Source organism: Pinus tabuliformis, chromosome 8 (assembly GCF_031772625.1).
Source record: "Pinus tabuliformis cultivar Carrire ecotype Pingquan chromosome 8, CPIR1, whole genome shotgun sequence".
Lineage (NCBI taxonomy): Eukaryota > Viridiplantae > Streptophyta > Pinopsida > Pinales > Pinaceae > Pinus > Pinus tabuliformis.
In genome coordinates, this window is record NC_142294.1 from 494,413,237 (window position 1) to 494,485,325 (window position 72,089).

Below are 72,089 nucleotides of genomic sequence, written 5' to 3' on the forward strand. Positions count from 1 at the left end.
ATTCATTCAGATCATCATAATTCCTCCATTGAGAATGTTTTGCAGTGCCATCCTTGCTTCTCTTGGCTTCCATTGCAATGAGTTCATAGATGAGGGTCACAACTTTTTTGAGAAAGGACTCCTCATCACCTCCATATGCTGGCTTTACATTTTCCCCTGTTGTAGGACTCACCTTGCCAGCTAACATCCCATACAGCTCAAATGCCATATGATGGTAGATATAACAGAGGAACTCTGGCATAAACCGTAGGTTTGCAGCCTCCCCCCAAATAAGAAGGTATAATCCCATATAAAGAATTTTCCGCTGCTGCAGATCCTGTTGGATGTTGGGTAACCAAAGGCTGGATTTACGTCCTAAATACTTGTGCCATTTCCTGTGAGATTCCCACTTGATGCAGATTTCTGAAAGAAAGCAGAACTCTGTACAATAGGCATGCTAGGATATTGACCTCCACTAGATACCAGAACTTTGACCAATATAGTGGGATTATAGAGAAAACCTTGAAGATGAAAAACACAGCAGTATTATTTGTATATTGATGATAATAACCTGCACTGTGACATGTCGAGCCAGACATTCCCACAGAACCCATAGGAGACAAAAGTGATATGGGTGAGTTATGGTTTCGGACAAATCCCCAGTTTTGTAGCGCGCTACGAAACCACCTAAACCTGTAGCGCTGCGAAACTGCTAAATAGGATTGATGCGCTGCGGAAACACTTTGCCCTGAAACTAATCTAAGCAATTTTGGCAACAAAATTTTCAGTGATAACAGTGGCTCCACTTGGGATAGTGTGCCCTTGTGGTACTCTAAGAACTCGCAGATCCAGTGCCTTATCCATTTGTGACAAACAGAAATTTGCTTGACAAGCATGACTGTAGGAGAAAGAAAGCTACATCTATTGAAAAAAGAAATGCTTAGTTAACCTTGAGCTTATTTGCATTTACCTATACCTACCTACCCTAACAATTTCAACTTCTTCAGCTCAATCAATGTGAAATTTCCAATGCAGCCAATCCTCTGTTTTATCTGATGTTTTATTTCTTTGACCGCATTGGAGTTTAGAGCCAATATGATAGTAGGATGACCGCTGCCACTGAATTTGTCTCTGATCTTTATAGGAAAACTGAAAAACTTGAGAGTAAAACTCTTCCATGTAATCAGCTACAGGATCCCAGAATACATGATCAGCTTGTCTTTCCTTGAAACTTTCCAGCTGTGCAAACTGATCTTCAACCACAGTGTTCAGTTCCTCAATCGTGAAAGAGAAAGGAACCAGCATAGTCTCCTTGCGTTCTGCCATAGAAAATTTCTGAGAATAATGATCATGATCATGAAAACTGTATGCCTGAATTTGTCCTTCTAAACCTTCAATTTCTTTCTCAATGTCTTTGGCAAATTCATCAAAAAATTTCATCTTATCCTCTGACTTGCAGTCAAAGGATTTCAGATATGAGGATAAGGACAAAGAAAAAGATTCATTTGTTTCTTCTTTACTATGATCATCATTCCATTGTTTGAAACCCTCCACTGAAGGAGAGTTTACCACCACCTCTGACCTATCTATCCATTCTTCCAAAAACATAAGCCATAAGTCTTGAAATGACTTAATGGATTTGGTAGGCAAGCATTCAACCCACTGTTTGCACTTCCCTTGAAGTGAATCATAGAATAACCTTATACAAACATCCTCATGTTTAACTCTCAGAAGCTCTAAAAATTCACAAAAATCTGATATATGATCCAAGGTTAAACTCAAATCTTCTCCGTTGTATTTGGGACCATTCCTTAGAAAATATGCATCCTTGGGAAAATGATTTGGGAAACCATGAATTCCTGAGAAATCTATGCATGCATACCTTGAACAAAGAATGGCAGCTTCTGGGTCCTTCATAACTCCAGTGGAATCACCATGAATATATAAACCTTGAATTCTTCAACAATGGAGTCGCCAAGGTAGTTTTGTAGCCTCGAAAATCATTTTGAACTCCTGCTACCTTCAGAAATCCAATCTTCAAATTTCGGGAGAGAGTAAGCTTCAGTCTCCCGGCAGATGCACCAAAATGTTATCACAAAATCACTACTAAGGGCTGCAACCAAGCAAGATTTCATGTAACTCTTTCAACCAGACTTTAGACCAAAGATTAGCCTCTTTGGTCAGAGAGGGCTCTCTCACAAACTTTTGATAAAAATCCTTCACTACAACAGATGGCTAACTCTTCACTCATTCATGAAAACAAAAGCTGGTTGGATACATATCAAATTGGTCCTCATTGGGCTATGGAGTCTTACACACTAAGTAAACAGAAAAAACATAGTCATTTCATGGAAGTCAAGGCTCTTTGCATTAGATGTTCAAACATACTCCACAAAAACCACAGCTTGCCAAACACACAGGAAGTCAGAGCATAAGATATGAATTCTGAGTGATTGTGCTATAACAAGGCTGTAAAAGAACATATAATATAAAACACCACCATCATATTTGAACAAAATAATCCATCGAGAATCTTGAGAAGAAATCACCACTGTTTTACTATTACTGTAACAAGTCTTACATTGGCCCAAATAACTCTGTTTTTGTATAAAATGTCTAACCCCCTATTACATTCATCTTTCAGCTCTATATAGAATGCTTCCTCTACCTGATTCGAGCTCCCTCCTCCCCCGTGAGGGGAGCTCAATAATTTCCCTATGATGACACCTACTAACTTTTTTAAACCAACTAATAAATACAGCAGGCTACTAATCTACAGCACTGGAATTCTAAAGCAAATAAAATCCTAATTCTACATCATGCTGGACATAACATTTATTACAATTAAGATTCCTCCTTGCAGCTTTGACACCTAGCTTTGACACCTGGCTTTCTCTTCGTTCAGCTGAGATAGCATGAGATGGCATAAGATGGGCAATTAATGTCCCATGCTGGCTTTGAATACCAAAGGCTTTGATCTGTTCTGTATTGACTGAAAATATCCCTAAACTTTCGGTTCTGGTCCCCCATCACCGAGTATGCAGCAGTGGATACTTTAATTCTTTAATAACCCAAGAGAATAGGGTAACACCATGCTCCTGACATGCTGGAGGCTTCCTTGGTAAACAAGTGTAACACAAGAATGGATACAGAGTTTACCATTAAAACCTTCAATTCTCTAAGAAGTGGACACTCCCCCGCGCAAACATTATGGCAATCATTTTTGAGACACTGAATGTGGTCTTCCCATCTGCAAACACTCGAGCCAATGTTCCAGCTCCTGTGGAGAGCAAACCACCTTGTAGGCCCTTCGTGCTAACCTTGAGGACATGACTTTTGATAATAAGAAAAGGTTCACACCTTCAATAACTTCTGGTAGTATGCTGTGACAACACTCGACTCAGAAAACAATATGACCATTGCATACTTGAGCATAAAATATATCAAAACTTGCACCTTTACATGCTTCGTGACTAATTTATATGCCTCAATAATTGAGCTTGCAGGTTTTCGACTGTCTTTTGAAATACATAATAGACTCACAACCTGTGGATGGTGTAAAGACCTTGGAGGATCCCTGAGAAAAACTGTTGGCATGAAGCAACCAACAATTCTGCATTCTCCTCGAAACTATACTCAATCCAAAGCAGCAGAAAACCTCTGTTTATCCTCTGTAGTCAAAGATACTCTAACCATATTCCTTTGGCTTAAATGGGCATTTTCATCCGAGCATTAGCTGAGAAATCTTCAAGATTTAGCCGATAAGTAAGACTATCAAGAGTACCACCTGCAGTTTGCATCACTTTGTTCGGTGATTGCTCATGTGTGTTTGTAAAGATGTTCCTTGTTGTGCTGACTACCTTTGTTCCAGGGGTCACAAGCAATCTTGGGTCAAGACCGTCTGCAACAGGCTGGGAGAAATAGCCCACTAAAGGAGCCATATGTATCCTGCCTATAGTGGGAAACAATTTTCCAGTAGGACCAAGGAACTTGTCCCTCACAATCACATATGTTTCTAGCATTCTTTCATTGAGTAATAATATTCCCTTGGGCTCTGATATTAGAATATCTGCTTTCTCTGGCAAAATCAACCTCTTCAATTTTTCCCCTTGATCACTGGTATATGCTGACCCAAAGATAATATACACGCACCAATATGCAGATCAATCTGACAGTATGCACTTAATAACCAGGAATTCCACTGTAAATGTTTGCATATCCTTTTTCTGACAATCACACTCGACCAGCATGAACCAAAGCTTGCAATCTGACAATTTCTTGCGCACAACGCAGAGTTCTTGCAACCTGCTTTCGTTCACGAACATGGGCTTGTAATCTTACAATACATTTAAGGCGATCAAATTCTCGGCAGGCCAAATAGGCCCCGACAACTGCTTGTATATCGATCACTGCAGAAACTTCTGAGATTCTATCTGCAATTCCAGTTCTCTTCTTCCATCTTATCTGGAAAGAAATTTCCCTCATAGTATGGCCAACGAGCAGCTGTGGTGTTGCTCTTTCCCCAAAACTAGCTATAAATGTTTGTCAACTTCAGAACGATTCACCATGTTCCTGTACCTCTTTCGGAATTGGCTTTGAATCTAAATCGATGGCCATTTATGAGGTGTAGAAAGAACCCTATTGATTATGATGGGCTGGATGCTGAATCCGTCGATATCACCGTCATCCTCCATTTACAGTGCCATGTGTTCATTACCATGCTCTGATGCATGCCATGTGTGCACATTTCTGTCGTTCAATCATCAGTGCAGAAACTTGACTTTCCACCCTCTTGTTTTTCTGTAGGTGGTATTAAATGTGCATAGAAAGCTAGAGGCAAAGATCGGAATCTTGACCTCAGCATCCCCAATGTTCGTATCTCACCAAGTCGGCGAAAGGCACCATAGATACCTCCAAAGATAGTGGAGTAAATGGTATACCAAATCTGTATGTCCATGAAATAAACAAGTACTATTGGAGCCCAGAGGGCAATCACCACGCCAATGTTGTTTTTTGCGTTTGGAGAAATTCATGCCATTCGAATGCACTAATATGCATTGTCACGATAGCCTTTGTAGGCCCAATCAATGGATGAATCTCATCGTAGTAGCTGAATGCCAGTTTGGTTACAAGAAGTAGGATCCAGAACATTGTGTACTTGAAGAGAGAAAACTGACTTTCGTGCATTGCCCAACCAACATAAAGTCAAGGCTGTGCCCACCACATCAGGATACTCACAATGCGCCATTTCGAGTTTTCAATAAATCGCTTTATCATGGGCAATAAAAACAATATTGCCCCAAGTACATTAGGAACCAGATAGAACACAACTGCAGAAATGTATAATGAAGGGCTTTCCCACTTGTCACCAAGCCAGTTCTTGAAAATTTTGCCAAGACCAGTTGGGTTATCCCATGTGTGAGCATAACAGACTGGGAGGATGATTACCCATGCAGCAGCAACGACAACTTTCAAAACATATCTTAGAATTTCTGATGACTTCATGGCTTTCCTTGCTTTCCAGCTAAGAATTATATCTAGAATAGCTTGAACAAGCTTTAATATTGCAGCTGTGATAAAAATACTCAAGATCTTTTTTAAAAACAACTTCATTAAAGATTCCAGTTGGCTGGCTCGATCCATTCCAGGAAAGAATTATCATTCCCTGTAAAGACAAAATATGGAAGGTCCACATTCGATCAAAGCTTCTAAGAATGTGCCAGAAGGAACGGATTTCAACAAAGTTCATCTTGCCCAGCCATCTGTTTCTATCAGTTAAAGGCTTTTCTTTAGAGTTACAGCCATCTCCTGGTAGCATATAAAAACAAAATCTGCATCTGCACGCATTGGCCATCCTAGCCGAAAACAATCCACTGACCAGAAATATTCATTCAGATCATCATAATTCCTCCATTGAGAATGTTTTGCAGTACCATCCTTGCTTCTCTTGGCTTCCATTGCAATGAGTTCATAGATGAGGGTCACAACTTTTCTGAGAAAGGACTCCTCATCACCTCCATATGCTGGCTTTACATTTTCCCCTGTTGTAGGACTCACCTTGCCAGCTAACATCCCATACAGCTCAAATGCCATATGATGGTAGATATAACAGAGGCACTCTGGCATAAACCGTAGGTTTGCAGCCTCCCCCCAAATAAGAAGGTATAATCCCATATAAAGAATTTTCCGCTGCTGCAGATCCTGTTGGATGTTGGGTAACCAAAGGCTGGATTTACGTCCTAAATACTTGTGCCATTTCCTGTGAGATTCCCACTTGATGCAGATTTCTGAAAGAAAGCAGAACTCTGTACAATAGGCATGCTAGGATATTGACCTCCACTAGATACCAGAACTTTGACCAATATAGTGGGATTATAGAGAAAACCTTGAAGATGAAAAACACAGCAGTATTATTTGTATATTGATGATAATAACCTGCACTGTGACATGTCGAGCCAGACATTCCCACAGAACCCATAGGAGACAAAAGTGATATGGGTGAGTTATGGTTTCGGACAAATCCCCAGTTTTGTAGCGCGCTACGAAACCACCTAAACCTGTAGCGCTGCGAAACTGCTAAACAGGATTGATGCGCTGTGGAAACACTTTGCCCTGAAACTAATCTAAGCAATTTTGGAAACAGAATTTTCAGTGATAACACTTCTAGTGCCAAAAATGTTGATAGTGCTAGACCCACCAACATTCAGGGGATCACCCTGGTATGAAGTCCCAACTAGACCTCACCTCATTTGGTCAACTCTTGCTTTTCAACATAGGAGAGTGGTTTGTTTTGCCTTCGAGAAGTGAGGTTCGTGTGCCTGGTGATTGCAAGTGTACTTATGTCAATGGTTCTTTCACTATAGAGGGAGAGGGTGAGAGTGAGTTCCAAGTTGGCTGGGATGAAGTCCCAACTCAACTAGGAACACACAACACAACCAGACGTGCACAGCTTCCGGAGGAGCAGTCCACACAGATGCAGTAGTCACAACACATGAGGTAAGATACCACGTACATCACTCAATGGATGAGTTCGCATGAGTGAAACAGTTGTTACAACAAGCTTTATGTGAAAGGTCTATCTGATGTCCGAGGAGATATCCACCACGAGCGAGACAACGTTAATAGCATATAGTATATACAACACATTTCCATTCACAAATTATGTATTACAACAAGTGAAGTAGTTCAAGTGTTCAACACAAGTTAAAGCAACATGCATTACAAGTGTTCAAGATTAGTCTTACAATAGTTACAATACATGTCTAAAAATGTGTTGGCCTATTAGCAGGCTTCTGAATTAAACGAAAGTTCCAAGACACATCATTACACCATACATCACTAACCCTGAATGCAGGGCATTGGAGCCACTACTTACTCCTCAAAGAAAAGATTGCAGACACTCTTGGCTATGTGGGAAGAGCTGAGGTGAAAATTCCTTTGCATGTACAAATGAGGGGGTATTTATAGCCAAGGGTGAAACTGACCCTTGTGGCTGTTCGACTACCCTCATGATTATTTGACTTCCATGAATTTTTGACTTTACATGACTCTTTGTACAACAAGTGGGTCTCTTGGACTTCCACATTAAATTACATTGGTTTGACAACATGGTCCGCAGTGGAGATGTGGAAAACATGGCCCATGACATGACTCAACATGACAGTGCTGGTACATTCGTGCTGTTGTTGGAGTGCATTTCGAGTTGCAGTGCTGCTGGGTGATGGATGTCTTCACGGTGTATCACAGCTTCACCTTCACATGCAAATTGTGTGGATTCTTCGATGGTCATTGGTTCGCTTGATGTTTCTTTGGCATGTTTCTCCTTGCTTGTATATTGGAAGGCTTGACAGGCTCATCTGTTCACGAAAGGTGCATGTTTGTTTGTTCATCTGTTTGTGAGCACATATTTCGTGTTTTCTCATCCGTCCGTCCGCGAGCACATCTTTGCATGATCATCTATTCGCGAGAAAATCTCTTCGCATGCATCGTTTGTTTGTCTATTGGCGAACCTATCCTTTTGCATGTGCTCCCTTCATTCATCCCATTCGTCATCGCACCATGTTTGTTGGTGTACCTGTACCTACAGTCACTCATGACAAGACAAGATAAAATCCAAAAACCTCCTAGTCTATCATGACGCATAATCATTTCAGATGCAGGTGACCGGGAGAAGCAGCAAGGTTGTGAGGCGGGATGATGGATCTGGGCACTACTGATGAAAACTACACAAGAGTCACTGTGTGATTAACATGGGAAATCCGAGTCGAAAGTGATTGTCCACAAGGTCTGGCTTGGCTAGAAGGGAAAACTTCGCAAATTTTGGGACAAACAGTTCGGGATGCATGAAGGCAAGGCAGACAGAATCTACACATTTTCTGGAACGAGCGGGCAACAGAGGATGGAAGGAAAAATTTGCACAATTTTTTAGAGGAACAGGTCAGGCTACATGGAGGATCAATAGGCATGATGTTGGGTATACGACCAAAGTCCCACATTGACTAGAAGTGGGGAGGATCATGGGTATATAAGGATGGACAAATATCTCCATTGGTATGAGGCCTTTTGGGGTAAGTCCAAAAACAAATCCATGAGGGCTTAGGCCCAAAGTGGACAATATCATACCATTGTGGAGATATGTGGTGTCCAGAGTCCTAACAAGTGGTATTAGAGCCGAAGGTCTATTTGGCTGATAAACTCGCAGGAAAGAAGGGTTCCTGGTTCGAGTGGGAGCAATGGCGGAAGATGGTAAGTTTAGGGTCGAGAAATTTAACGGCCAAAACTTCTCGCTGTGGAAGATGCAGATGGAAGATTATCTTTATCAGAAAGATCTATAGCTACCATTGGGCGGAAAAACAAAGATGCCGACGGGTATGAAAGACGAAGAATGGAACCTTCTGGATAGAAAGGCACTCAGAACAATACAATTGTGCCTTGCTGCGTCAGTCGCCTTCAACATTTCGAAGGAAACCACGACAGAGGGTTTGATGCAGACGTTGTCAAAACTATATGAAAAACCCTCGGCCTCAAACAAGGTATTTCTTATGAAATGGTTATTTAATATGAATATGTCGGAAGGTGGATCTGTTGCAAACCATTTAAATGATTTTAATATAGTTACAAGTCAGTTAAGTTCTGTAGGGGTAAACTTTGATGATGAAGTTAGAGCTCTGTTATTCTTGTGCTCATTACCAGAAAGTTGGAATGGTTTGGTAATGGCCATTAGTAACTTCGTTTCTGGATCTAGTACTTTAAAGTTTGATGATGTTGTCGGTGCTATCCTTAGCGAGGAAATGCGACGAAAAAGCTCCGGTGAGACATCGGGAAATGCTTTGAGTGCAGAGTCTAGAGGAAGAAAAATGGAAAGAGGAAAGAGCTCAGGATATCGCAGTAAATCAAGGAAAGGCATATCCAAGTCCAGATCAGGGATAGTGTGCTGGAAATGTGGAAAGAAAGGACACCTAAAGAAAGACTGTAGATCTCGGAAGGGAAAAGAAGGAGATGCACAACAAGAAAACAATCATGAAGCAAATGTGACATGTGAGGTGTTACAAGATGCTTTGATTCTTTCTTTCGAAAATATTACTGATTCCTGGGTGGTAGATTCAGGGGATTCATTCCATGCCACACCTGATAAGAAATACTTTCATGACTATGTTCAAGGAGATTTTGGACAAGTTTGTCTGGATGATGATAAACCCTGTAAAATCATTGGAATGGGTAAGGTTCTTGTAAAACAACAGAATGGAAACCAATGGCTATTAAAGGAGGTAAGGCATGTTCCAGATCTAAAGAAAAATCTGATTTCAACAGGGCAGTTAGGCGGTGAAGGTTGTGTGACAACTTTCATAGATAAATCTTGGAAGGTCACCAAAGGAGCCCTGGTAATAACAAAAGGCGAAAAGGTTGGTACATTGTATTTATGCAATAGTATTTCTAACTCTGTTAATGCTTTAACTTCCAAAGGAGCAGATGCAGCATTATGGCATCATAGGCTCCGACACATGAGTGAAAAGGGGATGAAGATTCTTCACTCAAGGAATTTGTTTCCGGGTTTGAAGAATGTTGATTTGGACTTCTGTAAGAATTGTATTTATGGAAAACAGAAGAGAGTTAGATTTCTCAGAGTTGGGAAAGAAAAGAAGAATGAAAAAATAGAGCTTGTGTGTTAGGCCCCTATACTACTAGTGTAACCCCTTATTGTTATTAGTATAACCCACTTATTATATTGATGTACCCATGTAGTGCCCATATTGTTACTATTATGCCACATAGAAGCCCACCATTGTTACTGTTGTGCCCTACAATATTATTGTTATGTAGGCTTTGATTGTATTGGGACCACTTAGACTCCTATATATAGAAAGGAGGTATTTTCATTTGTATCATCCAATAATTGTTCATTTATGTAATGTAAAGGAGGTTGCCCTCTCGAAGAGGCTGAATTCTAAGGCGTGGATCTCTCTTTTCTATCTTTTTGTGAGCTGGTTTCATAACATTTGGTATCAGAGCTTTGGATTCTAGGGTTTCGCTACTCCAAACAGGTCATCGTGGAATTTTCGCTCTAACTTTCTTTCTGTGACGTTTCAGAAGTCGCAAAAAAAACCCATTTGAGAAGAATTGGCTCTGAACCTTGGGTCTAAATTTCAGAGTTTTTCGCGTGATATGTTCGGATATATGATCTGAGGAAGTTGGCCTTTTTGCAGACTCCTGAATTACATTCAAAACAGGTGACCTGGGGAAAATCGTCATAACTCTCTCTCTGAGGATCGGATTGAAATTTCGTAAAAAGGTACCGAAAGAGGACGGAATGTAGTTTCTTGTATGTGTGTTTCAGATTCAAAGGTTGAAACAGTGACACGTGGAACTTCATACAAGTTCACTCTACTGAACTAGTCTATAATCAGGTCATTGCGGGAGATTGTGCATAACGTTTTCTTGGAGAATCCAATTTGGATCAGACTTGTGGAATTGGAAAGAGGACACAGAGGGCTACTACAGATCACAATTTCAGAACTTAAAGGTTTGAAAGTATAGAGTTACAGTCGTTTCAAGGTAGAGCTCCTAAAATCAAGAAAAAGCAAGATGAGGAAGTTTGATGGCAAGTATCCGGTAAATTGGATACTTCAGATGGAGCAATATTTTGATATACATGGTGTACAACTGTTACAAAAGGTATGTATTGCATCTTCATATTTAGAACCAGATCAATTTTTATGGTACAAAGGGCTTTGTTCTCGTAAAAAACTTGTTACGTGGTCAATTTTCACGGAGGAAATGATAGCACATTATGAGGATATAAAGAGCAACACCTTCTTTAGAGCAACACCACAACAATTGGAAAGAGTAAAAGGGCTTTGTGACATAATGGAAAGCAAAATTATGGAAACCAGGAAGCATACTCCTCACAACTATAAAGATGGAAGTGTTGTTTCTCCCAGCCTTCCACAACTTACAAGGGTTACACCACAACAATTGGAAGAAAAAAGAGAAAAAGGGCTTTGTTACAATTGTGATAGCAAATGCACTAAAGGTCATAGGTGTGCTGAGAAGAAATTATTTTATATAGAATATGAAGAGGAGGAAGAAAAGGATAAAGAAACATCTAAAGAAGAGGATATATGTCAGGACACCACCCCAGAGAAAGAAGAAATGAATCAGAGCATATCTTGTAAAGCATTGGCAAGAATTACCACTCCTCAAACTCTCAAGATAGAAGGACATATCAAGAAGAAAAAGGTGCAAGAAGTGAAAGATCACATCGAGAAAGAAGAAATGAATCCAACCATATCTTGTAATTCAATGGATGAAATTACCACTCCTCAAACTATCAAGATAGAAGGACACATCAAGAAGAAAAATGTTCAAGAAGTGAAAGATCACATCGAGCATCAAGAAATGAATCCGACCATATCTTGTAAGGGCCTGGAAGAAATTACCACTCCTCAAAAGATAGAAGGACATATCAAGAAGAAAAAGGTTCAAGTAGAGAAAGATCATATCGAGCATCAACAGCAAGTTCTCCAACTTTTAAAGGATAATGCCACTTCGGTGCAAAATCAAATGAAACAACAGGTATTTTTATTGCTACATCTCAAGCAAGCTATTTATGAGAAGGAAATGTTGGCAATACTACATGCACTTAAAAAATGGCGACCTTACCGAATGGGAAGACGCTTCAAGGATGAGGATGTGGAAGCATTGTTTTGTTCTATTTATATTATCCAACCAAATTGGATAAACGAAGCAACGGATGAATGGAAGAAGAACGAAGAAGTATGGCCACTTATTCAAAAGTTGCAAAAGATCCCAATTCAAGCAATATTGCCAGAAATTGAAGAGGAAGGAAAAATCATATTGGAACCTGGAGCAGTCACAGAAACAAGAACCCGACAGCTACGAAATCGATCAATTTCAGAGTATCTCATCAAGTGGAAGAACTTACCCGCTGAATATTCCACATGGGAGGACAAGAATTTTATATAGAAGCATCAAGAACTACTCAAGCGTTGAGGACAACACTTTTTGAAGGAGAGGGGCATGTTAGGCCCCTATACTACTAGTGTAACCCCTTATTGTTATTAGTATAACCCACTTATTATATTGATGTACCCATGTAGTGCCCATATTGTTACTATTATGCCACATAGAAGCCCACCATTGTTACTGTTGTGCCCTACAATATTATTGTTATGTAGGCTTTGATTGTATTGGGACCACTTAGACTCCTATATATAGAAAGGAGGTATTTTCATTTGTATCATCCAATAATTGTTCATTTATGTAATGTAAAGGAGGTTGCCCCCTCGAAGAGGCTGAATTCTAAGGCGTGGATCTCTCTTTTCTATCTTTTTGTGAGCTGGTTTCATAACATTGTGCATACAGATGTATGGGGACCTGCTCAGGTATCATCTCTCGGTGGCTCTCATTATTATGTTACTTTTATTGATGATGCAACTAGAAAAACTTGGATTTATTGTATTAAGAATAAATATGATGTATTTGATACTTTCAAGAAATGGAAAGCTTTGGTTGAGATTGAGACAGGAAAGAAATTGAAGTGTCTTAGATCAGACAATGGAGGTGAATATTGCAGCAAATAGTTTGCTAGGTACTGTTCAGAGCATGGAATTCACAGAGAGAAGATAGTTCCAAGAACACCACAAGAAAATGGTGTGTTAGAAAGGATGAACAGAACAATCATGGAGCGTGCAAGGTGCATGAGATTGCATGCAGGATTGCCTTTACAGTTTTGGGCAGATGTTGTAGATACTGCTGTTTATCTAATAAACAGAGGGCCTTCAAGTTCCTTGGATGGTGGTGTTCCAGAGGAAGCATGGATAGGTAAAAAGGTAAACTACTCTATTTTAAAGCCTTTTGGTTATGAGGCCTTTGTCCATATTGATAAAGAAAATAGAACAAAGCTTGAAGCAAAGTCAAAGAAATGTACCTTTATTGGATATGATGTTAATGATTTTGGTTATCGCTTATATGATTATGAAAATCACAAAATCATTAGGAGCAGAGATGTAATATTCAATGAAAAGGTCTTGTATAAGAATCAGTTGCAGGAAAAGAAACAGGAAAAGGAAAACAAGGAATACGAAGTTCTTGATGAAATCATTGAAAAAGGAAAGGTGCCTGAAAATAATAATAATCAACAACCACAACAACAGCAACCACCACAACAACAACAGGCACCCCAAACACCTGAAAGTGGTGTTAGAAGATCTACCAGGATAAGTAGACCCCCTGAACGATACTCTCCTTCATTATATTATTTATTGTTGACTGATTCCGGTGAACCCGAATGTTATGAAGAAGCAATGCAGGTTGAAAGCAAGAAGAAGTGGGAGGTAGCCATGGAAGAAGAGATGGACTCCTTAATGCATAACCAGACTTGGGATTTAGTCAGGTTCCCTGTAGGAAAAACTACATTGAAGAATAAATGGGTTTACAGGCTGAAGGAAGAAGATGGAGGAAAATAGAGGTATAAAGCTAGACTTGTGGTGAAGGGGTTTGCACAGAAGAAAGGTATTGAATTTGATGAAACATTTTCTCCTGTTGTTAAAATGACTTCAATCAGAACCATTTTAAGTCTTGTAGCAGCTGAAGATTTGCATCTTGAGCAGTTAGATGTAAAGACAACCTTTCTCCATGGGGATTTGGAGGAAGAGATATATATGCAGCAGCCACAAGGATATGAGGTGAAAGGGAAGGAGAAACTAGTGTGCAGGTTGAAGAAGAGCTTGTATGGCTTAAAACAGGCTCCAAGGCAGTGGTATCTAAAATTTTACAAGTTTATGTCTGAACAAGGTTATACTAGATGCCACTCTGATCATTGTGTTTATTTGAAAAAGCAAAATGATGGCAGCTATATTATATTGTTATTGTATGTAGATGACATGCTTGTTGCAGGATCTAACATGCAGGAAATAAATGTGCTGAAAAGAAAATTGGCAAATTCATTTGCAATGAAGGATTTGGGAGTTGAAAAACAAATCCTTGGTATGAGAATAACTAGAGACAGAAAAAATCGTAAATTAACATTGTCTCAGAATGAGTACATACAAAAGGTGTTGAAAAGATTTAACATGCACAATGAAAAACCAGTTAGTACATCTTTTGCTAGCCATCTCAAACTTAGCAAGGAAATGTGCCAAAAGACCCAAGAAGACATGGATTATATGTCTAAAGTTCCATATGCATCAGCAGTTGGAAGCTTAATGTATGCAATGGTCTGCACAAGGCCTGATATTGCACATGCAGTGGGAGTTGTAAGCAGGTACATGAACAATCCTGGAAAGGAACATTGGATGGCAGTGAAATGGATTCTCAGATATTTGAAAGGTACCACAAATCAAGCATTATGCTTTGGTGGTTCAAACATCTGCCTACAAGGATATGTTGATGCAGATATGGTAGGTGACAGAGATAACAGGAGGAGCACTACAGAATATGTATTTACTGTTGGAGGAATAGCTGTCAGTTGGGTTTCAAAAATCCAAAGTGTTGTTTCACTTTCAACAACAGAAGCAGAGTATGTTGCTGCTACAGAGGCTAGTAAAGAAATGATTTGGTTACAAAGGTTTATGGGTGAATTGGGTAAGGAGCATGATATGGGCACGTTATACAGTGATAGTGAAAGTGCCATTCATCTTGCAAAGAACTCAGCATTTCATTCCAGGACTAAACACATACAGCTCAAGTACCATCTCATACGATCAATGTTGGAAGATGGAGAGTTGAAGCTGGAAAAGATACACACTAGCAAGAATCGTGCAGATATGCTAACAAAAGTTGTAACCAGGGAGAAACTGAGAACATGCTCAGTTTCAGTTGGTATTCAAGGATGACGATGAAGATGAGAAACAACCAGGTCCAAAGAGGAGTCATTGTCCAACAAATGGAGCAGTGGTGGAGTTAATACAATCAGTCTCCAAGTGGGAGATTGTTGGGTGTGGAGCCTGATTATCTTCTATATTCAAAGGTATCACCACATAGGACCCCAGTTCGAAATGGGGGCGGCAACACCGCCCGTAAAATATTCGCTGCAGGGGGAGTCCAGGGGGAGGCTTTCGGGGGCAGTGCCCCCGAAGCTAAAAACAACTGTAAAATTGCCTTGTAAAAGTATAGTAATTTCTAGTCAATCTGGGCCGTTCATTAGGCGGATGATCTGATGGTAGAACTTATGTTTAGTTTAGGGTTTTTTGCCCTAGAAGGCAACACCTCTCTTTGTATGAGGGTATTGTATTTTTGAGGTTGTGTGATAGATGTGTATTCTGTGAGCGAGAAACAGAGAGGTGAGACTGTGAGAGAAAACAGAGGATATTACAACGGATTTGTTGTAGGTTGTGTCTCTTCATTTTGCTGGATAATAGAAAGGAAGGATTGGCTGTTTGGGGTGGAGGAGATATGTGGTGTCCAGAGTCCTAACACAGGAATTGTGCAGTTTTTTGGAGGAACTGGCCGGGAGCGTGGTAGACGAAACTGCGCTATTCCCAGAGGGAACTGGAAATTGGTTGTTGGGTCACTGGCAGTAGAAACTATTCAATTCCTGAGGGGAAGAGGAAGTCAACTATTGGGATCTTGGTAGCAGAAATTGTGAAATTCCTAGAGGGAACTGATAGTTTGTCGCTGGCAAGTGAAACTGCACTGAGACTGGGAGGTCAGCATGTTGATCATCTCTACACAGTTTCTAAGCTGAGCAGACTGTTGGACAGTAGAAGGCCTGCTCATGAAAACTGTGTAATTTCTTGGATAAGCAGTCAGTCGACTGACGAGAGGACTAACTGGGAAAACTGTGCAATTTTTTGAGGGAGACAAGGATGGGCACTTGGTGTCTATCTGGTCTGTCTGCACAATTTCCTCAATCAACGGAGTGGGAAAGGTCAGCAGCCTCTACACAATTTTTGATGGGAGTCAGTCTTGGGGTGGCTGTCAGGTAAGACTCTCCGGGTGGCCAACATGAAATTTGATTGGATCGCTTGCGATTAGCGCAGCTTGGAAAGACTTGCTTGGTGCTTCTGCACTGTTTTCGGTGACGGTTGAAGTCAGGGTGATGGTCCGGCTGTCAAAGGGGAATCTGATCGTTAGAACTTCAACAAAACGACTAAGTGTGTAAACGATCAAAAGATGCATAGGTGATCATGCAAACACACACTCACATGACTCGACGACAAGATGACTCAAACCATCCAGACACACATGTTCATCATGACTGACCGATGGTGGAAGCGACAAGCGCGACACTCATGATTGATCGTTGATCGACCATGACGATGCTTGTGCGACAGTGAATGTGAGTCTGTGTGTGAGTGCAACATATGCTTTCATAGCAAACACACCAAGTACACACGAAGCAAAGACTTTGAGCATAACCAGAACATGGTCGCAAGCATGACTTAGACACCAACATGAAAAAACTTGAATGAAAAGAACAAGCAAGGAAAATGCTAAGATTCACACGAGCTCATGGAGTGAACCCGAGTGTGTGCAGTCATCAAGTGAAACTCTCAAGGGAGGCTCCGAAATTGGGTGAAGGCCAAAATTTTGGAGGGTGGTTGCAGCTGCTACAACAGAAGGAAAATTGGATGTGGATTAATGGATCACTTTCTGATGCAAGAAAGGATGACATGGCTGACATGATTCATGAATGAAAGTGATGGATGGTTGTTATCTAGGTAAATCCTCTCTATGGATAGAGACAATCCCTCTACCCCAATGAGTGGGTCTAGCAACCGATGTGACAATCTACCAGACACCTTCCTAAGTTACAATTGAAAAGAGAGACAAAGAAGATGGCCTACCTCATTCTGATGCTATCTCGATCTCCTTTGTTGAAGACCTTGAATCACTTGCGTCATGGGTTCATTCCTACTGCTCACAACATTTATGCACCTGCATAAGAGATTGAGACACAAAAAGGTATGCAAATACAAATAACATATTCAAAAGTAACCTACTTAATTGATCAAGGAATGTTAAGCCAAATGATACATGAGAATACACATTTAGGGAAAATGAACCAGCAGTTGTATATTAATAGAAAATAAAGGGAAGCATACAACCAATCCTTAATGTTGATAGGCTCTCCTCTAATGAATATCCAAGTCCAAGCTAATCTCTCCAAGCACTCCTCCAAGCCAAACGTGTAGCATATAGGCACAATCTTAGCATAAGGGTGAAAATAGGCATAGACCAACCAGCCTCCAACCATTTGGGAATGGGAGAGGATGAATATATAGGGTGGGAAAGGGAGTTAAGATCTCTCCAAAGATAGGATTAGGCCCTCATCTTAAGGAGCTAGCTCATAAGGATAAGACCAAGAGGCCAAGTTGGGATAATTCGACCTCTTCTATGCCAAACAAACTCCATCTCGTTGCCTTGGAAGCTTCTAGAATATAAGCTTCTCATCCTCTTTGGGAAAATTGCCTTTTTGGGATAATCGTGGGTATATGAGAAAATAAAGTGATGCCATTGCGGGTATGGTATAGTGCAACAGACGATCATCGTTGTTTTTAGCCTCATAAGAGTGTTGATTCTCAAATTAGGGTTTAACAATTATTTCCTTCAGGGGAAGCTCAAGGCATTTTCCAATCAATGTCTTAGGAAGGATCTACATTGCATATATGAATGAGCACACTACATTATGGTCATGTTTCGGGCACTTTGGGGTATGTCACGAGGAAGTGCAGGAGGTGTGACAAAATACTGTGTAACAAATTCCCCCTAAAGCATGAAGGCAGAACATGGAGTGATGGTTGAGATGCTTTACAAGCTTTTACCAAGATGAGGGCAAACACTATCAAGAGACCTACAAATCAAGGACGCATATACATATACATATCTGATATCAAAACATGAATCCATGGTATGGACACAGTCATCTAGATAGTAAGGACTATGAAAAAGATCCACGATATGGGCGCAGTCATCCGAATAAGAAGGATTATCTGTAAATCTAAGATCCAAGGAATGGACACAGCCACTCGATATAAAAGGATAATCATAAATGTAAAGTCCCACGGTATGGGCACAACCATCTGTATAGAAGAATCATGTGTACAATCATGAACAATACATAACTCCACACAGCCTGAGTCATATCAGACAAAACTCAAGGTCTTGCGCTCCATCCCAACCCAATCAAAGTATGAATTCTAACATGTGAATGAATGTGTCGAAGTCAAACATGCTAGAATACTACCTGATTACTGGCTAATGATGTGGAACATTAACAAGCATGAGAGAAACCACCAATAATGACAATGGCTATCAAGGTACGACAGTAAAATTCGTGAAAATGAAGCTGAAGTCGAACACTCGTGGAATCATCCGATCGAAGCCCAATGATGAAAACCTATCATTGGATGCGAAGAACTTTCCATTAAGGCATGCAAGATCTAAGGTACTGAAAGGGATTCTCTAAGTCATCTTCCTGGATAATGAGATGAAGTCGACAAGAAGTGACCCGTCGAAGAAGGGCCATGATGATCCCCTCATCATCGAAATGAAAAAAGGAATAAAGTGGAATGAAATGAATAACATCCAAGAATATAGCAAAGGGTGAGACAATGTATAGGTAATAGACTGCAGATAGGATTTCTCTTGAACATCAGCAACACGAGTCTGAAGTGTGGAAGCATTTGACTCAACATAAGACCAAGGGTCATGATGACGAAATGGAATAGTCAGATGAGAGGCAAAATGGATCACCCAAACTTGGAGGGACAAGTGACTGAGTGAGGATATCCCAAACTTGACACGAGAAACAGATGAGTGTCATGTTCAAGAGTGACATGTTGCCTATACAAGAGATGTTTCAATTTCACTTTTTCCCCACTATTTCTAGTGAGTACCTCTTTATTTTTACACAAGCATGAAGAGGATACCATATGTTTGTCGTATAAGTTCATTCTTCGAATGAACCCATCCTCGTAAGTTTTACGAGTCCTAGGAAGGAGAAACTCGATCTCGTCATGGCAACAATTCTTTCATCGTTTAATTTTTAAAGAGTCCGATGGAAGAATAACTCGACGTCTTTTTTGTTGAAACCTAATCATCAGGACTGGGTAATATAATTTGAATAAATAAATAAGTAATATGAACAGTCATCGAGAGATGAAGTGAACAGTCTCCCTCATGTATATAATAAAGACCAACCTAAAGGAATAATATGAATTGAATTTTATGGAGTTACTACCTGGCCTAACATGGTATCAGAGCCAACTCTATTTTTGGCATGGTCTTGTAACTCCCTTCTGCTAGTTTCTTGCAGTCTTCCCACTGTTGTGCTCTCTGTCCCCTCCATAGTCACTGCCTCTATCTAAACATTGCATTCTCTGCATGGCTTCTACCATAATCATTTTCTACAATCTTCTGCACATAAACCAGTCCGCCCTCTAACGATTCTCTTTGCTTCTTGAATGATGCTCTCCGTAATTTAATGCTGGTGAATCTTCCCACTCTCTTTGGCTGTTGTCTCCTTCACTCAGCGCCGTGATTCAACTTTTGATTGATTCTCTCTAGTTTCATAACCTATAACGACAATGGCAATGAAGATCTCCACATTTGCAGTGGTAGCTGCGTACACTGTCTATGGTGTTAGTTAATGTTGTATGTTAACGCTGTATATGACATTAGTGAGCTGTCTATGGCATGAGCATTGATTTTCCTCTTTTAAATCCGTGCTGGCATATGCATTGAGGCCTGAAGTTTGAATGTTGCCTGTAATATGATTGGCGCTGTGTGTTGTAAGTCAATTTATAAGTTAATACACAGTCCTTGTGTTACATTGAACACTGGTGGGCTAGTTTCTTGAATGTGTTGTACAATATTTTGAATGTTGTGTGTAATATGAAGCTGCTCCTGTTTTGAAGAACGTTGGTGGTCTAGTTTCTTGAATGCGCTGTACAGTTTCTTGAATGTTACATGTAATATGAAGCTTCTCCTATTTTGAAGGATGCTGCTTCCATAAGTATTCTTCAGAAATTAGCCTATGCGCTGAGGGTAACGACTCTGTATCTACTAGCACTTTATGGAGTAGAGTACGCACATCTGTACACAAAATTTCAATTTTTTCTATTTTGGTAGTAAGTGAAACTCTAAACACAGGTTTTCAAATAATTTTTTTCGTTGAGGAAAAATGAAAATTTGAACCGATAAAGACACTATCGGTGCTATATCACGTGCTACACAGGAACCATAAAAAAAATAAAAATAGAAATAAATAAAAAAAATAAAAATTGATGAGGAAGAGATTTGAAATTTTTTTGAGAGAGCATAGTTGATCTAAATATTTCTTTGGAAATGTTTTATAATAATCAATTTTCATTGTTGGGTTTCATTCTTAACATTAAATACAAAGATAATACAAAGCCCTATATGGAGAGAATGCCCCTTTGAATTGTAATTTTTTTTTTAAATTACCACCAGAAGTACAATTTACTGTATATTGGTAGAAGTATTTTTTCTTTCAGCATAAGTATTTTTTTACAGTATGCATTCAATCATATCTATTGTGGGAATAGTTCTCACTGGCAAAGAGAACTATCCTGAGTGGTCCCAGATGATAAAACACACGCTCATTTTCAATGAGTTGTGGAAAGGATTGTGTGTTGGAGACGGAGACACAAAGCCAGAACATCCTACATCAGACAAAGAGCTCGTCATTTGGGAAAACAAGAACAGTAAAGCTTACGCATTAATCATAGCATCTGTAAATGAAGAGGTGAGTCGCCATATTTTTCCATTTTCAACTGCTTTTGAAGCCTCACAAAAGCTTAAAGAAATCTATGACTCACATTTTTCACTTGTTGTTGTTCAACTCATGGTTAAACTCTTCACTCTTGAACTGCAAAATAATGATCCTCTTGCTCTTGCATTTGAAGTAAAGTCTATAATGCATGATATCAAATCCTCTAAATTTGAATTGGATATTCCTCTTATCGCTTTTCTCAAGGCACTTTATCCTACTTACTCCAATTATCTTGAGTCATTGCAAGCAAATGGTAATCTCAAAGATATCACCTTTGACTCTCTTGTGAAAAAGTTTGTTGAAAGAGAGAAAGCTTTTGGAAAGAAGACAACCCTTGAATTTTCTAAAGAGGTTGTGTGCCTTGCACATAAAAAAAATAATCTTGCTAAAGATTCTTCCAGAGGAAGAGGTGGTCGAAGAGGAAGAGGAAGATATTTTAGAGGCAGGGGGGCAGACACTCTCAAGGAGAAAAGGTAGATTTGCACTGCATACGCTGCAAAAGAAATGGATCACATGATGCCTCTACATGCAAGTTACCATGGGACAAAATTGAGCAACAAAGAAACCAACAGAAAGGTAAAACTGATGATACAGACAAAGGTAAAGCACCTGAATCCACTCACTATGTTGTGGCACAATCCAATATTGGAGTAAATGAAGATTTATCTAATGCTTCACTTGCTTCTTGGAAAAATGATTGGTTGCTTGACTCAGGAGCAACTTGCCACATGACTCATAGAAAATATTTTTTTGAAGAATTTACTGACAATGTTGATGGAGCAATATACTTTGCAAACCAATCAAAAATCAAGCCATCAGGGCTTGGCACAATCAGGCTTAAATTGCCTGGTCTTCCAGACTTTCTTTTGCACCATGTTCTATATCTCCCACAACTCAAGAGAAATTTGTTGTCTTTGGTCCACATCCGCTAGCAAGGTCACTCCATTCATATGTTTGATGGCAAGCTTGAGGTAAGAAAAGCATCTGACCACTCACTTGTCATGAAGGGAATAGAAGAATATAGGCTTCTCAAGCTGCAAGGAACTTCTGCTCGTGCACAACATTTCTCATACAATTCTCATCATGAAGAAGGTACACTGGCATCAAGTTTATTATGGCATGCTAGACTTGGACATTTGAACTATGATAGCCTCCGCTTGTTGAAGAAAAATGGTATTGCTGGTTTGCCTACAATTACTAGGAAACTTAAGTAATGTGATGCTTGCATTCTAGGAAAGCATAGCAAACAGTCTTTTCATGATTCACATTCAAGAGCACTTAGAAAACTTGAACTCATTCATTCAGATTTATGTGGTCTAATGCCTATTCCTTCTGCAAATGGAAATAAATATATGATGACATTTATTGATGACTACACCAGAATGTGTTGGGTTTATTTATTGAAGAACAAATCTAATGCTTTTCAAACATTCAAGAATTTTCATAAATGGATTGAAAATGATTCACAATCTCATATTGGGTCTATTCGCACTGATAATGGAAAAGAATACACATCAAATGAATTTGAAAACTATCTTCGCCAACATGGGATCAAACATCAAACAACTGTGCCTTATAATCCCCAACAGAATGGTGTAGCTGAAAGAATGAATAGGACAATCTTAAATATGGTATGATCCATGCTCTTCTTCAAAAATGTAAAGATAATGTTTTGGGATGATGTTGTTCTATGTGCTGCATATATAAAGAATAGATGTCCATCTAATGCTATTAGAAACAAGACTCCATATGAAATGTGGTATGGACATGTTCCTTCGGTAAAGCATCTCAGGGTCTTTGGTTCCACCTGTTATGCCTTGATACCAAAGGTACATAGAAACAAACTTGGTGCTAGAAGTCGCAAGTGTATCTTCCTGGGGTATTCAAACACCTCCAAAGCATATTGTCTCTATGATGAAGTAAATAAAAAGTTTGTTGTATCTAGAGATATAATTTTTCTTGAATCATCCAAAACCGACAATGTTGTTGAGCGGCATATTGATCGCTTGGATAGATTAGCAAATGAAAAATCATTTCAAGAATTTGATAATCAGATTCCACATCTTGAAATGGGGATTCCTATACTAGATCAACATGTGGAATCTTCTTCTGAAGAACACTCTCCCCCACATGAAACTCCAAAAACAGATGATGCTTTAAGTGATGTGATTGATAGAATTGGGAGACTCAATCTTGATTCAGTCCCAACTCAATCAACAGAGCAACCTGGACCATCTGAGAAAGGTCCCCCAAAGTGGTTGACAAAGACACTTGAAAGTGTTCATCTTGATCAGGTTGGAAAGACAGGAACTAGAAATTCAAACCGGCAAAATGGAGGTGATGTAGATGACTCTAATTCACCTGTTGGTATGAATGTTTCTTATGATTGTGAATTGAACTTGTCTACAGATTTCGAACCAACTTCCTTCAAAGAAGCTGCTTCTCATGATTAATGGAAAGAAGTGATGCAAAAGGAGTATGATGCCCTCATAAAGAATGGCACTTGGAAGCTGGTTGATCCTCCATTAGGAACCAAACCAATTGGCTGCAAGTGGATCCACAAGAACAAGTATAAAGTTGATGGCTCACTTGACAAGCACAAAGCTAGGCTTGTGGAAAAAGGTTTTGCACAGAAGGAAGGGGTTGATTATGAGGAGACTTTTTCCCCCACAGCAAAATGGGCTACCATCCAGACACTCTTTGCCCTAGCAGCTCAAAACGGTTGGAAAGTCCATCAAATGGATGTAAAAACTGATTTCTTAAATGGAGATCTAAAAGAGAATGTTTTTATGTCCCGGCCTAAAGGATTTTCTGTGAAAGGACATGAACATAAAGTATGCAAACTGGTGAAGTCCTTGTATGGCCTCAAACAAGCACCGTGAGCCTAGTATGAAAAACTAACTGAGAATCTTCTGAAACTCAATTTCAAACATTATGATCTTGATGATGCAAATTTATTTGTCAAGAAAGTTGGAAAAATAGTTGTATATCTTGTGGTATATGTAGATGATCTTTTAATGACAGGGAACAATGAAAGTTACATTGCATCCATAAAGAAGGAATTGAGAAAAAGCTTTGAAATGAATGATTTGGGCTATGTTCATTACTATCTTGGTATTGAAGTAACCCAACATCCGAAGTCCATATTTCTTTCTCAAAAGAAATACATTGGAGATTTTTTGAACAGGTTTGGCATGACAGAATGCAATCCTCTTACTACTCCAATGGAACAAAACTTAAAGCTCACATCTATTGAAGGAAAAGAATTTGAGGATGCAACAAAGTATAGACAGCTTGTAAGAAGTCTCAACTACCTAACTACTACCAGACCAGACATTTTGTTTGATGTTGGAATCCTCTCCAGGTTTATGCAAAAGCCTTGTGAGCGACATTGGTCTGCTGCAAAAAGAGTTCTAAGGTACTTGAAGGGAACTCAAGACTTTGGAATCAAGTATACACAGGTGGACGACTTCAGCTTGATTGGATACTCTGATTCAAACTTCGATGGAGAAAAAGAAACTGGGGTATCTACTTCAGGATATGCTATGAGTCTTGGATCAGGAGCTGTCTGCTGGAGATCACACAAACAATCAGTTCCAGCAAATTCTACAACAGAAGCAAAATATGTGGCAGTAGCTGAAGCAACAAAAGAAATTGTGTGGCGCGGGAAAATTCTTGAAGATTTGCAGGTAAAACAAGTACAATCAACTCCACTCATGATTGACAATACCTCTGTAATAAAGTTGGCCAAAAACCCAAAGTTCCATGATCGAACGAAGAACATCAATACCAAATATCATATGATTCAACATCATGTTGAGGCCAAAACAATCCATCTCCGTCATTGTTCCACTAATGAGAAAATTGTCGACATCTTCACCAAAGCACTTGGAAGAGAAAAGCTTGAACAATTCAGAATGATGCTTGGACTCACCAACATCCTTTCAGATTAAGGGGGGGAATGTTGACACCTAATCATCAGGATTGGGTGAATATCATGTAAATAAATAAATAAGTAATATGAACAGTCATCGGGAGATGAAGTGAATAGTCTCCCTCATGTATATAATAAAGACCAACCTAAAGGAATAATATGAATTGAATTTTATGGAGTTACTACCTGGCCTGACATTTTTCATATTTAGAGAGTTTGAAAAGGAGACGAAAAAGAAAACTCCATCATGTCCCTTTTCGTAATTTGTCTCTCGAACCTGAAAAGGTAGAAAACAATATTTGAGAGAACCTCTTGACCATATCGACCAAGGTGTACCTTTTTTGTAAATAGTCAATCTGGCCCAAAAAATGGGTAAATGTATACTAAAATGATGTTAATTCATTTACACGAGTTTGAAATGACAAGTACTCAGTAATCTTTTCATATTTCAAGAGTCAGAAAATAGTTGAAAGATGAATCCTCTTGGAGGAACGAGTGGTATAAAAAGGATAGCAACCAGTTCCGGTGATGATGGAATTGCTCAAAACATTTAAAGGTCAAGAAGCTGGATACTAAGACCACTCATCGCAAATGTCCCTCAGGCAAGGGTAAAACAACAAAGTGAAAGTGTATGATCGGCCAAAGATATGGTGAAGATGGAATGAAAGAACCAAGGCTCATTAGCAAAAAAGGTTGATAAAGATGGCAATCACGAGATGTAAAGTGGGAATGGTTTCATTTTTACACAATCTTGAAACATGGGAAACTATGCTTGAGTATACTTAAAGATGGTTTCATTTTTCACAAGCTTGAAACATGAGAAAAAACTATGCTTGGATTTGGTTTCATTTTTACACAAGCTTGAAACGGAAACAAACTATTCTTGGATTTGGTTTCATTTTTACACAAGTTTGAAAAAAAGATAAACCATGCTTGAGATGAGTTTTCATGCCCCAAGCATAATGACTCAATTTGAGGTACATGCCCCCCAAGCTTCATTTCATTCACCTAAGTATACTACTGGTTACTAACAGGTGGATGGAATGAAGGTTCTCTTACGAGATCAAGTGAAAGACTCAACTCGGATTTTACGAGATCTAATCAAAGACTCAAATTGGAAGGGGATTTGTGTCATTTTTGAACGAGCTTGACATAGGAAAATAACCATGCTCGTGACCTATTTCATTTTTTAACAAGGTTGACATAGTAAAAGAACTATACTCATGGGGACCTCTTTCATTTTTTAACGAGGTTGACATAGTAAAAGAACTATCCTCGTATCCTTTGTTTCATTTTTAAAGGAGCTTGACACAAGACAAGCAACTCTGCTCCATTACTTGATCATAAACCAAAAGAGGCCATGGCTTCCAAGAGGTTCTCATCAGATGGGAGAACAACATTCTGGAAGGGATATATGTCCAGGGATCCAAATGAAAAATCAGGCTCCAATGCCCCCAGTACATGATGTACTACATCACCTACTAGATCATCAGTAGATGTGGGCATGGAACAGGTAGCCACGTAATTAACCTGTGGCGGGGGTGATACCTCTTGCATATAAGAACCATTTAGGGATGATGGTTGAGTGGGAGTTTATTCAGGACCAATGAATGTAAGTTGATCAATGATCACAATGCTTCCTTCATGCGGGAAACACATCACTCGAAAGAGGGAAGAGATAAGAGCTCCCATGACATAAACATAGTCACAGCCAAGGAGTAGATTAAAATCCAACGAGCCTTGGACAACCATCACGTTTATATAGACAGTCTTTCCTCCCAAAGTAATAGGAAACTTAGGAGGGATCACCAATAGTTGACTAGTTCCTCTATTAAAAGCTAATAGATTTTGGGTGATGGAGACAAGCTGAGGAGAACCTAAAGCTTGCCAATCAGTTGAGCACAAAATGCTAACAAATGCACCCTCGTCTATGATTGTGCTAGGTATGGCCATATGGTAAGCATGTATTGTAATCTAGAAAGGCACATAAGATAGAAGAGGATATCCTGCCAGTCGACTCCAATCAAAATAAGTGACTAAACTACTCAAAGGATGTGTCATAAGAATGTGAGAGTTGCACTCTTGCGCTATGGGAACATGAGAATTTCTTTCATGCACCTTGGGAACGAGAGGATTTCCCTCCAGTTCATTCAAAACTAGAGAAACCAGAAGAACCTGAGCAGTACGAGGTTCACTCTCTACTGAAAAGGTATGGTTAATTGAAGGTGGAGTTAAGTCTACCATTTTCTCAACCAATGGTTGATTACGAATGGACTCACGAGACTCACTTTCAGAGAGAGTGAGGTTGACCAAATATGACTGTTGACCAATCATTGGGTCAACTAGTGAAGGATTAGGGGAAAGCTTCCGATAACGAACTAGAAGACAAGGTTGGGAAGTCATAAGGTTTTCCAACTCTTTGGAAGCTTCATCCATAAGAGGACAAATGTGAATGGGATGATTACCTTCACACAACTTACAGGAAAATTTGACTTTTCCCTTTTTCCCATGGGCTTTAGTATCACTAGTTGAAGGTTTATCACCAGCATTATCTCCAGAGGTTGATGAAAAAGTTTGATGTGAACCTATGGACCACACTTCTAAGACCTTGGGAATACTATACAATTCTGAAGAAGGTGGTCACCCTTACATAACATGCAAGGGAATTTTACTTTCTGGAGCTAGTTGCAAGATTTTTCTTCATTAGTTGCATCGGTAACAATAGTCCTTTGGTTTCCCCCTTGTTTATTTTTCTTCTTCTTCTTCGTCCTCTTCTTCTTCTTCTTAGCTTCCTAGCTACTAGAATCCAGTCTTCCACCAGGCGACGAGGAAGAATGAGGTGAAGAAATAGGCGAAGAAGGTGATGGGTCAACTTTAGGATCAACATGAGGTTGATGTTGTTCAAGTGGAGGTGAACTCGGTTGAAAAGAAATTTGGACACTTGGAATCACCGAGGTCGAAAATAACCAAACTAGCAAACCAATGGTCAATCCAGGAAGGGACAACGTTGCCATATACGAAGCACCTAAATTTCCAAAAGAAGGAAAAGGACTAGGATTCCCGTCAAGGGGGTTTCCTTAGTTGGTAGACCTGGGAAATTTTTCCATTGGTATCAACCTAAGATCTACTAAGGAGTATTTCCACAGGAAGGATGTTTTTCCACGGTCAATTAATTGATTTTAGAAATTTAACAAAAATAAATTAAAAATGTGTAATCTAGGCAAAAGGGTTTACCAAGTATCCAAGAACCATTATATACACCTTAGTTGAAACCAAGGACTTAACGTACAACAGCCAATCTCCTCGAATGTTGTGTTTGGTGTATCACGTTTACAAGGAAGCTAACTCAGTTACCTATGGCTAAAGGATAGAAACACAGTGGGGTCTCCCAATATATACTCGGCGGTACGGGGAGCACAAGTCTATGTTAGCATTGTCTAATGCATAACCGTTTCGTGAGAGCGTTCCGATATACTTGCCATACTGAAGCACCTCCAATATACCTGAAAGTATTGGAGAACCTTCGAAATACTTTCGTACTGGAACGAGATTTCACCCTCGGGATACAATGCAGGCAGTTAATGACAATTGCTAGGTTTATAGACGCCGGAACACGTCTCTAGCCTAGACCTCTAAATGTTTGTGTTAAGTTCCAAATGCTCGTTAGGTTAATCGAGTTAAATTTTAAGTTTATCTGCAATTAAGTTTTGGTTTTAAGGATCAAAATGATGTCACCTGAATCCCTAAGATGCAGCTATATGAGAAAAGGAAACTTTCCACCTCAATGAAAGCTAGACTAACCAAGGGAAGAAACTCAATAAATAATGCATCAAACAAGATTCCTTCCACTAACTTTCACTTTCGTCTTACAAATGCAATGCCAAAAGTAAAAAATGATTTCCAATTTTCACTATCCTAACTACAAGTTTTTCGAAAGAAAAATGATTTTACTTTACAAAGATGCACTTATATGAATTATGCCTTTCTTTTCATTTTGAATGATTTGATGCACCTAATATAGTTTTTAGCTTTCAATCACTAAAAAATGTGATCTATTTTCAATGATGAATCTCAAAAAATAAATTTTCAATGCAACTAATCTAATGCATTTTCATGAAAAGTAAATTTCTAAAGACAAGCTAAAACAAATGCATAATGACGTTTTCAATGATTTCAACAGAAAAAAAACACTCAATCATTTGGAAAAATCATCATCTCATTGACACCAACAAGCAGCAAGTGATGACCAATTGACTAGAAACCCTAGAACACAACATATTTCACTTTGAAGACAATGAGACAAATTTTGCAAATTAATCAAGACAACCAATCAAAGAACTGAAAAATCCAAGCATACTGGATGGGAAAAACCTTAGGGGCCAAGACACACTGGATTCAAAGGGTTGTGACTAAGGGAGAAGAAGGGAAAGGGAGAAGAATGAGGGTTGAGCAAGGGAGGAGGAGGGATAACGGAGGGATAAAGGGGTCGAGGAAGGAGAGATGGAGGAGAAAGGAGAGGGAAAATGGAAAGGGAAGGGCCTCTAGGGCCTGCGGCAAGGCCTAGAGGGAAAGCTGAGAGCCCTAGGGCTTGCGGCCAGCCCGAAAAGGGAATAAAGGATGATGCAGAGGCCTAAATGGATGACATAGGACAAGAGAAGGAAGACGCTGGCCCTAGGAGGACTGGATCCGAGCCTAGGAGGCCTAAAAATAAAACCCTTGCTTCAGAAAAACTTTTCTCTTCCATATCTGAATCTTGTTGCAAATATTGCACTAGTTGGCCCTACAAAAAAATTTAGAGACTAGATCTTACCCTCAAGGGTCTATATCTAGTTGTATTCAAGCTTCTTCTCTTGATTTCACCTGCAAAATAATGGAGATAAAATACCCAAAACCCCAATTACCAAAAATAATTTACAAAATAATTTTAGAAATATACAAGGGTTTTGAAAAATATATTTTTGAGAAATATATTTTTTATGGATATTTTCTTTGATAAATGGCTAAAATATACTTTAGAAACCCAATGCACACTATAGCCTTAGCGAAGATTAAATCCACCACATAAATATTCAGGATCCAAGCAAAGTTGGTTCCTGCCCACAGTTTGTGAACTTGGAGACCAAGGACTGAAGTACCTGCAAACACTATGTATTTATCTCAAGAAAATTCGTTACTCATATGGCAAATCAAATCATCTAAGATTAACCCAAAACTATCAATATAATGACCTTATCTCCATCTAATGAAAAAAACAGATCTTATCATTTACCAGCACAACATAGTAAAGCTCGTAATCAATACATACCACAAATAAATGAACATGGAACACCTTGAATTGCACCCCAAAGTCTTTATTATAATAGAAATAAAAGTTCCAAGCGAGACAATAGTGTTACATCAATGGTTCAACAACAATTTATTAAGCCATAAATCAGATGGCTGGAGACTCAAATGACTCTAATTTATATATAAATCCTCCAAGTGGAAAAATAAAGGCTAGTTTACTTGATCCTTATCAAAATAATCTCAGTTGTCGAAAAATACTTGATCATCTTTTAATCTTAGACATTGAATTTTTATTTTTGAGGAATTTTCGAATTTATTATTTAATTCCATTTTTATTAGCTCAAAATTAATTAATTTTAGTTAATTTCCTCAAAAATTTAACGTTGACTTAACCACCAAGGTCCAAGGGTCCAATTTTTCTTGAAATATCTAATATTCCCTTAGTGTAAGACCTCCAAAACTCAATTTTTTTAAGACCCACGAATTTTTCCACCTAGAGAATTTAATTTTCCTAAGACATTTTAATTTTGACTAATTAATTAAATTTCCAGCTTGGGATTTTAACTTATTTTTTCCATCAAATTTAATTAATTGACACTTGAGGGGATTAATTATTTTTTCCAACCTCTAATATTTTAACCATGGTGTCTAAGTATGAGGGACCATGCATTAAAATGTTTTTTACTTAATATTATTTACAATTCAACCCTCAAAGGGGGAATACCCATTCAACTTGGACCCTCAAATTACATACCCAATTCTGCGACACAATATGATCTAGTAGACCAAGTGATTTGTAATAAAATAATTTAGCCAACTAGCTTGAATTATTCCTAAATATCCTTTACATAAGACTCGACTACAACACTAGGACTCACATAAGACTTTGATGAAGAATTCCACCCTAGCTTTGGGGTGAGGTTGGAGGGAAAAACTCTGTCGACCATTTGTGTTTAGAAACACAAATGAGTCAGTGAGACGAAAAACCTCCTAGGATGAAATTATCGCCAAAATAATAGGCTTACTTAGGTTGTTACATACATTCATGGTCTTACTAGCATCATTTAGATTACATAACTAGCAAAATGGGTTTATAATGTCACATAAATTGTTGATAGATGATTCGATCTTGTTGAAATAAATGGTACTTTCACTTACTTGGAACTTTGACAAAAACTGAGCAACATACCCATTGGACAATTGTGGAGCCAAATGGGAAATATATGAAAATGGGTTGTAATGAGTCGAGCAGAGTGATATATGTGATGTTGAGAGGCAGGACCACACAACCAAAATCAGGGTTTCCCTTGTAGTTCCCCTACTAAAACTAGTAGCCAATAGAGGAAATCCCACGGGACTAGGATGCAAGGTTAACCACCAAGTTGGATGAGGGGACAAGAGTACAAACCAATCCCATTTTTCCATCGAATCCCCCCACTAGTCCATGCCCAGAAGTGTCCATGATAAGTAAGCAAAAATACCCAATTACATAATGAAAGACCCACATTCAAACATACGATCATGACTGATGGGCAAGGATGCATTATGGTTGGCTCGGGTGGCGGAGATGATGGAATATCAAGCTATCTGGCAGTTGCAAGGGGTTGTTGGCTGCCGATTGAAGATAATGTAGGAGAAAAAATTTTCTCATGGGTGTCACCCACATGTGGTGGGTAACAGGGCCAAGTACCCTAAGTTGAATAGAAGTTGTTGTTCAAGGGTGATTATGTTTGTGACAAGGTGGGACTGTTGGTGTGAGGGTTCATGCGTTGATGTGGAAGGTTGCTGAGTAGAAGATTTGAACTTTGTTCAACCAAGAAGTGTTTGGACAGTTGTATGAGGGCTAATGTATAGTGAATTGTAAGGTCGATACATTGTGAGTAGAAGACCTACTTGGAAGATGATATATGCAAGTATTTGGAGCATCAAAGACTCATTGAGCATCTAGTGCACAAAGATTTTGATGGTGCAACTTTTCTGTGAATAAATGTGGCAAAGGACTTGCCAAGTGTCAAGACAAAGTGGACTGAAAGGGTTGATTTGCAAGGGCATCTTCAGCAAGTTATTATTTTGTTCTTCTTCTTAGGGAGATTGATAGTCAAAAGAAATTGTCTTCAAGCCCTAGTTTTCTTGTACAGGGTTGTGTAAGGGTCATAATTCCTGGTACGAGAGGCCTATGTTTTATTAAAGGAGTAACAAAAACAAGTTTTGGGTTTGAAAAATTCTTGTATACTTAATTGATTCATTGTTGTTACATTTTCGTTTTGAAAAGAGCTTGAAGTTGTGTGTATTTCAATGTGTTTATGATCATAATTATACATAGACCTGATCTAAGTACTAGGAAAAATATATAGAGATTGACATCACCAGAATGAATACTTACTTAGGAATACAATTCACAAAGCCTCATTTTGGTGTGCAGCAAGCCCTCTAGCCTTATAGCTCGATAGAGGGGGTATGGTTCATTGGCCCTCATTAAGAGATAATGCTTCCAGTGTTAGTTTCAAGTCACTCATCCAAAATCTACTTCGTGGACGCGATAATGAGACCCACAGTTCTCTATGGCCCTGAGATCTAGGCATCGAGCTTGTTATAGATAGACTAAGCCAAACTAGACAAAGTTCAAACCCTGCTCCTCAAGCGTGTCATCTGTTGCAAGCAAACGATTCCACAACCAGTTGTTCAAACGAAGTTCAATGTCCATTGATTTCGCCTTAAGGGCATTTTCTGCTTGGTCTCTTTCATGTGAAAATTCCAAAACCCAGAATCCTATTGCAACAATTGGAAATTATTCTCCTAATTTTTAATAGAATTTAACCATTTATTTACTATTTCCTACAGCAAATACTGAATAACTCACACTACAACCTACACAAATAAAACTACGGAAGAATAAACATTGGAAGAAATGCTAGCACACACACACACAAAATGACAGTTATTCTTGGACCAATGTCCCCAGGAAAACCCAACTTGGGAAAATCAGTGCAGTAGTGATATCTGAGTACATCTATGGAAGCCCAACTGGCAATCCATACAACAAAAAATATGAGCAAAATACTGAAGGGAATTACCCTTCTTCCACAAGCAATCTCTAGCTTGACTTTCCCTACCAAAACTCAGCCTCCTAGAGCTTTGTGTCAACCTTTGCACTACTCTGTGTAGCTAGCTGGACTGCTTGCTTCGAACTAGGCTCTGATGAAGTCGTTCTGCCTTTGGATGCTGAGGAAATCACCTCTCCAACACTCTGGGAATTCTTCCCGACTTCTAGAGCTGAGAATGATTTTCCTTCCTCCAAATCAAACTGCCTTGCTGAAGCAATTATGATGTCCCTCAGCGCTACCTCTATGGGATAATTATGCTCTCTTGTTGTTGCCTCTCCAGATCTGGAAAATCTTTCCTCCAGATCATTGTCTCTGCCCCTCACTCACTACTTCGATCTCATTGGCTCTATCTTCGGCAGTTAACTGTTGCTACTCTAGAAATCGATCTGCTCATGAAATCAAACTTGTCAAGTGTTTTCTCCAAGTTCCCATCAAATTCTTCTTATAATCCTTTGTTGGGACTCCAATGGCCAAGATTAAATCTTAATCGATGGATAGGATTAACTTGAAGTGGATTCGTGTGAGTTTCTAGAACATGCTACAAAAACTGACACTCCCTCTTAGCCAAGAATGTGTTCTAGTGCTCTATTGCACACCATAGCACCCTGTTTCTGCATCATCTCATGTCACACTGCTGATGTCTCACTGTTGCTGCCCACCAACCACTGTGCAACTATGATATACCATGCATCTGTGCTATTGTTGAACCTATTGAACTGTTGCCAACATTGCATCTGTGCTGCAACTCCCTCTCATTTGTTGTTGTTACAACTGCAACAACTGCAACTGAGAAGCATCCTAAATTCTGAATCAACTATGATCCGTATAATGCATCTATCTCCCGAGTCCTAACTGCTACTAGCTACTGCCTTGGCTACTGAAGACTTTGTGTTGCTTCTGACTCCACACTGTGCCAGCTACACTGCTACCAACACTACACTGCACTTCTCAATATCTAACTGCTACTAGTCTACAACTGTCACTCGGCCTCTGACTTCATCTATTGCCATTGATCCATCCTACTACTAAATATTGTGGGCCCTTTAGCAAGGTAATTATCCATGAGGTGGACTCCTCAAGGATCCTACTCATCTGTAGCACTCTAGGGCTACAACACCAAATCTCTCCACCCCACTCCTGGAGGTATGTCTGCAAACATGGATAATTCTTCCTCCAGCTTGGAGGACAACCTATCAATTTCAACATTAGTTGTCATCTAGTCCTGCTTCTCCACTTTGTACTTCTTCCTAAGAGGACACTAGGTAATGTAGTGGCCATACTCGCCATTGGGACCCTTTGATGCGAGGGCCACATTCTCCTCCTCCCCTTGCTTCGCAAGGTATCTATGCCCAATTATACTTTGGACAAATACTTGCCACTCCTCAGAGACACTATTTAGTGCCAATCACACTAGCTCTGTGGGTTGAGGCGTTACCCCAATAGCTGAAAATTGGTCATGGACCTCCTGAATCCTAGTGAGGAAGTAGTTTATGCCTTCCCCCTTATGCATCTAGATGAGCCTCAGCTTCTCCTATAAGTACATCTTTTGTTGCTCAAAAGTTCCCTGGTACAATGTGGAAAGTGTATCCCACATCTCTTTGGTCATTCCCTTGGTCGATATGTGTGATGCAACATGATCTCGGACACCATCTAGGATCAATCTCTTTGCCCTCACCATCTCCTTTTTGTACTATGTCAATTGATCTACATCCTGGGGCACTGCTACCACTACATCAATATATGGCTTCAAGCCATATTCATCCAAAGGAAAGACATCCTTTCCTTCCAGATGACATAGTTGGAAGCTCCATCCAACTTGCCCTGATTACGAAGTCCAGCAGTGGCCATCTCAACAAATGTTGAAAATATCCTCCTCCCTTCTGCTCAGTTGTTGCTATGCTATGCGCACTCCCTTCTAGAGTGACAAACTCTACTCACAACGACTGCGGGTTTGCAATGGAAATTGAACTTCTTGAGACTAGAAGTTCCCTGAGGAAAATTTTCCCTCAGTGTGTGCTCTTCTTCCACCCGATGCTAGCTCTTCTCTAGCAAACTTCTACAAAACTACTACGTACTTCTACAAAACTACTATGTCCAGCTAGAGATCTGCTCTGCAAAAATACTGGGTTGCTCCCTCTGCCTCTAGAATCCATTGATCTGGAGAGATTGAATTTTTCTATCCCTCACTCAGAAAATAGAATCTCCTCAAGAAACTTGGCCTCTTGGTAAAGTGAGTGTGATGCCTCTGGGGTTTCGATCCACTGCCCACAGTGAACAACGAAACTCCTTCAACGTTCACTACTGAGCTCTCTGGTTGATCAACTGTGCTCTAGTACCATGTGAAAATTCTGAAACCTGGAATCTTATTGCAGCAACTAGAAATTATTCTCCTAATTGTTAGTTAAATTTAACAAATTATTTATTGTGTCCTACAAAAAATACAGAATAACTCAAACTGCAACATACACAAATAAAACTGTGGAAGAATAAACGTTGGAAGAAATTCTAGCGCACACACATAAAATGGAACAGTTATTTTTGAAACAGTGTCCCGAAAAACCCAACTTAGGATAATTGGTGCAGCAATGAGGGTTTTATTTATTATGAAGCAGTGAAATTTGAGTACCTCTATGAAAGCCCAATTGGAAATCAAAATAGCAAGAAAACTTGAGAAAAATACTTAAGGAAATTATCCTTCTCCCACAAGCAATCTCTGGCTCGGCTTTCCATATCAAAACTTGGCCACCTGGAGCTTTGCATTAGCCTCTACGCTACTCTACATAGCTGGATGGACGGCTTGGTTCAGGTTGGGCTCTGAATTATTCATTCTACCTTTGGATGCTGAGAAAATTGCCTCTCTGACCCTCTGGGAATTCTTCCTGGATTCTGGTGCTGAGAATGATTTTCCTTCCTCCAAATCGAACTGTGTTTTCCCTCAACATTGCCTCTCTGGGATAATTTGACTCTCTAGATGTTGCCTCTCCAAATCTGGAAAAGCTTTCCTTCGAATCACTATCTCTGCCCCTCACTCACTGCTTCAATCTCATTGGCTCTCTCTTTGGCAACTAACCGCTGCTACTTTGGAAAACAATCTTCTCATGAAATCAGACTTCTCAAGTGTTTTCTCCAAGTGCCCATTGACTTCTTCTTATAACCCTTTGTTGAGACTCCAACGGCTAAGATTAACTTGAAGTCAATCCGTGTGAGTTTCTAGAACATTCACAGAAAGGAAATATTTAAAAATTGGCTAATAATCTAATTCAATCACTTCTAGGTGGCATTTCCATAAACGATTTTTGGGTTTTGGAGATCTCGTTTTTTCTAGCCTCTCCACAAAATTGCAAGGATAGAACACATCTGGTGCCACAAAAACTAACATTTCCTTCTTAGAGGGGCACCTCTCTCTCCTAGTAGTAGAGTCTCTTACCTTCATAGTTTTAGGTCTTATAGAGACTCTGTCGGTAGGGGAGAGAGGTAAGCATACATTTCACTTTGCTCCTTGGAGGCTTTCACTTTGAACCTCCATTCATGTCATGCATGAGGCTAGTTTTTAGAGGTATATTGGCTTCTCCAATCGATGATTGTCTCCTGAAACTGCCTTCCCCCATTCAGATTCTTCGTTGATGCATTGAGCCATATCTTGCAAATTAAATAGGTATTGAATCAAGCTATCAGAGAGGATATCAATAAATTTTACATTCATGTCACTTCGACCTCACCTTTGACAAGCCTAAGCTCAAAGATGGCCTTCTACCTAGAGCACTTTTTGGAGTTGTAGGATGGCATCAACATCCAATCCCCTTATACAAGCAGGCATTGGATGCACTCACTCAAGATCCCTTTAGGACATCTCCAAATTTAGTTCTTATCAACTTTGGATGGAGAAGAACTGCCATATACCATGATTTGATAAGATCTGGCATATGTGCCACCTACAAGAGTCGAAAACAAAGATGCACCTCATATTTAGGTGCCCCCTATATGATCAAAGGGCATTATCATTCAATCTATATGAACTAGAGGGGCTCCCTCTCTACTTTCTTCCATTAACAGGACCAGAGATGCCTAGCCCTCTTCATCAAGGAGATCTCCAACCACAAATTTCATCTCTTGTGCCATGTCCCACCTTGGGATGACCAAGGCAATCACCTCATATGTTCACGTTTATCCCTCATATTAGAGCAGCAAGGAAAGTTCCAAAGTGCACCAAACAGTTGAATGGTGAGAGCTCAAGTCTCTCCTCAGCCTCCCCCTCTAGGAGACTAGCCAATATCATCGAGAATGGTCAAATGTATCAAGCCATACATCAATCCACACATCCTCAAAGCATTAGAGAGATCAACTCCAAAAAAAATCCAAAGAAGGGCACCTCTCGCCTATCAAATTAGCTCCCAGTTAAAGAGGAGAAATCAAAGATCTATTTTGAGTTTCTTTCATTCAACCCCAAATGCTAGGGGTATCTCCCACTCCTAAATCCCCCCCACCCCCCAACACCCCCCCCCCCCCCCCCAAGGACCATACACCTGGACCCCTACATAGTTACATAAGAGATTATTGAAATTGCAAATTTGGAATTTCCACCCGCCCTCTGTCTAATGGCTTTAAGTACCTGGGGTGCTCTTTTAAAACCCTCAAAATAAAAATTTCTTGATGAGAACTAGATCGTTTGCAAATTCAAGAAGATGCTCACTCGATGGGACCATAAATGGTTGTCACTGGGGGGCAGGGTCATCATGACCAAGGCGGTGTTGCAAGGCCTTACTGTTTTCTGGATGCATCTCTTTTACATTCCTCAGACCATTATTCATAAATTAAACTCCATTGTTTCTAACTTCATTTGGTCTGGTGTGTACCCATAGAGAAAACTTAACCTTGTGGCTCTTAGCACAATCTCCTTGTCAGTCAAGTTAGGTGGTTGGGGCATCATGGACCACCAAAGATTCAATATCTCCTGCTTGACCACAAATTTGTAGCGAGCCTTCAGGGAAGGGGGCCTTTGGCAAACCATTCTATTCACTAAATACATCCACTTTCAAGGCTTGGAGGGATGGGTGCGGTTGGGGGTGCCATTGAATCCCAATGCATTGTATATTTGGGGCAGTTTCAAACATGTTGTTCCATGGCTATGCAGCAATCTCCGGTGGTTGGTGGGTGATGGACAACAAATACTTGTTGGCAGGGATGCCATTAAAGGTATGTCAGGCTGCCACATATTATTTATCCCCTTGATTCACACTCTCATCTAGTTGGGGTTCCATAATTTGGCCAGCCTCAGATCGGACATTCCTTTCCCTCTCTATGCTCTGGTTTGGCCTCATGCTCAACAAATAGGCATTCTGGATGCCTTGGCCGTTGAATGGGAATCTTTCCGCAATCATCTCACTCAAGTTGGCATCTCATTCACCATGCGACCTGATCAGCTCGTTTGGGGTGGTCAGATACTGAATGGGCAGATTGTTGCCAAGGATGTGCATGAATATATTTCCTCCAGCATCACCCCTCTTCCTCTTGTGGGCTGCACCTCCAAATTTTGGCTATGGGAAATCCCTTTAAAAATCAAATGCTTCTCTTGGATGGTCTTATACAACCACATCCTCACCTAGGATCAACTGCTAAAAAAATGGTTTGTGGGACCTGGTAGATGTTCTCTTTGCCAGTTGGAATCTAAGGATTGTCTTCATCTATTCCTACACTATCCCTTTGTTGCTAATCTCTAGATTATGGTCCCACTCCTCCTCGGAATCAACATCCATTCTGACTGCTCCTCCTTTCTTGCCTGCTTTGAGTCCTGGTCTCTGCAAGCCACTGCTTATAGAGTTGTCCCCTTCATGTCTTGTGGGGCATCTGGCTATCTCGAAATAAGCTGATCTTTGAAGACATTCCCTCCGACTCTTTGTCCACCTCCCTCCGGATCATGACTCTCTTCATGGAGGTCGGCCCCTGGTACCCCAAAGCCCCATCCAAATCCATCTCATTCGTTGACTTGGATGGCAGATTCCTGATTTTCTTTTTTGATGGTGCTTCCTCGGATGGCGACTGTGGTTGTGGTGTCTTACTCAAATTGGATCCCTCTGCCCACTACAAATTCTATTGGTCCACTGGTGCTGGGGATAATTGTCGGGTTGAGTTATTGGCTTTATGGGGTGCCCTCCAATGCTGCAAATGGTTGGACTTAGACAATCTCAAGGTTGTTGGAGATTCCCTCTTAGTGATCAGATGGATTCAAGGCTGACATTCTCTAGATGTTCCCTCACTTTGCAACTGGGCACAAATGATCTTGGAGCTGAGGTCTGCTTTCATGGAGGTCTCTTTCCAACATATCTACCGGGAGAAAAACTCTGAAGCAGACCTTCTTTCCAAACGTGGGGTGCCCATGCTTCCTGGGTATATGTTCTTCGATGTCTTCCAAAGTGGAGCGATCTGCGGATAGGGGATGTTTGAGCTATAAGCTCTGCCCTCTGCTAATTTATTTTTGCCATTTTGAATCTTTGCCTGAGCTAAGGCCACTCCTCTATTTTCTCTGTCTCTATTCTTATGTCGCTGGTCTCTTAGCAATGTAACCTATTGGGAGGTAGGGTATTTTTGTTGGCACTAAGATCTATGTTGTTTTTTATCCTTTGGACATTAGCAAGTTGTACTAACACCACTGGTAAAATACCGGTCGAATATGTAAAACAATCCTATCAATATCAAATTGTTCTTCTTTTTTCTACTAAAAAAAAGAGGACTCTGACAACAATATGATGCCCAAATCACCCCTCACCCTCAACAATCAAACCCAAGAGAGCTTGACATCATTAGCTTCATTATCAAATCTCTCTCTCTCTCTCTCTCGAGAGAGAAGCTCTTGAGTTTTCCAATTTTCTAGTCATGGAAAAACTCACTTAGTATTTTGTATCATAGTACCCTTTGTCATGGTTATATACATGTGTTTCAAGGTTGTACTACTACAAGTTTATATCATTATGTTATTTTCAGCATTCTCTAGGTGTTGTGCTTGAACTACCAATTATATTCATATTGGTTGTATTCTTCAATCCTATTATACAACTTTTGCATACCTAATCTCCATTCTTATTCAACTACAAACAAATTGATTATTACTTCTTATTATATTCTTTGTTCTTATTAGAAGCATGGTGTCCCCTAGTTTGGGGATTGTTTTGGACAACAAATACAGATTAATTTCTGAATTGACAAGACAATATCATAATAGAAATGCATCTCTATTAATTGCATAGAAAAGTGCACTAATGATTGAATGAACGGTGATATGACACTATACAAATCATGTAGCAATTGTGTGGATGGAAGACAACATAGTGGTATTTAGTTGCCTTTAAGTTACTACTCTAGGGAAAAGACTTTTCTTCAGAAAGAAAATATCTTGTTTCTTCTTGGGAAGCCACATGTTTATTTACAATGTGTTCATTTTCCACTTTATGTTTCTCTTTATTACAATGTCCTAACAAAGAGAAAATGAGCATTATATGTATACTTTTCTTTAAAATTTCTACTCTAATAGGACATTGTCTCCAGTATGCTAGTTTTAGGATTCTCTAGCAATTTGGACTACATTAAGTTACTTACCCTTCACAAATATAATCCATTGTCATGATCACAACGCTAAGAAGTATCATAATGTACTTCATAGTTTCAATACAACCAAAACATTAACAACAAGGATTAAACCAATGTGTTCAATAAATGTTACTTCTACTCATTTAGAACAAACCTAAACTATTATCTATGAAAACACGTGTATTACATAGAGTGTTTAAAGATATCAATAAAGAAGATAATGTCAACTTGCCACATCCACTAGTTCCACAAAGCAAGATAGTCATTGATTCCTTATGCTCACGTATCCTGCAACAACCATAAAAAAATGAAGTTGCCTTCATTCCAAACTTGGCATACAAGATGATAAGAACACAAGTTAATAAAATATATATTCCATGACATGAACTCACTATATTTATAAGGCAAAAGCTTTTTAAGAGACTTCAATTTCAAGAAAATCTGAAGGAATAAAATTTAAGGATTACCCTAATAAGGGCTTAAAATGAGGAGGCATTTTATTTGGTAAGCACCCTTGCGATAAAAATATATATATATATAAATAAATAAATAAAATAAAATAAAAATATGCACAAAATAACCTCACCATAATGGTGTATCTAATTGGGAAAGTGAATATAATTTAGGATCTAACAAGTTGATATTAAGGTAATTAGGGCCTATCCACATGAAGGAAAAAGATAAGTATCAACAAAACACTGAGCATAAACTATAATTCAACTACATGAAGGTAGTGTACAATATTGTTATAACCTGATGAGATTTGATCTAGTGAACATGTGTGAAAATGCGTTATATCTGTGCTTGTCTATTTTGTATTTTAGTACACTTTCTACAATTTCCTTCACTCATTTTGGTGACTTAATCTATATTGATCACTTAGCCACTTTTTTATATTTTATTCAAGACTTGGTCAAATTTGATCACTCTCCCCACAATTTTGTACTTTATATATAATAATACAAACAAGTAAACTGTCGTACAATTTTGACAATCCTCTTCTCATATTTGTATATGGTTTTCCTTAAAATTCATGTGTGACTATGATTTTGCATTGTTGGAATTGTGCTCAAATATATTGGTAGCAGAGCCTTAAGATTATAGCTTCTCAAGAGCTTTTCCATTCTAGTATTTTTGGGAAATTTTCCCCTAACAAGAATATGGACGCAGCCATCCAGATAGTAAGGACTATATGAAAGGATCCATGGTATTGGCCCAACCATCTAATACAAAAGGTTCATCTATAATCTAAGATCCAAGGCATGGACACAGCCATCTAATATAGAAGGATCATCATAAATGTAAAGTCCCACGGTAGGGTCATAGCCATCCGTGTAGAAGAAACATGTGTACAATCATGAACAATACATAACTCCACGTAGACTGAGTTATATCAGACAAAACTCAGGGTCTTGCACTCCATCCCAACCCAATCAAAGTATGAATTCTAACATGCGAATGAACGTGTCGCAATAAAACATGCTAGAAAACCACTTGATTATTGGCCATTGATGTGGACCGTTAAAAGGCATGAGAGGAACGACCCATAATGAAAATGGCTCTCAAGGTATGATAGTCAATCCGTGAATGTGATAACGAAGCTGAAGTTGAACACTCATGGAATCACCAAATCGAAGGCCAATAGTGAAAACCTATCGTCGGATGCGAATAACTTGCCATTAAGGCATGCAAGCTGTAAGGTACTGAAAGGGAGTTTCTAAGTCATCTTCCTAGATAATGAGCTGAAGTCGACATGAAGTGACCCATCGAAGGAGAGTCATAAGGAGTCTCCCATTATCGACACAAAACAAGGAATAAAGTGAGTAGGATCCAAGATGGTAGCAAAGAGTCAGACAATGTATAGGTAATAGACTGCAGATAGGACTTCTCTTGAACATATTGGCGACACGAATCCAGAGTGTGGCAGCATTTGACTCAACAAAGGACCAAGGTTCATAATGACAAAGTAGAATAGTCAGATGAGAGGTAAAATGGATTAACCAAACTTGGAAGGACAAGTGACTAAGTGAGGATGTCCCAAACCCGACACGAGAAACAGATGAGTGTCATGTTTAAGAGGGACATGATGCCTATACAAGAGATGTTTCACTTTCAATTTTCCCCCCACTATTTCTAGTGAGTACCTCTTTATTTTTACACAATATTGAAGAGGATACAATATGCTTGTCGAACAATTTCACCCTTCGAATGAATCCATCCTAGTAATTTGACAAGTCCTAGGAAGGAGAAACTCGGGCTCGTCACGGTGACAATTCTTTCATCGTTTAAAATTTCACGAGTTTGACAGAAGAATAACTTTGTATCTTTTTCGTATTTAGAGAGTTTAAAAAAGAGACGAAAAAGAAAACTCCATCAGGTCCCTTTTCATAATTTGTCCCTCGAACACGAAAAGGTAGAAAACAATATTCAAGAGAACCTCTTGACCATGTCGATCAAGATGTACCTTTTTCATAAATAGTCAATCTCAGCCCGAAAAAGGGGTAAACATATACTAAGACGACGTCAATTCATTTAATTTAACAAGTTCGGAAAGACAAGTACTCAATAATATTTTCATATTTTTGGAGTCTGAAAATAGTTGAAAGGGGAACCCACCTAGAGGAATGAGTGGTATAAAAGAATAGCAACTAGTTCCTGTCATGATGGAACTGTTCAAAACATGTAATGGTCAAGAGGTTGGCTAATAAGACCACTCATCATAGATGTTCCTCGGGCAAGGGTAAAACAACCAATTGAGAGCTTATGATTGGCCAAAGAGACGGTGACGATGGAATGAAAAAACCAAGGCTCATCTAGAAAAAACACGTTGATAAAACGTTAATCATGAGAGTTAAAGTGGGGATGGTTTCATTTTCACACCAGCTTGAAACATAAGAAAAACTATGCTTCTATATACTTGAAGATGGTTTCATTATTCACAAGCTTGAAACATGAGAAAAACTATGCTTGGATTTGGTTTCATTTTTACACAAGCTTGAAAGAAAGATAAAATATGCTTGAAATAAGTTTGCATGCCCCCGGCATAATGACTCAATTCGAGGTACATGCCCCTCAATCTTCATTTCATTAACCTAAGTAGACTACTGGTTACTAACAAGTAGATGGAATGAAGTTTCACTTACGAGATCAAGTGAAAGACTCGACTGGGATTTTACGAGATCTAATCAAAGACTCGAATTGGAAGCAGATTTGTTTCATTTTTTAATGAGCTTAACACAGGAAAAGAACCATGCTCATGACACCTATTTCGTTTTGTAACAATGTTGACATAGTAAAAGAATTATCCTCATGGGGACTTATTTCATTTTTTAACGAGGTTGACATAGTAAAAGAACTATCCTTGTATCCTTTGTTTCATTTTTTAAGGAGCTTGACACAAGTAAAGGAACTCTGATCCATATCCTTTGTTTCATTTTTTAAGGAGCTTGACACAAGACAAGGAACTTTGCTCCACATCCCTTGTTTCATTTTTTAAGGAGCTTGGCACAAGACAAGGAACTCTGCTCCAGCCCTTGTTTCATTTTTTAAGGAGCTTGACATAAGACAAGGAACTTTTCTCCATGGTCATTGTTTCATTTTTTAACGAGCTTGACACAGGACAGGGAACTCTACTCCACGATCCTTGTTTCATTTTTTAAGGAGATTGACACAAGACAAGGAACTCTATTCCACATCCCTATTCACAGACCAAAAGATTCCATTGCTTCTAAGATGTTCTCATCAGATGGGAGAACAACACTTTGGAAGGGATACCTGTTCAGGGATCCAATTGAAAAATCGAGCTCCAATACCCCCAGTACATGGTGTACTAGATCATCAGTAGATGTGGGAATTGAATAGGTGGCCACGTAATTAACTTGTGGCGGGGGTGATACCACTTGCATATAAGAACCACTTAGGTATGATGGTTGATTGGGAGTTGATTCAAGACCAATGAATGTAAGTTGATCAATGATCACAATGTTTCCTTCATGCGGGAAACACATCAGAATTGCTCCCATGACATAAACATAGTCACAACCAAGGAGTAGATTAAAATCTAAAGGACCTTGGACAACCATCACGTCTATATAGAAACTTTTTCCCCCAAAATAATAGGCAACTTAGGAAAGATCCCTAATGGCTGACTGGTTCCTTTGTTAAAAGCTAACAAATTATGGGTGACGTGGACAAGTTGAGGAGAACCTAAATATTGCCAAGAAGTTGAGGACATAATGCTAACAGATGCACCCTCGTCTATGACTGTGCTAGGTATGACCATATGGTAAGCTTGTACTGTAATCTAGAAAGGCGCATAAGATGGAAGAGGATATCTTGCCAGTCGACTCCAATCAAAAGAAGTGACCAAACTACTTGGAAGGGGTGTCGTAGGAATAGGAGATCTACCCTCTTCCTTGATGGGAATAAGATAAATGCTCTCATTCACCTTCGGAACAGGAGGATTTACCTCCAGTTCATTCGAAACTAAAGAAACCAGAAGAACCTGAGCAGTATAAGGTTCACTCTCTACCAGGAAGGTATGGTTAATTGAAGGTGGAGTCAATTCTACCATTTTCGCGACCAATGGTTGGTCGAGAAGGGACTCATGAGACTCACTTTCAAAGAGAGAAGGGTTGACCAAAGATTAATTTTGATCAATCATTGGATCAACTAGTGAAGAATCAGGGGAAAGCTTTTGATACCCAATCAAAAGACGAGGTTGAAAATATGTAAGGTTTTCCAACTCTTTGGAAGCTTCATCAATAAGAGGACAAAGGTGAATGGGATGATTACCTTCACACAACTTATAGGAAAATCTGGCTTTTCCCTTTTTCCCATGAACTTTACTGTTACTAGTTGAAGGTTATCATTAGCATGATCACGAAAGGTTGATGACAAAGGTTGATGTGAACCTATGGACCACACTTCTAAAATCTTAGGAATACTAGGACAATTCTGAAGAAGGTGGTCACCCTTACATAAAATGTAAGGGAATTTTACTTTCTGGGGTTGGTTGGAAGATTTTCCTACATCAGTTGCATCTGTAGCAATGACTTCTTGGTTGCCCCCTTGCTTATTTTTCTTCTTCTTCTTCTCCTTAGCTTCCTGGTTACTAGAATCCATACTTTCACCAGGCGAAGAGGAAGAACGGGGTGAAGAAATAGGCGAAGAAGGTGAGGGGTTAACTTTAGGATCAACATGAGGGTGATGTTGTTCAGGTGGAGGAGAACTTGGTTGAAAAGTAGTTTGGACACTCAGAACCACTGAGGTCGAAAATAACCAAACTGATAGACCAATGGTCAATCCAGGAAGGGACAACATTACCATATAGGGAGCACCAACATTTCCAAAAGAAGGAAAAGGACTAGGATTCCCATCAAGGGGGATTCCTTGGTTGGTAAACTCAAGAAATGTTGCCATCAGTATCAATCTAACATCTACTAAGGAGTATTTCCACAGGAAGGATGTTGTTCTGTGGTCAATTAATTTAGAATTTGAAACAAAAACTTTGCCTTTTCATGTTTTAAGAGTCTAGAAAAGGATGAAAAAGGTGACTCTAGTAGCTTTCGTTGGTTTATCGAGCTTGAAATGACAAGTGCTCAATGATCTATTCAAATTTAAGGAGTCAGAAAAGATCGAAATGACTACTCAGGATACTCTAGGCAAAAAGGATTACCAAGTAACTGTGAACTGCAATATACACCTTAGCAAATAAATTTACCAAGGACTTGATGTATGTGTAGGAAATCTCCCCGAATGTTGTGTTTCGTGTATCATTCTCACAAGGCAGCATACTTGGCTTCCTGTGGATAAAGGTTTGCAACCTATGAGGGTCTCCCTTTATATACTCGATGGTACATGGAGCACAGCCTATGCTAGCACTTGTCTAATGCAAGAGTATTGCGAACGATAGTTGTTAAGTTTTAGATATGTCAGAACACGTCTCTAGCCTAGACCACTAAGTATGAGCGTTAATGTTTCAAATGCTCCTTACATTAATTTATAGATTTTAAAGTTAACCTTGAAATTATGTTTCAATTTCAAGGCCTTAACAATGTCACCTAAACACCTAAGATGCAACTATATGAGAAAAGGAAAATTTTTTGTTTCAATGAAAGCTAGACTAATCAAGGGAAGAAATTTCAATCAATAATGCGTCAAGGAAAAATCCTTCCACTAACTTTCACTTTTTTCTTCCAAATTCAAAATGTGAAAACGAAATCTAATCTTTCATTTCACTAAATGTAATGCCAAAAGTAAAAACGATTTCCAGCTTTCACTATCCTAAATGCAACTTTTCGAAAGCAAAATAATTTTACTTTACTAAGATGCATTTATATGAATTATGATTTTCTTTTCATTTTGAATGATTTGATGCACCTAATACAGTTTTTAGCTTTCAACCATTGAAAAATGTGATCTATTTTCAATGATGAATCTCAAAAGATAATTTTTCAATGCAACTAATCTAATGCATTTTCACGAAAAGTAAATTTTGAGATACAAGTTAAAACAAATGAAAAAAGATGTTTTCAATGATTTCCACAGAAAATGAAACTTAATCAATCCAGCAAAACAAGCATCTCAATGACACCAACAAGTAGCAAGTGATGACCAATTGAGTAGAAACCCTAGAACTCAATCAGATTTCACTTCAAATCCAATGAGACAATTTTTTTAAATTAATCAAGACAATCAATCAAAAACACCATAGACACTCTGGAAAATCACTAATAGAGGACACAAAGACTTAAAATAAGAAGAAAAACCCTATTTTCTCTTATACTCTGGGATCATCGCACCTATCATAGGCAAAAGAGCGATAATCGCGACTATACTTAACAAATCTGTGATGTCATCACGACCGTAAGGGACAAACCCACGATGGGCGAGAAAAATGAAGAAAAAATAAGAAGTATTCAAGACCAAACAAAAATAAATGTCCTCAAGCAATCACTAGCAAGTGAAAATAGTTACAGAAAAGCAAACAGGCTAGAAAGTTGATGATTAGTCAAACTCAATAAAAAACAGGATGAAGGATTGAAGGAAAAGGGTTATAGTTCCCCAGTGGAGTTTCCATTTTGTTGTCTAGGTAAATCCTCTCTGTGGACAGAGATGATCCCTCTAGCCTAATGAGTGGGTCTAGCAACCGAAGTGACAATCTACCAAACACCTTCCTAAGTTACAATTGAAAAGAGAGACGAAGAAGATGGCCTAGCTCATTCTGATGTTATCTCGATCTCCTTTGTTGAATACCTTGAATCACTTGCATCATGGGCTCGTTCCTACTACTCACAGTGTTTATGAACCTACACAAGAGATCAAGACACAACAAGGTATGCAAATACAAATAGCATATTCAAAAGTAACCTACTTAACTTATCAAGGAATGTTAAGCTAAATGATACATGAGCATACACATTTAGGGAAAATGAACCAGCAATTGTATATTAATAGAAAATAAAGGGAAGCATACAACCAAGCCTTGATGTTGATATGCTCTCCTTGAATGAATATCCAAGTCCAAGCTAAGCTCTCCAAGCACTCCTTCTCCAAGCCAAATGAGTAGCATATATTCACAATATTAGCATAAGGGTGCAAATAGGCATAAACCAATGAGACCCACTAGCCTCCAACCATTTGGGAATGGGAGAGGATGAATATATAGGCTGGGAAAGGGAGTTAGGATCTCTCCAAAGATAGGATTAGGGCCTCTTTAAGGAGGTAGCTCATAGGGATAAGACCACGAGGCCAAGTTGGGAGAATTCGACCTCATCTATGCTAGACAACCTCCAGCTCGCCACCCTGGAAGCTTCTAGAACATGAAGCTTCTCATCATCTTTGGAAATTTTCCTTTTTGGGATCATCGTGGGTATATGAGAAAACAAAGCGATTCCATCATGGGTTTGGTATAATGCAAGAGGCAATCATCGTTGTTTTTAGCCTCATTAGAGCGATGATTCTCAGATTAGGGTTTAAGAGCTATTTCCTTCAGGGGAAGCTCAAGGAATTTTCCAATCAATGCCTTAGGAAGGATTTGAACTGCATATATGAATGAGTACATTGCATTATGGTCATGTTTCGGGCACTTCGAGGTATTTCATAGGGAAGTGCAGGAGGTGTGACAAAATACTGTGTAACAATGGTCTATGCCCTATGAATAAGTCCCAAACAAAAAAATGAAGGCTCCATAACAAAGAAGATGAAATTGATGACATCGTAAGAGGGAGCCTTACAAGCAGTTGATTGTCCCATGATCTCCACCTAGAGCAGAAATATGTTGGAAGCAAGTCCCTGGTTAAGAGGGAGGTTGGACAAGTCCTTGTATAAAAGGGAGCTTGGGTATATTCATTTTATAGGAATGGATACATTCCTTCATAGGAATGAGTATATCCTCCTTGGTTGAGAGGGATATATAGACATGTCATTCTTGTCTTCACTTTAGGAAGAAAGAATGGAGGATTGGGTAAGCATGTGGCATCCGATACTCTTTGAGGATGTGGTAGGGAATGCAAGATAAGAGTAGTCGTAGAGGACCGATATTCTTTGAGGACTGGGAACACATATAAGGATAATCCTGAAAGGACATACCCTAAGAGAACCCAGGTGGGGTATGTTCCTTGAGAGATAATGATGAAGGTGTCTAGAAATCATTAGTCTCACCAACATTGTGCTCTAATATTTTGAAGAGATAGAGTTTCTAGTCAAGGCCTTGCTATGTGATAATGTTGGTTGGTATTGTTAGCACCCTATAATTGAACCTCTAGGCTGAGAAAGGCTTACAGGGGTAACCATAGACCTCTTAGGGTTAGAAATTGATATTTTCTAATAGGAGGGGGCTCCCTCTCTTGAGAATGTCCAGGTGTAAGAAACAATCAAGCATGGTGACATGAAATAGAACCCAGATTTGTAGAGGTAACTTGGTTGAAAATGGTGGTTGGAAAACTTGAGAGGGAGGGCCACTGTATGGAACAATAATTCAGATCCCAACACAAAAGTATTAGTGCATACATGAAAACCTATTATAATAGAGGCAAGGTAGGTAAGATTCCAAGCTATAACATCTGAAGTAGTATAGTGAGTGAATTTGAAGAAATAAAAGGATACATAGTGATATTTAATCACATGCACAGAGCATTAAACAAGTTCTGAATTCTGCAACATAAATTTTGATCAAATATTAGGAAGAAGGTGGGAATGGAGCACTTAACTTAGAGTGTATTCCATTATAATTTCAAAAGATAAACAATCCTTTAGGACATCAAATAAGATGAATTCTAAAAAATTGTTTTAGCAGCAGCATAAGAATGAAAGAGAAATAGATATATGAATAGCATAACACATGAAAAATAGCATAAAACTCAAAATGCATACCACATGAATCTCTGGCTAATATGGAAAACACAACACTGATAACTTTATCAAACAAAATGAACACACATACACTAGTCTTCTCCCAAATCCGAACCTTTTCTTCATATTTTGTTCGGCTTAAATACAATTTTTTAACACACAACACAATATTAACAGATACATTGCATCACTTATCCACTAAGTGGATTGAACCAAACTAACTTTAGCAATATAATTTTTTTAAACAAAGCTAACATAAAAAAATGAAGTTTTTATCCTTAAAAAACACAAATTACTTAATCATATCCAATTAATGACTTATCCATTCAGTTTCAATGTTATCCATGTCCTCAAATAACAATACATCGAAACTAGAACCAAATAAAAAAACAAAAACAACAAGTATCTGAGTTGCGCAACAGTGGAGGGTTGCGCAGTCAGCTCCAGCTAAGCATTCACACCTGTAAGATTGATGAACAACTCGCTAATGGAAGATGATGACTAGGTGGATGAGGTGGAGAGGGATCCATCCTATGTGTTACTTTGCATGTACAAGCTCCAAAACTACTCAATCCCACCTTTGCGCAGCAAAAATTTAAAACATGTAGCTAAGTTGTGCTTTCCCGCTCCAAACAAAACCAAGATCCACAAATGATCACTTGAGGCTTATGTTACTCCCAACAACATCCAAAATTACAACATTTATCCATGATTCTCCACAAAACTGCAAAAGAAATTCTGTTGCGCAATAGTGAAAAACTCCAACAAATACAAAATGAAATATCCACTAGTAAAGAGAACATTATTCAAAAACTATCACCTCCTTATTTTCTTACTTGTTGAAGGCTTACTAGATGATGACTTAGTAACCTTGTGAGAGGTCTTAATTTCTTTGATTAACTGTGATTTTGGATGTGGCTATGGCACACTTCAAGATGTTCGTTTGTACTTTTTTCAACTGCCTCCTAGCCTTTGACAACTTTTGCTTCAGTATCTTTAACCTCTTCCTCAAAATCAAATTTCTCATGTAATAATTTGTTAAAATTCCTTCACAGGTGAAGAGTCCATTTCATGAACTGTTTGGCTCCATCAAGTGCATCAGAGGCTTCTACAAGTTGAGTAACAGTTTCTTTGATGGTCTTATTGATGGCTATCTTATATTTTTCATTGTTCTTTGTTATCTGGTCAGCTTTCCATTGGAAAATTTCGATTTCTTCAAACAACCTCTAGTATTTCTTCCACTTGTCAAACATTGGTTTCTCTATTTCCTGAAAATTTTCTTCCATCTGTTATTTCCACCCAGTTGTAGCCTTTGTTGCTGTAGTCATGGGTTTCCTTGGTTTCATTTTAGGTTCTTCCATGTCTTCAACATCTATCACCTACTTGCCTTTCTCTTGTGCAATAAGTTTAAAAGGCCCTTTAAATGTGTCACCCTCTACTTCTTGAGTTTCCTATGATCTTGTATGTCTGAGTTCCCTATTCTCTTTTTGCAAATAGGCAATCTGAATGTCTGCTTTAGCAAGATCATCTTGCAATTTTGCAATTTCATTGTCTTTGTCCTCTTCCATTTGAACATCATGTGCTTCACCCATGTCTTTCTCTAGCATTTCTTCTGGAATAGTAACAGTTTATTGAGGAGTTGGCTCCTTAATGATTTGGTTGGTCCTCAACCTGGTTTCTGGTCTGAATACAAATTGTGTTTCCTCTACTGCTGGCACCTTTTCTTTCCCCTTATTGGTTTCCTTCTTATCACTAATAATTTTTTCCATTATCTCTTTTATTGTTGCTTCAATTTTGGGCTCTTATTCTTCTTCATGTATCTCCATTGGGGATATGTCTGCATGAGCTATCAAACCTATATTTGACAAGAAACTCTTCCATTACATTTTCGTGTTCTCCAGCTCATGCAACACTAGCAACTTGATCGATGAAAAATGGAAAATATTGAGCATATGTTTATCTCCCCTTGATTGCACCCTCTCTGCCATTTTACCCATACTTTTAAATAAATAAAATGGAAAAGTCAATCTCTTCTTGGCAGTAAAATGCATGAGAAGTCTAATATGATACTGGTATACCTTACTAAACCTACCCTCACAGGTGAAGTACCTCTGGATTACTTTCATCAACTGACTGTAATGGTTTAATAGGTAAGTTATGGGAAAAGTAGTATCATACTTATCTCTAAACTAAGGTTTGACAAATTCCTTGAAGTATGTTGCATCTAGTTCTTTCCCCTTAAACCAATTTTCACCTTGCAAAGGGATGGTTGTAGCTTCAGAAATAGTTTCTCTATAATCACAAACTCCAAGTCACCTAACTTGACTCTATCTCCTTTGAAATTTAAAGCAAACATGCTTACAAGTTTTACATGATGGCCACAAGACAATATTTTCTCACAAAAAGAAATAAATCCAATGTTTTCGAAGGCCACTTTAATAGCTGTATCAGAATTTACAAGGTCTAATTTCCTGGGTTCAATGCGCACTACGTCCCCTCCTTTGGTTTTTCTCTTGCTAGCAGTGGTATCCATTTGACTTTAAAACTATAGGAAATACTTTCTTTAGGTTCGTGGCACATTGGTTTAGTGATGGTATGACAACGTAATACACACATCAACAGCGCAATGGAAACAAGTGATTTGGCTCAAGATGACTCGACACACTCAATTCTTTGACACCACTCAAACAAACCCTAGTCCTGTGATTCGATTCCCAAACTTGAACCAAAAGGGAAAACAGGGTCCTTGCACAACAATTAGGTAGCAGTGTACACAACAATCCCTAATTGACATTAAACTGAGCTTCAAAAACAAATGGTAGTCAGGGATGAGGTATCCTACCTCAAACTCTGAAGAAAACCAAATGGTGATTATGTGTCTACTCTGCAAGGTACTAGAGAACATTGCACGTCAACTATACAATTTCCATATTTTAGGTAGCACTTGTGCAACAGTTTCCTATAGTGAAAACCAATTATGTTTTGTCATCGTGCCTGTTGGGTTCAATCTCTGAACTAGTATATGGTTGTTGAGTTTTCAGAATGGGCAAATTTGTTGAGTGAACAGTGAGATAAGGACGGCATGAAAAATTTGAAATGCGCCTTTGTATTTTTGTCCTTTGTAATATTCCTAATTAGCTATGGCTAATTAGAATATTCGATTTTGTTCAATTTTTGCCTTCTATAGCTATTTGTAAATAAAAAAGTGAGGAAGGGGGACATAACTCACTTTAGAATAAAAAGTCACTTCCTAGGTAGCACAACGTTGTGACTTAAAGGGGAGCCAAGGGGGCCAAAGGGGGACGCAGAAATGGAGCCCACACAGACACATGTAGAGACTACGCAAGAGGGAAGAACATGTGGAAAGAGGAGAAGCACGCAGGAGGAGGTGAGCCTAGGGATTGTGAGAGGCAGAGGCTATAAAATAGAGAGGAGCCCCCTCATTTTGGATCATTCAGTTATGTGTAATTTGAGCTAGTCGCTTCGACTTCTGAGCACGCTGGCTGTTTAGTTGGTCTGTAGCACTCTTTAGTGCATTGAGTGTCTCCGTTCGGAGATCTCACCCTTAGCCCTGGGGGACTTCGAGTGCCTACTCGGGCAAGGTATTTCCATCGGTATTTCAGCAGTAGTTTTATCAACATTTCAGCAGCAGTTCATCAGCGTTCTGGAGGACTGCGCAGCACTTGGAGAGGAGCGCAGTTCTTTTTGGTTTTAGTGTTGGATTGGGGTTTTGCAAGTGGAGTTATGTTGGGAGATTGAGCAGGGGTCCAACTCTCATCTCATTGGAGGATTTTTGGTAGGGTTTTAGGAAGAGTTTAGAGAGTTTTTCTTCAGTGGCAGCACAAGGCATTGAGGAATTGCGCAGAACCCCAAGAAGGTGTTTTTTCGGGGGTCGGCCATTCCAGGATAGCTTTCTGGGTTTCTTGAGTAGAGCTCGAATCCAGAGTTTTGGCTTTTTCCAAGGAGGGGAGCAGCCCCAAATCATCATTTGTTTACTAGTAGCAGCAACAGCATCCACGCAAAGAGGCCATTCTTGTTATTTTGAGAGTATTTCTTCACTTGCCTTGTACAAGTCGAGGTGCCATCTGTCTAATCACATCTTGTACTCATTTTATTGCTCAGAATAATAAAATGGCTTAGCATTTCTCACTACATTTCTTGTGTATCTGCTTATATTTTCGGTTTACATTATTATATGTTGTTCCACTGTTATTTTATCACTTCTGGGTTACTATATCATTTGCACATATTTGGTTGGAGTTTTTGCTGGGGTTTGAGGAATATTCTGGGTTACGAATATTATAGTGGTATCGGAGCATAGATCTGGCTCAGCCTGTGGAGCTAGAAATCTATGACACCAGGGGAAAAACCCTACATTTGTTACAGAGGTAGGAGGTACAGAGACACTGGACGTAGGTTGGAGAATACCTACGGGGAGGGAGATTGTGTTCTTGTGGTGGATGTAAAACAGGTGGGGCCTGTGGTAGACGCAGAACAAAGAGAGCCAGTAGTGGATGCAAAACAGATGACCGACGAGGACAGGAAGAGATTTGCATATATGCTCCTCAAATCAGTGCAGGATCTGTCGAGGCAGATTGAGGTGATGGGGCAGATATTCACGGAAGTAGAGGCCAGAAAACATGAGAGCCCATGAGTTTTTTAGATTGGTGAGGGATCAGGTGCATCCCATCACTTACCAGAGCAGCGTGATACTACACAGCAGGTGGCCTCACATGCCCCTACACACTCTACCATGCCCACTTTCTTAGGAGTAGACACAGGGGCCGTAGCCTAGTAGGAGGCAGAGCCCAGACATATGGGCGATTATTTCGCAGAGTACCAGGCTTATGGGCAAGAGTTCAAGGAAGCCCTCTCATTCAGAGATTTTGTTTAGCTCCAACGGGATAGCAGACCCCGCGACCATCATAGAGGGTACCGGCATTACCATGATGGTGACACCCACCGTGCAGCGAGATTCCACTTGCCCACGTTTCATGGCTCATCAAACATTTTGGCAAAGTCTTGGGTGGAGAAGTTGGACATTAATTTCCATCTTAACTAGATGTCAGAGGCAGAGGCCATCAAGGTGGCAACATTGCATTTGGATGGCGAGGCCCAGGATTGGTGGTTTCATGGGATGGTTACACTATGGCACTCCACAGTGATGACGTTTGTCGAGTTTACCAGGAGACTGATGGAGCGATTTGATCGGAGGGATCCAGAGCAGCATTTTGTTGAGCTGGCGAGGCTCAAACAGACAGGGAGCCCAGAGACCTACATTGCAGATTTCTTGAGGGTCTCCGTGATGGTGCCAGACCTATCCATGGCACAGAGGATCTATATGTATGTTGAGGGGTTAGTAGAGCCACTTCGGGGTCTAGTCAGATCTGCTAGACTGACCACCCTTCAGGATGCTATCAGCAGGACCCGAGACCTACAGGATGTCTTACCCAGGACCCAGACACCTTACCCCCAGAGACAGACTTTCCAGTATAAGGGGAAGGATGTAAGGATTCCACCTCCAAAGGGGAATCCAGGACGAGTGTAGATTGAAGATGATGTCAAGAGGGAGCTGAAGAAGAAGTGGTTGTGCTTCACATGTCAGGAGCCATGGGCACCAAGGCATAGATGTGTTGTTGGCAAGGCACATTTCATTGAGGTCTTCTCCGAGAGCAGTGGAGAAGAGGATGACGAGGAGGATGTGGAGGCAGGAGATAGCCATGCCATACAAGGACCTTTGCCCCCTCCACCACCACCAGCAGGTGGTGCATCTTTTGCACCCACCGAAGGGGCCCTTGCAGCGTTGCGAGGAGTTCCCAAGTATCTGACGCTACGCGTACGAGGGACAGTACGTGGCCAACGTGTATCAGTTTTGGTTGACAGTGGGGCAACCCACAACTTCATCGATGCATATATGGTTGAGTGGAGAGGTATTTAGACAGAGAGCTTCGATGGGTTTTCAGTATTGGTCCCAGGAGATCAGACCATGACGTGTTCTCGTTATGTCCCAGAGCTTTTAGTGACGATGGGCACCTACACATTGACTGACCATTTTTTTGTGGTCGATATTCCGGAAACCAATGTGATACTGGGTGTTCAGTGGCTTATCACTCTAGGGAAGGTCATGACAGATTTGAAGACCCTAGAGATGGAGTGGGATGATGAGAAGACAGGGAGGCATGAGAAGATATAGGGACAACACACATATCTGCCTCAGACTATTTTGGCTCATCGGATGAAGGCTGTTTTCTGGAAGGAGACATATAGTGGGCAGTGGAACTGCGTGCATCAAAGGCAGGGACTACAGGGCAAACGGTATGTTAGCGCTTGAAATTTCACCTCAGGCTGAGAAAGGTAAACCTCAAGGCCACATCAAACCATTTAGCCTCGTAGCTATCCCTACGGGGCAGGAGAAGGCTCTCTTCGGTCTATCTCGGTAAAATCTTCAATGGATGAGATGACCAATATGGTAACACTGATTTTAGGTTAGTAAACTGATCAGAAAGGTTGTTTTGGGGTTTTTAGGGTTTTTGGTGGCAAATTGAGGAGAGGGCAATTTTGGGTGCGGGGATTGGACACAGTTTCTGCAGGGGGTTCCTTGGGGCGAGGTATGAAACAGTATTGATGCCTTACTTTGAGATGGATGATCGGGAATGAAAGATGAGGAGCTAAAGAGAGCAAACAATGACTTTGAATTCTCTTTAGACAGTAGAAAACATTGAAATTAAACAAATTTAAAAGCAGAGCATGGCAAACATGAATTCTTACTTTAACACTTCATTTGTTTAATGTGCAGAAGCAAAAGAAAGGAAATGATTCACATAAACACACTTACAAGAACATTGAGAAACACACCATCAACACATGAGTCCACAAGAATCCCAAAGAGGACTGCAAAACCCTGGTCTTCCTTAGCCAACAATTGCAGAGATACAGTGAAATAATACAATGATAGCTTCTCCCTCCAGAGTCCAACCATGAAAATGAGCAAGAAAGTACATAATATAGATGATCTAACCTCTTTCCCTGCCTCCATGGGTCGAGCTCACTATCCTAGGAGCTGTTTCAACTACTTCTAAACTAAGCACAACAAACTAGGCAGTCAAAACAACTTGCCTCTATAACCTAGGAAACCAATTCATTCATTTAATATTTACCATTTTCATGAATGAATCTTTTATAAGTGTTACATAAGAGTAAAAGTGTCTAAAAAGTACAATAATTACATCAAATTAAATCAAAGAATATCACATTTCATCCCAAAAAGTCAAACTGGGTCAAACTGTGCTTTTCCGAGCTGTACAGTGCATTTCTGGACAAAACTGCCTCACAGGTCGCGCGCCACTGCCTGACGGGTCGCGTGCCTTTGGAGCCATGTTTTGGGCACTTGTAGGTGGAAAAATTGAGCAAAAGTGGGCTTGTTGGAAAGGTCTGTGAGTCTACTTTCCAACCCAACTGGAATTTCTGAATTTGGAGTTCATTTGCCCTGTCAAAACTCAAATCTCCCAAGACTGCTTTCTGCAATTCAAAAAAGTGGCAGAAAGTCAATTTTTGCATGTATTTTGACTTTCTGGAGGCCCAAAACTTCACCAAATCTCAAGTCCATCCATGAGCATATGTAACTTTGCATGAAAAATCTGGAAATTCTGAGTTTTTGCAAAATGGAGTTGCCAGGATGAAGGGTCGCGCGGGGGGTGAGACCCGTTAATGGAGAAAACCTGTAAATTGCACAAAAAATTCACAAATGACAAGATTTTCTTGAAATTTCTTGAAATTTGGGCTGGGAGTCCCCAATAAAGTACCATGCTCATTCAAAGAGGCTTTGGCCAAAATTTGGAGTGGATCGGGCCTTTTCCGTCGTTTTAGTGCCTTGGCCAACCTCCTTGGATCTGGCGATTGTAATTTTGACATTTCTCTAAAACCATGACACCTGTGCAAAAAGTGAAGGAGGTTTTTCTTCTTTGGCATGTTATGGACAAAAACCTCTCTCAGTTTTCCAAAATTCATCTTTTATTGCTCTGGAACATCATTTGAGTGCGACTTGTCCCGATGTGTGAAACAAGGAATTTTGTCGAAATGGAGCGAAATGAAGGGGATAGGGGGATTCTAAATTCTTGGGGAAAATTTTTGGGAGTGGGGAGGGATGTTAGGAAGCAGGGGAAAGTGGAATCTCAGAGATTGAGTGAGGGGAAGGGGTCCAAAAGGGCAAAACACAGGCCAAACCTAGAAAATTGCCAGGTTGTAGCTAGAAACTAGGGTTTGTGCAAAAATGAGGAATTTGGCGGATCTAAGGGATGGGAAGTGTTTGACAAGGTACTTTAAGGATAGGGGAAGGTGTATGAACATCAGGAAACAAGTTTTGCCGGTGATTTTACCATCCAAGAGAAATTGCCTTCAAAACCCTAGGAGAGGGAAATGACCTTGCCTAGGCACAACTGAAGCATGAATAAGGTGTAACATGACCCAATGGAACCTAATATGATGATAGCAACCCTCTGAATGATGATAGGATCAGCTGAATGATGACATGGACTGACATTTGGACAACTTTGAAAAGTGTGAAAGCAAACCCTAGACCTAATGCCTAGTGACCAAATTTTGCTTGAAGACTCACTGAAATGACAAAATTTGACCTTGACACTTCAAAATCACTTTGTAAGAGCATATTTGATCACTGGAGGAAGGTTGGAAAGACTGACACTAACATTGGCTCCAATGGGGATGGTAGCTCCTTGGAGGTGCCAAGAACTTTAGACCTTTGGGAGAGCAGACCAGTGCCTTACAATCATTGGGCAATGGAGTCATTATTTTGAACGGAGAACACAAAACCTTTGACACATTTATTGAATGAAAACTTGACTAAAAAGTGACTGAAACTTGACTCAAACCGACTCGATGACAAATTGAAATGATGGAAAAACTTGACTCTAACAAACTAACTCAAGACCTGAACTTAAAATTTAAAACTTGATGGCAGTACATAACCGCCTATGTTTCTTACAAGACAACCTACCATCAAACTATATCATAATGCCAATGTAACCAGTCAAGCAGATGCCTTCTTGACTGATTATTCTTATCAAATCTTCTGGTCAACAGTACAAACCTATCACTGGGCATCCAAAAACATAGTTGACCATGGCGGCAACAAAACACTGTAATAAACACTTTCACTGCTGACTGTAACAAATCTGCCATTAGATCCTGGAAAACATGAAGACTTGACATTGCCACCTCCTGCTGAAAGAAAAAGGTATCCTTCGCTTCAAATTCTGATCTGCCTTCATCATGTGCTTCAGAAAGAGTATGTTCCTGGGCTTCAAAAAACTCTGAACAGGTAGACGAGCAGATCTCCTCTTGTAAAAACATTTCAACACATGAGACATATGAAGAATCTGAAAGGTAATCCTGTAGGCTCTGATCTTCTGTAGTTTGAATACATGGTAAGTCATCCTCATATGATATGATAGCCGGATTCTCATTACATTCATCAATCATGAGAAAAGAAATTTCAGATGTTTCGTGAAACCCAACACTAACATTTCTATCAGCTATCATAGATTCATTCAGAGAAACCTTTTCACTTACTTGAACGAAGATCTTGTCTTGTTTTTCACAAAGGCAATGAACTACCTCCTCATGAAGATCTAGTGCTGGTGAGATGAGAGCATTTAGGTCTGCTTCTCCATTTTCTTCATTTGAGGCAGCGACGACAATACAACTCTCTTTTATGAGATCCGGAACAACATGTTTTGCCTCATCACAATTTATCTCCCGATCTGATTTATCATCATCACTTTCTGAGATTGGAACATTACTTTCCTGCGTTACCTGCATGCTGTCTTCTTCTATGGACAGATCTGAAACAACATTTGCTCTTTCCTCATTTTCAACCAGATGGAAATCTTCAGCCTGCTGATCTTGACAAGTATCCTCTAAGATTTTTGTGTGCTGCTGAAACGGATTTTCATACAGAGCCTCCATGATCTCAACATCCATAAAATTATCATCTTCATAATATTTCTCAAGGCTTTCAATAAAACTACAAGCATGCTTGCAACAGTCTTGAAGTAAATTTAATGACGGATAAGAGTCCTTATATCGTTCAATGAACATAGCATGAAAATCCTTTAAACAGTAAATACAAGCAGGCGGCAAACTTTCATACCATGATTGGGCTTCACCTTCCAGAGTGGCCAGGAATATCTTCATCAAGCAATCTTCAGGAAAATCCACCTTCAATTTGCGAATATGCATATGAAATCTAACTAGATGTAAAGCAGCATCCTTCTTACCATCATCATTAAATATAGGCAGATTCCTTGACCAATCTACCTTTGGAATTTTATTTGGAAAACCAGGGATGTGATCTCGGCTCAGGGGAGCGTATCTTCTTGCAATCTGATCCATCTTGAAAAGCTCAAAGCTACTGATCTCTCTGCAGTGAAGTCACCATGAAGCATTGATCTCTGGAGTTTTCAGTGAAGGAGTCGCCAGTGAATGATTTCAGCCTTTCAAGTGTCTGATCGTTGTCCACTATCAACAATCAGATCTGAACTTGATACATGTACTGGGGTAAAATGAAAATGAAGTGTTGTATTCACAAGCTCACGGAGATTGACTGAAGCAGCGTTTATCTACTTCCGCTAATGCAAAGCAAAAGCGTTTCGAAGGCTACCTGGCATAACTTCAGGCTCCGTCTAAGACTTATGAAACAAACACATCAACCCACAAATATGTTTTTTCTCCCCAGTATGGTCGCCAGTATGTTAGCGCTTGAAATTTCACCTCAGGCTGAGAAAGGTAAACCTCAAGGCCACATCAAACCATTTAGCCTCGTAGCTAGCCCTACGGGGCAGGAGAAGGCTCTCTCCGGTCTATCTCGGTAAAATCTTCAATGGATGAGATGACCAATATGGTAACACTGATTTTAGGCTAGTAAACTGATCAGAAAGGTTGTTTTGGGATTTTTAGGGTTTTTGGTGGCAAATTGAGGAGAGGGCAATTTTGGGTGCGGGGATTGGACACAGTTTCTGCAGGGGGTTCCTTGGGGCGAGGTAGGAAACAGTATTGATGCCTTAAATTGAGATGGATGATCGGGAATGAAAGATGAGGAGCTAAAGAGAGCAAACAATGACTTTGAATTCTCTTTAGACAGTAGAAAACATTGAAATTAAACAAATTTAAAAGCAGAGCATGGCAAGCATGAATTCTTACTTTAACACTTCATTTGTTTAATGTGCAGAAGAAAAAGAAAGGAAATGACTCACATAAACACACTTACAAGAACATTGAGAAACACACCATCAACACATGAGTCCACAAGAATCCCAAAGAGGACTGCAAAACCCTGGTCTTCCTTAGCCAACAATTGCAGAGATACAGTGAAATAATACAATGATAGCTTCTCCCTCCAGAGTCCAACCATGAAAATGAGCAAGAAAGTACATAATATAGATGATCTAACCTCTTTCCCTGCCTCCATGGGTCGAGATCACTATCCTAGGAGCTGTTTCAACTACTTCTAAACTAAGCACTACAAACTAGGCAGTCAAAACAACTTGCCTCTATAACCTAGGAAACCAATTCATTCATTTAATATTTACCATTTTCATGAATGAATCTTCTAGAAGTGTTACATAAGAGTAAAAGTGTCTAAAAAGTACAATAATTACATCAAAGAGGATCACATTTCATCCCAAAAAATCAAACTGGGTCAAATTGTGCTTTTCCGAGCTGTACAGTGCATTTCTGGACAAAACTGCCTCACAGGTCGCGCACCACTGCCTGACGGGTCGCGCGCCTTTGGAGCCATATTTTGGGCACTTTAAGGTGGCCAAATTCAGCAAAAGTGGGCTTGTTGGAAAGATCTGTGAGTCTACTTTCCAACCCAACTGGAATTTCTGAATTTGGAGTTCATTTGCCCTGTCAAAACTCAAATCTCCCAAGACTGCTTTCTGCAATTCAAAAAAGTGGCAGAAAGTCAATTTTTGCATGTATTTTGACTTTCTGGAGGCCCAAAACTTCACCAAATCTCAAGTCCATCCATGAGCATATGTAAATTTGCATGAGAAATCTGGAAATGCTGAGTTTTTGCAAAATGGAGTTGCCAGGATGAAGGGTCGCGCGGGGGGTGAGACCCGTTAATGGAGAAAACCTGTAAATTGCACAAAAAATTCACAAATGACAAAATTTTCTCCAAATTTCTTGAAATTTGGGCTGGGAGTCCCCAATCAAGTACCATGCTCAGTCAAAGAGGCTTTGGCCAAAATTTGGAGTGGATCGGGCCTTTTCCGTCGTTTTAGTGCCTTGGCCAACCTCCTTGGATCCGACGATTGTAATTTTGACATTTCTCTAAAACCATGACACCTGTGCAAAAAGTGAAGGAGGTTTTTCTTCTTTGGCATGTTATGGACAAAAACCTCTCTCAGTTTTCCAAAATTAATCTTTTATTTCTCTGGAACATCATTTGAGTGCGACTTGTCCCGATGTGTGAAACAAGGAATTTTGTCGAAATGGAGCGAAATGAAGGGGATAGGGGGCTTCTAAATTCTTGGGGAAATTTTTGGGAGTGGGGAGGGATGTTAGGAAGCAGGGGAAAGTGGAATCTCAGATATTGAGTGAGGGGAAGGGGTCCAAAAGGGCAAAACACAGGCCAAACCTAGAAAATTGCCAGGTTGTAGCTAGAAACTAGGGTTTGTGCAAAAATGAGGAATTTGGCGGATCTAAGGGATGGGAAGTGTTTGACAAGGTACTTTAAGGATAGGGGAAGGTGTATGAACATCAGGAAACAAGTTTTGCTGGTGATTTGACCATCCAAGAGAAATTGCCTTCAAAACCCTAGGAGAGGGAAATGACCTTGCCTAGGCACAACTGAAGCATGAATAAGGTGTAACATGACCCAATGGAACCTAATATGATGATAGCAACCCTCTGAATGATGATAGGCTCAGCTGAATGATGACATGGACTGACATTTGGACAACTTTGAAAAGTGTGAAAGCAAACCCTAGACCTAATGCCTAGTGACCAAATTTTGCTTGAAGACTCACTGAAATGACAAAATTTGACCTTGACACTTCAAAATCACTTTGTAAGAGAATATTTGATCACTGGAGGAAGGCTGGAAAGACTGACACTAACACGGTACATCCAGAGATACAGTCCATCCTTGATCAGTATGCCATAGTGTTTGGAGAGATTCCACCAGGACAGCCACCGGATTGGGGGTTTGAGCACACTATAAAGCTTGAGCAGGACATCTAGGCAGTGATCACCACCCCCTATAGGCATCCCAAGGCCTATCGGGATGAGATAGAGCGGGCCATTCAGGAGTTGTTGGCTCTTGGGCACATCCGGCCGAGCACGAGTCCTTTTGCTTCTTCTGTGGTGTTAGGGAAGAAGAAGGACGGTACATTGAGGATGTGCATTGACTACAGGGCCCTGAACAAGAGGACACTGAAGAACAGGTACCCCATACCTAGGATCGATGAGTTGATAGGAGCACGGTTCTTCTCAAAGATTGATTTGAGATCAGGGTACCATCAGATTTGTGTGAGGGAGCAGGACATTTCCAAGGCCTCCTTCAGATGTCATTATGGTCACTTTGAGTTTTTGGTGATGCCCTTCGGGCTAACCAACACCCTAGCTACATTCCAGTCTTGCATGAATCACATCTTCCGTAGTCACCTGAGGAAGTTTGTGTTGGTGTTCTTTGATGATATACTCATTTACAGCAGGACGTGGGAGGAGCATCTCCAGCATATTGAGACAATATTACACATTTTGGAGGAGCGGTAGTTCTATGCCAAGCTCTCCAAATGTGAGTTCGGGTTGACGAAAATGTTATACTTGGGACACATCATTGGAGTGGGCGAAGTGAGGGTGCACGAGGAGAAGATTAGGGCCATCAGAGATTGGCCGAAGCTGAGAAACGTGACAGAACTTCGAGAATTCATTGGCATTTGTACTTACTACCAGAAGTTCATCAAAGGTTTCTCACAGCTTGCTGCACCCCTGACAGATTTGACAAGGAAGGGGGCATTCAGTTGGTCGGATACAGCGCAGCGAGCCTTTAACAGGCTCAAGGAGGTTATGAGAAGCTGCCCAGTGCTTGCATTGCCAGATTTTACGCAACCATTTGTTTTGGAGTGTGATGCATCGGGAGAGGGGATCGGCGTAGTATTGATGCAGGGAGGTCACCCTATAGCCTTTGAGAGTCGGAAGCTCCTTCCACACGAGAGGTTGTATTCTATATATGACAAGGAGATGCTAGCCATCATGCATGCATTGGCTAAGTACTGGCAGTATTTGGTGGGGAACAGGTTCAGGGTGAGGACTGATCACAACAGCCTCAAGTTCTTTTTGGAGCAGAAGCAGTTGCAGGAGAGGCAGCAGAAGTGGATCAATAAGATCCAAGCATATGACTTTGACATTGAGTATGTCAAGGGTAAGAACAACGTGGTAGCAGATGCCCTTTCACGTAGACCAACCATGTTGTCTCTTATGAGCTTGGATACACACTGGAGGGATCGACTCTTAGTAGAGTACTCCAAAGATAGGTTTGCATGCGAGATTCTAGACGGACAAGTGGTAGATGATAGGTTCAGGGTGATTGATGAGATCATCTATTATAGGGATCGTATCTTCTTGACTGAGGGGTCTCAGCTCAAGAAGAAGATACTCCAGGCATCACATGATTCACCATTGGCATGCCATCAAGGGTTTACCAAAACCTACAGGGCCATTAGAGAGAGGTTCTCCTAGAAGGGCCTCAAGGAGGACATACTCTGGCATATCAAGGAATGCAATGTTTGCCAATGGAACAAGGGAGAGATGAGCCATCCCGTGGATTTATTGCAGCCGCTACCCATTCTGGAGGGGAAATGGGAGAGCATTTCGATGGACTTTATCACAAGATTGCCCACGATACAGGGCAAGGATTGTATCTTTGTTGTTGTTGACCAACTGACAAAGTACGCACATTTCTTTGCCATATCCGCACACTACACAATAGCCCAAGTGGCCGAGCTGTTCTTCAGGGAGATCTTCAAGCTACATGGTCTTCCTAAGACCATTGTCAGTGATAGGGACAGCCGTTTTATGGGCGGGTTTTGGCAGGAGCTTTTCCGGTTGGTGGGGACGGAGTTGACACCAAGTACCAGTTATCACCCACAGACGGATGGGCAGACAGAGATAGTTAACAAGTGGCTAGAGGGCTACTTGCGTAACTATGTCAATGGGCAGCAGCGAGCATGGTTGAGGTGGCTACATCTAGGGGAGTATTGCTACAATACTTCACATCACATGTCCATTGGTATGTCACCATTCTATGCCCTATATGGGTATCATCCTTTATCTTTTGTTGACGTGATGTTTGGTGATAGCAAGGCTCCTAGAGCCAAGATTTGGATCCAAGAGAGTCAGGATATTCTCTGAGCTCTCAAGGATAACATGGCTATAGCACAAAATCAGCAGAAGTTGTATGTCGACAGGGGTCGGGTGGAGAGACAATTCGAGGTAGGGGGCATGGTCTACCTACGATTACAGCCATATCGACAGTCGTCACTAAAGCAAAAGGGGGATGAGAAGCTCAAGCCCCGCTTTTATGGGCCATACAAGGTGATACGCAAGGTTGGACAGGTTGCATATGAGCTGGAGCTACCCCAAGGCAACAAGATTCATAATGTTTTTCATGTATCATGCCTGAAAAGGCATTGGGGCAGCAGGTGACAGTGACAGATGAGCTACCACCCATGGATGACGAGGGGCATTTGGTATTGCAACCGGAGGCTATCATTGATACTAGGGAAAGGCAGCTGCGAAGCAGGATGGTCTGGGAATTCTTGGTGAGGTGGAAGAATTTTCTGGATGAGGATGCCACTTGGGAGAGTGAGAGGATCTTGCAGCATCCATCTCTTCAGTTGCTTGAGGACAAGCAACATTTTGCCGGGGGAGACTGTAATATTCCTAATTAGCTATGGCTAATTGGAATATCTGATTTTGTTCAATTTTTTCCTTCTATAGTTATTTGTAAATAAAAAAGTGAGGAAGGGGGACATAACTCACTTTAGAATAAAAAGGTCACTTCCTAGGTAGCACAACGTTGTGACTTAAAGGGGAGCCAAGGGGGCCAAAGGGGGATGCAAAAATGGAACCCACGCAGACACATGTAGAGACTGCGTAGGAGGGAAGAACACGTGGCAAGAGGAGAAGCACGCAGGAGGAGGTGAGCTTAGGGATTGTGAGAGGCAAAGGTTATAAAATAGAGAGGAGCCCCCTCATTTTGGATCATTCAGTTATGTGTGATTTGAGCTAGTCATTTCGACTTCTGAGCACGTTGGTTGTTTAGCTGGTCTGCAGCACTATTTAGTGCATTAAGTGTCTCCGTTCAGAGATCTCACCCTTAGCCCCGGGGGACTTCGAGTGCCTGCTCAGGCAAGGTATTTCCATCAATATTTTAGCAGTAGTTTTATTAGCATTTCAACAACAGTTTCATCAGCATTCTGGAGGACTGTGCAGCACTTGGAGAGGGACGCAGTTCTTTTTGGTTGTAGTGCTGGATTGGGGTTTTGCAGGTGGAGTTATGTTGGGAGATTGAGCAGGGATCTAGCTCTTGTCTCATTGGAGGATTTTTGGCAGGGTTTCAGGTAGAGTTTAGAGGGGTTTTCTTCAGTGGCAGCGCAAGGCATTAAGGAACTGCGCAGAACCCCAAGAGGATGTTTTTTCGGGGGTTGGCCATTCCAGGAAAGCTTTCTAGGTTTTTCTGGGTTTCTTGAGTAGAGCCCGAATCCAGAGTTTTAACTTTTTCTGAGGAGGGGAGTAGCCTCAAATCATCATTTGTTTACTAGCAGCAGCAGTAGCACAGCGGCAACATCCACGCAGAGAGGCCATTCTTGTCATTTTGAGAGTATCTGTTCACTTGCCTTGTGCAATTCGAGGTTCCATCTGTCTAATCATCTCTTGTACTCATTTTATTGCTCAGTATAATAAAATGACTTAGCATTTCTCGCTGCATTTCTTGTGTATCTGCTTATATTTCTGGTTTACATTATTATATGCTATTCCACTGTTATTTTATCACTTCTGGGTTATTATATCATTTGCACATATTTGCTTGGAGTTTTTGCTGGGGTTCGAGGAATATTCTGGGTTAGGAATATTACATCCTTTCATCTGATCACATTGTTTTCTGATGTATTTTTCATGAATATAGGTTTTGGGTAAAGGGTTATGGGAATAATGGTATTTATGGAGATGATGTGTGAATGATAACGATTAGACATGGGAGTATATAATGATGGTAGGAATGAATGGAGGGATGTAGACAACGATGTTTAGAAAGCGGGTTTAGAATGAGGGGGGGTGTGGGGGGTATGTGTGTGTGTGTGTATAGATATATATATGTGTGTGTGTGTGTGTGTATACATGTATATATACATATATACACACACAGTATATATATATCTATATATATATACACACACACACATATATGTATGATGATGATGATGATGATGATGGTGGTGGTTAACATCCCCTGAGACCAAACATTTGCCTATCGGACCTAAAGAAAAAATTTATTTATTTTGATTTAATATTTTATTCCTATGCTCAAAAAGTTTGGAGAGAAGCCTCCTGAGCTCACTATAATTTTGACATTGTAAAAGACTAGGAAGGTCAGTGTTGTAACAAAGATTATGAAACTGAGATCTAATGTGGTTGTAAGCGGGGCACACTAAGAGGAAGTGGTTTTCATGCTCGATGTTCCTATTCTCACATATATGGCAAATCCTTTCCATCCATGTATATATATGTATGTATGTATGTATGTAGGTATGTATGTATATATATATATACACACACACACACAGATATATAGGGATGTTAACATATATGTCGGAGGTGTATGTATGAAGGGAAGTAGGGAAATAAGATATATGATGGGAAAGTATGGGGTAAATAAAATAGGAATAGAAGTATAAATCATAACTGGTAGAATATTTTAATGAATCAGGCCCCATAACCAATAGAACCTTAGACTGAAACAGATTCATTTTGAATGGTTATGCTCGACGAAGACTAATACATAACCCCTTTTAACCCTGATTGAATTTATAAACATCTGACTTCATGACTTCGATTGACTAATATATATATATATATATATATATATATATATATATATATATATATATAGGGATGTTAACATATATGTAGGTGTATCTATGAATGGAAGTAGGGAAATAGGATATATGATGGGAAAGTATGGGGTAAATAAAATAGGAATAGAAGTATAAATCATAACTGGTAGAATATTTTAATGAATTAGGCACCATAACTAATAGAACCTTAGACTAAAACATACTCATTCTGAATGGCTCTTATCGACGAAGACTGACACATAACCCCTTTTAACCCTGATTGAATTTATAAACATCTGACTTCATGACTTCCATTGACTGAGACTCTTTCACAATTTCAAGGATGTTGAACAATGAATTTGAGGCTATGAGAACAATAGTCGTAGGCTAAAATGTTTCTCAAAAACTAAAAATGAATGAATAAGACAAATACATTTGACCTCAAAAACTTGAGGACCCTAATAGTTATGATGCTAAATAGATGGGTTACCAACCCGACTCTTCTTATGAGAATTCTTCAGATTGAGAATGTCCAAGTACCTTGTATGAATTATGAATACCTCCCTAGTTAAGAGGGAGTGCTGAAATATGTAACTAGGTTTGGTCTTCATAATGATATATGTAATGTTGATTTTATGTATTCAATGAAAAGAGAAATAAATTCATTAATATTGTTCTTGAGGCATTGGTTTCATGCTCAAGGGAAATTTATTTTTAGGTCAAACTCCCATTGAGAGCTTCTAGGATTTATCATTGAGTTTCCAAAGTCAAGAAATTCATTGTCATGTATGAAAGATCCATTTGAGCATGTTAGATATTGTAAAAATAATTTATTTGAGTTAAAAGACCCTACAAGACCTCATCATGGTGCAAAGATCAAGTCAGCCTAAAGATAGCAATTTGTACCCCTCACAAGCCTATAAATAAGAGGGAACTCGACCTCATTTGGACTATCACTCAAGAAAGTTTGATCTCCTAAAGATAGAAGCTGGAAAAGGATGAAAAAGATGAAGAAAAGCAAGATCGAAGTTCTTGGGCCTCTCTGTCTCTCTCTCTCAAGAAAGAAAGAATTTGTTGCTAGGCCGAAGTTGCAGAAGAATTTGGTGGGCAAGTCAAAGTTGTAGGAGAATTTTTTGGGAAAAATAATTTGATGGGTAGGTCGAAGTTGTAGAATAATTTGATGGGCAGAAGAATTCATTGGGCAGGTCAAATTTCCATAAGAATCTGCTGCGAAGGTTGAAATTGCATAAGTTGTTTGAAGCAAATTTGACTTGGTCTTGGAGGAGTCTTTCATCAAGGGTCCAAGTCTTGGAATTAGTCAATTGAAGATTCTATAAGAAGAAGAGTTCTTTTGGGTTTTCCTCTCAGTTGGAGAGGTTTTCACCCTGGTTGATCACCTATATGTTGTGTCCTCTTGTTTTACTAATATTTATGGTTTGATAGTTGCTTAATGAAAAGAACACTAAATATAATCAAGTGAAAGAAGAAAGCTAATCAAGAAAAGATACATCACAAGTAGTTATCAAAATAAGAGAAATCACCTAATATCGTTGCCCCTAGTTTTTTCAACACTTACAACGCCTTAAAGGCCAAGAAGTAACCATTGTAGTTAAAGGACTAGTAATATGTGTTGATGAAAACTCAATTAGTAGGGTCACCACTCTCCCAAGGGGGGCACAATGGAGTAAATAAGAAAGACAGAAGGTTATCAATGCCAAAAGAGGATTCTTCCTCCATAATGAACAACCAAATGAGGATACGAATGGAATCACAAGGAAAATCCTACCTTACCCTTGGGATGATATAGCCTACCATGTTCTCAAATACATTTCTTGTGAGGGAAGGTTAAGCATAGTGTATGCTTACCAATTTATACTTTACCATTTGAAATTTCAATATGACCTACATACCAACTCATGGGTAGTTAATCATCTCAGACTCCCTCCTCCAATCCCTTAAGGAGATGAACACCAAGGTCAAGGAGGGTAAGCAGAATTACCTAGCCCATCATAGCCTAATTAGATTGCTAGTCACACATGCATTAGGAAATATTCAATATCCCATTCCTTGGATGGAATTTGTGATTATAGATAGACATAACTTCTTAGAGACCTAGGTAGAGGTTGAAAAACCCCAAGCAGAGTTTGAAAAGCCCCATCCGAGTTAAACTAAGAAGAGTAAATAGAAGGCAGTGGTGAACCCTATATAATAGAGAGAAGGAGAAATCCTAGAGGAAGAAGAGAGGAAATTGGAACCACATTAGAAAGACTCAACATTTCCACAAAGTTAAAGATTAGTATACCTGCTCAACATGTTGTTTACGTCAGGAGGAAAAGCACTAGGATATGCTATAGTGGCAAGCCAAATCCTCCTTATCCTACCCCTATCACTATTGAGGAGACCCCAATCTATAAAAAGAAGGGATGCAAGATACAAAGGAGCAAAAATTACAAGCACTAGAAGTACAAATAAAAGAATTACAAGCACCTATTAAGGAAATAAGGCAATAGGTACAATCACAGGGGCAGGTTACCCATCTATAGGAACAAGCTGCCTTGCTACAGGAACAACCTATAGAATTTCATAAAGCTAAAAAATCAAGCAAGCAAAAAAGAAAGCCTCGTTCCTATTTTGCTTGGCCATTAATAGTTGTTCCTCCTCCTGCAATAACATCAGGAAGAATGCTACTACTCGAGGTGGATAACGAAAAAAATTGAAACTCATCGGTGGAAAATAATAGCCTAATCTAAAGGAGTGGCCAGTGTTGCTAGATTGCAGGATGAGATGAATAAAATGAGAGAAGAAATGGCCTTCCTAAGGTTGGATGATTCAAACAAGAGGGAACAACTTGAGAAAGAAATCAAGCAGCTAAAAATCTAATTACAATAGGCACAAGGATTGTTACAAGCAAGGGACACTCAGGTTGCAACCTTGGAAACCTCTCTTTAGAGGAAATCAATTGCAAATAACCTTCATGGCCCACCTCTCTTTAGAGGAAATCAATTGCAAACAACCTTCAAAGGATTACTCATTATCATGAAAGAGCAATGGTGTTGATATTAGATAAACATGATTGCAAAAAATAGAACCATCACTCTACAAGAGACTAAGGACTTCATTGATTTCGTCTACAATGTAGTGTAGAAGACAAATCTAAGGTTATTGAATTTTACCTTCACAACCTTGTGCCCATAGATTTTACCATATGGGACCTAAACCCATACTTGGAAGATGCACAACTATTGGCCCTTGAATATTGGCTAAGGCATGAGGAGATCAGGGCTGAAGAAGTAAAAAAGACCATGGATGGAGAGTTGAAAGAGCCATTATGGATTAGACTTGAACACCCAAATCCATCTATCCTCACCTCCACTCATGCAATCCTAATAGAAGATCCTAAAGTAGTGGAAGTTTACAAGCAGAGGAAAGTGGAGGCCATCCTCCACTTTGAA

The 72,089-nt window shown here is 39.7% G+C and overlaps 2 pseudogenes; both read right to left on the reverse strand.

Annotated features, from left to right (window-relative positions):
• The window catches only part of LOC149236245 (callose synthase 3 pseudogene), a 1,485-nt pseudogene extending 892 nt beyond the window's left edge, over nt 1-593 (reverse strand).
• Nucleotides 594-4,858: 4,265 nt separating this feature from the next.
• On the reverse strand, nt 4,859-45,713 carry LOC149236246 (callose synthase 3 pseudogene; annotated as a pseudogene).
• Between the last annotated feature and the right edge of the window lie 26,376 nt (nt 45,714-72,089).